General features: G+C 48.0%; 1 protein-coding gene across 1 annotated transcript; it reads left to right on the plus strand.

Moving 5' to 3' along the window:
• The first annotated feature begins 20,935 nt into the window (after window positions 1-20,935).
• LOC119434608 (tripartite motif-containing protein 45) lies at window positions 20,936-44,347 on the plus strand. The gene is made up of 6 exons (XM_037701720.2): window positions 20,936-21,183; window positions 23,553-24,877; window positions 25,435-25,564; window positions 27,605-27,725; window positions 32,809-32,959; window positions 44,066-44,347. Exons 1-6 carry the CDS (start codon window positions 21,161-21,163, stop codon window positions 44,206-44,208), a joined length of 1,893 nt encoding a protein of 630 aa, XP_037557648.1. The 5' UTR covers window positions 20,936-21,160; the 3' UTR covers window positions 44,209-44,347.
• Window positions 44,348-72,089: the final 27,742 nt, after the last annotated feature.

Here is a 72,089-nt window from a genome sequence, read left to right on the forward strand (position 1 = left end):
GCATCGCTTCTATACTGGCTGTGGTTGGGAGTGGCTTTCACGAAGGCGTACTGTGCTTTGATTGGAATGACCGAAAGTGCTACGTGCGACGTCTGCGGCAGCGAAGAGAAAGAACATAGAACATTTATAGTGTCACTGCGATCGATTTCAGTCGGAAAGACAAACTTTATCGAAAGCATTGCGATGACTTGACGATCGACCGTTGTCCGTGCAGGTGATCCTTGAAGACCGTCCCCATCGCTCGTCGGCCCACAAAGCTGTGAAGGCACTGTTGACTTTCTTGAGGACCACTGGCCTATGTGAACGCCTTTGAATTACTCAGGCCCTCCGCGTGCGTGCGCGAGCTCACCGTGTCCTCGTAGTTCCTACTAGTTTCCTGCAATACAAGATCTAGGCAATGATTACTACAATGTACATACAGATATATCGGCTCAGAATCACTAATCTTTTTTTTTTTTGCTCCCACAAAATGGCCGGCCATGTTAACTGCCCCGTCAAAGTAATGACCATGGATGTGGAAATGAAGGCCAAGGCGCAAAATTATATCTTTGATGGCCATGTACAGCGCGTCAGCATCTGGCACGTTGTACAGGCCAATATTGGTTTCGTAGACATTGAGTGCCGTGTCAGCCCAATGCACGCAGATAGCAAACTGCTATTCACCTGTCACATCAGTTGTTCCGTCAGCTATTATGCCATAGAGTGGGCTACAAACCGCGTCTCTAACGGCTTCCCGCTGTATCGTGTGGGCTATGATCACAATTAACTTGTTATGCACGTCCCTGCTTATCCATTTGTCACTTAAATTCTTGCCATCCATTTCTTCAATGCTGGAACATCCCCTGACCTTTCATCAAGCAAATCGAGGAGATTCCATCGTATTTAATGTGCCCAATCACAGCTTGGCCCACGCGACACAGGTAGCGGATGGAGCTTACAATGACACGTATAGTGCCGTCCTGGACTAATGTTGCTAGACTAATACCATCAGCACTGCATGGTTCCAGCTATGATCTTAGGCAGGCTGACCTGAACCTAATATTTAAAAATAAAATTTGCACGCCTGAGAAAACTCGATCTCAGTTCCATTTGCGCCTTTGTATATCCTGCACCTCATAGCAGCACACACTGCGCGACTTATCGATTCACAAATTCAAACAAAGTCAGCCTATAACCTGCGTACGTACACAAACTCGCTGACGATCTACAGGTGCATTGCAACAGTCGCCTTATTTCTCCGACCTGCCACGCGGACTTCCCGCAGCTGCAACCGACAACAGCTCACTGGTTCAGGAAAACGGAAAGATCATGTTTTTAACATGACTTTTCATGAGGTTAGTGGCTGCACAGATGTGAACAGATTGCGCAGTTTGAGAACAGAAAGGGCCTGAAGCTTGACCGCGGAGCGAACTTCGTGTCAAATAAACACACACACACTTAATGCGAATAACCGAATCCTTAGCGCGCACAATCGACCACTTACATGCACAAAAAGGGTCAACAATCGTCGCCGCCAAGACGATTCATCCAAATGATCGCACATGCCACACAACTCCATAAGGCATCGCCAAAGATGAAATTCTTGACAGTCCTCTCAGTCTCCCCGTGAATTCACGTGAGCGCTCGCGAGATAACGCAATCCTGGCTAAAACAAACAAACAAACAAACAAACAAACAAACAAACAAACAAACAAACAAACAAACAAACAAACAAACAAACAAACAAACAAACAAACAAACAAACAAACAAACAAACAAACAAACAAACAAACAAACAAACAAACAAACAAACAAACAAACAAACAAACAAACAAACAAACAAACTATTATAAACAGAACAATGCGCATAGGCGGGTCCACCATTATTCATATGGGCAGCAGCGAAAAAAATGTGCACAGCGAGTTTCACTTCGCCTGTTCAACATTTCGTCCTCCATTCTGGGTACATGAAAGAACTAGTTTTGGTTGGTAGCCCAAAGTTGCCAGCATGGTGTTTTCTATTGACCCTTTTCGCGGAGCAGTTTGTTTTAGAGAAACGGGATGGCGCTCACGTCGGTGCGCCATGCCTCTCCTCAGCGACCGCGCACGAATACGAAACCATTACCGCTTTTACCTTGCTTCTGTGCGATCAGCTGTCGGAAATGCAACTGAGTTTTCGCTAACACACTTTGCTCCAATCACTCTTGATTGAATCATGTGGATTGAAGACATGTGTAGTAGTTGGCTGCAAAAATAGTGACTGGCATGTTAAGGAATAGAATGAATCTGTGTGACCAAGTTCGCGGACCGCTGCTGCAACTGTCCGAACGTGTTACCGGCACTTCGTGATGTACGGCTTTCCTCGAGGATACAGAAATTTGCTCATCCGCCAGCATTGTATCGCTAACCTTCAAAGAAAGGGCTTCATCCCCAGAACGTCGGAAAGAGTGAGTACCACTCGTTAAACAATGACAAAGGGCGTTGCGCCGCTTCCTGTCATAGTAAGTTTCGCGCACGTTATCTATACACATGTGTCCCAAATGGCAGGAAAACTTACGGCCACTCTATCGCCGACGTATCAAGAATAAGTGAATGGGCGCACACTTGAATATATGCGCACTGTATACGCACAATAAATGACGGACTACACCTATGGCGCACGAATGGTCGAAGCTGAGTTTTTCTTGACGGTCCACAAGAGTAAGCGAGTTACTAGCTGTAATATATATTCGCTACAAGGTATTACAATGTACAAAACAGCTACGTTGCAAGCCTTGTGCGCAGCAAGAACAAATTTATTGGAACTGAGCGCACCCGCGAGCGATTAGGCAGAAAATAATCAGATAGTGGCCGCACCGAGGAACTTCACTGAGTCAGAAACTGACAAGCCACTGCATCAAAATATTTGCCGAATAAAGAACAAAGAGCAAAACACACTAACCCTGACTGAATTCATAATCGGAATGTTTGGATAGCTTGGAATACACATTTAGCCCCGCTTTAAGAACAAGCACCATATACGCTGCTTGCGCCGTTTGGACATAGCTGAATAAGCTCCGAAAGCGTTTTGCATGTTCTCTGAAGCTGTGATCAAAGCTTCGTGTCATTAGACAGTTTTAGTTTAGCGTGGTTACCGGAATAGCGGGCGTACCGGAATAGCGGGATCGAAGTGCGCATGCGCAGAACGCTAACTGACCCATACCGTTTACCGTGCGCACGCTATTTCTCAGAGTTAACGTTACCGTGTTAGCGTGGTGTACGTAGTGTACGTAAAACATGGCGGCGGTCCCGGTCGCCCGCTTCGAACTGAATTTGGCGTTGTTTTTGTAGAATTCACTTCGTTCGTAGCAAATGACTGCGTAAACGGCTTTTGCTTAGTCTCATGCCGCTTCGCCGAGAGAGTGTTATGGCTAATCTTGAGGAATTTTCGAGATCACTTCTCGTTTCGAATGCGCCTAAGCCTAACGAGAGAGATTTTTTCTGAGATGCGAGCGCCATCTGTCGCTAAAGTCGGGAGATAGGCACGACGACGGCATATGGCCTCTGAGATGGGAGAATTTCGGAGGCTATGGTAGACAGCTTGTACTGCTTGTCTGTTTCGTTGCAGATCGACGGACGTGTGAAGTAAAAATACAACGCGCTCCTGGCTTCCATTGCGCTGCCTATCGCACTTTCCGGACGCACACACACATAGAATTAGGTGCCCTGTGTATGCGAAATTCAAAGCGTAATGGAATAGCGTCCCGCACGTAAACTACACTATCACGCTATACTAAAACTCTCTTTCTGCAAAGTTCGTTTGCGGAACGGTAACGCTATTTCCCGTAACCCCGCTATTACGCTAACGCTAAACTAAAACTGTCTATTCACCTAGTCACCGTCTACGATATCTCCGAAAAACAGAGGTTTTCTAAGCCGCGCCGGCGTCATACACTTCCATTGTAAACGAGGAGGCAACGGAGGCAGTTGAGGCAAGCAATGGACGCGTCACCACGTGATCAAACATGGCAGCGCCCACGGGATTGCCGCGAAAAGGGTCAATACTGCTAACCTTGGGCGATGTTGCGGTCGGTATTTAGTCTCGTGCCTCCGTTGGGCGTCTGCTACGCTCCGGCTAGAATAGCTGTATTTTCATTCGTTTGCTCGAGCTCTGACTGTGTGCTCACGTATAGCACGGCCCTCTCCAATTACCTCGTATATTTTTTTCTAGTGTTAATTTTACCAATGCCAGCATTAGGAGGCGAACAAGCGTTTCGCAGTCGAACGCCTCTATAACGAACGCATCTACAACGAAATGACCTGTATAAAGAAGAATATTTTGCTTTTCTAGAATAAACTATACCGTTGAGAGTCAGTGCACCGTCCTGTTGCTTCTTTCCGCTGTCTGCGTCCCTGGCGCTGTTTTATAATTATATATAAAGAAGGAATAATTCTGTCCAAGTTGTACATGTGATCTATGCGGTGCGCGACCTTTACAACGAAGTGACCTGTATAACGAATGATTTCGGAGGCCCCAGGCACTTCGTTATAAAGCGTTCCACTGTATTTTTAATGTATCTTCCATATAACCACAGTCGCCGCGGTCAGGGACACGATCTCGTAACTCAGTAATAAGACACCACGCCGAGTGAGTAAACTATATAGAGTCTGCGCAGCTTTGTAAACAACACACGATCTCAGGGCTCGTTCGCACAAATTCGCGTTGACTAAGCGGCAGAGCAGTTGAACGCAAATTTACCTTTCGCTCATAATTCTAATCATTTGGTGTTGTAGTACGTCTTTTGATGACAAGAAACTTCTCATAATTTCACTCTCAAGCATTTTATATCGAACATTAATTGCACCCCACTCTGTTATGTTTTGCAATCTTCTATGCTTTACACTATTTTCTTGCAAATAAATTTCATTACCACTTTTCATTGCAAAAATTTTATGTTCAAATTAGCATGATTACGCTTTTTCTGTTCGACGCACTTGAGACGAGCGGAAACCCTTAGGAAAACATCAGTTTATCAGTATAAAAATAAAGATACTATGTTAAAAAAAGGAACGCTGAAAAATTTGTTTTTAAGACAGTCGTGTTGCGTAGAAAATTTTACTGCGCATGTGTGCGTCCCCTCGTTTGTCCTCTTCTATTTAGCGCTCCATCTCGGCCAAGTACTAGCAAACCCATTATTCTCATTTTTTTGTCTTGCTTCTATATACGTATAACGCGCTTACAGAACAAAATATATTAAAAACGATGATCTAGGTATGTTTGGCAATTGACAAAGGTTGTCTCCTGTTCTTGTTACGCGATAGCACTAATTCACGTCACTGGACGAATATCGTTCGCGAAGTGCATGTGACCGCTCACCATGGCAGGACCAAATAAATAATAGCCGGGTTACGCCGAGAAACGTGCAGAAGCCGAGATGAGTCATGGTGGAAGTAATGAAGTTTAATTATCTTGGGGGCACAGCTCAGTACTGCAGTCCATGACTACGTAATTTTGTCTGCGTTGCCCGCTAATTTTGCTCTCCCTTGTACCAGACATTTCATAACCGCCGCAAACTCGTGGATGGACGATTGGTGGTACGCATTGAAAAGTATACGACAGCGCTTCTACGCGAGTTTGTGAAGTTTTCTAGTATTGAATTCAACCCTCTCAGCTTAATGAATTGATAATATACTTTCCTCGTACAATACTTTTGTTTTTCACGAAAAGCGGATAATCTTCCTGTTGTAAGTGAAAGAATCACACGATGTCAGGCAATTGACCATGATATTTAACACTCAGTCACACAATTTATGTTTTCACAATTTATGCATGTTTTCTGAGCACGTTTGGCTTGCACCGCAGCGACCACTTAATTTCTTGAGAATGACATCAAACGTTTTTCGTGGTATGCTTAAAGCGCTGGGCGGCGCAACAAATCTAAGTTGTCTATGGCCAGCAGAGCGTGCGACCGACCACACAGGGTGCACTGGACACTGACAGCGCAGACACGGCAGGCAATGGCCAAGTGCTGCAGTTCATTGTCAAAAAAGGGCGGACATATCATTATGAGTGTGCCACACGGAACAGTCTTGACAAGAAAGTCATGCCGTACACGCACGCGTACGCACTGAGGGCTAGCAGACGACACCAGGAGCAATTCCCAGTAAGCGTGGTTCCTACGGTGACACCGCTTGGTTTCGCAGGGAACATTGTTCCGGAATATTCTGTACATACCGCAGTACAAAACTGTCGACTTACATTAAGTTCACTGACGATTACGATGCTCCCTAATGCGAAATTTGCGCGCAGCTCTGTACGTGTTGGCACTTCGCGATATATTGGCTGGCACGGACAATCTGTCTCGTGCGGCACGTTGCAAACGGAGCGAATTGTGGCGCGACTGACTCGCTAATCTGGAGATCGTGAGAGCTAGCGCGTGGATGACGCGTGGGCACGATTCATAGCAGCCGCCGCCGACAGACCTCCCAGACGAAGCGCACTACTCTGGCGCCATCTCTTAGCCATCGTCGCCGCACTACGCTTTCCTTCTCACCCTTTCGCCATACCCTTCTCCGCTTTCCGCCTCATGGTTACGCTGCACCCTCCTCTCAGCTTTCCTCCTCGCATCTTTCATCCCCCGCTGCGCTCCGCGTTCGCTTTCATCTTTCGCTGTGTTCGTTCGCTCGGTTACGCCGACGCTCGCTCCTGGAACGGGCACCTAAGAGCTGCGCTCTAAAAACTCGAGCAGAGAGGTCGACCGACCGCGTCAGACAGCCTTCACGTAGCGCGGCAGTGAAGTCCCCTGCTAACGTCACACGCGGGAGGGAGCCACTGAAACGTTTCGGGTAAAGCCCCTCTTCATTGAGGGGCTTTAGTTTCGGGGCTAATAGCGGGCCGATGAAAAGGCTTTTAGTCGGACATGCTGCAATTTAGCGTCAGCAATTTCACCGCTCATATTGAGGAGCACGTGGCTAGTGTCTTATACTGACTGGATATACTTATGTAGGGACTTTAGGTATACCTGCGTGCTGGAGCGTATAGACCGTTTCACTGTTTACAAACATAGGCCCTGCACGGCTTCCGGTTTTGCCCTCTGACGTAGCTGCTAAGTGTAACTGGCAAAGAAGCAACCATGCGTTAAAACATAGAAGACTGATAAGGCACGTGACCGGAAGTTTCTTAGGGGCGGCGCGCTCGCTGCTGTTATCGCGAGCATGAAACCGTCTATAGAAGCGCACGCACTCGTCGGAACGCAAAGCGCATGCCCATGGGCAGAGCTTGGCTGGATGCGTCGGGCGTTAGCAAGTCCTGATACAATCACGCGTCTATTATAGTTCACAATCTGTTTTCATCGGTTGTCGTGGCGTCCCTACCGGATGGCGTCAGCCTGTTAAATGCGTGAGCATTTCTATGCCTACCCAATGAGGAAACCCATCCGTCCGTTCGTTCGTCCGTCCGTCCGTCCGTGACGTAAGACGATCGTTTTCAAGACAGGGCCCGCAGCAGCGAGCGAAGTCCCCTTCGTGCTGCCTCACGCTTCAACGCGAACTAAGCGGCGTCCCCATCGCAGATCGCTTTCAATACAGGGCCCGAGTGGCGGGGCAATACGCAGCCGCCGCCAGAGTACGGTTGATCACGCGTTTCATAATGGTTCGACGCGGATGGATAAGAGAGAGAGAGAAAGGTAAAGGAAAGACAGGGAGGTTAACCAGAGGTTATCTCCGGTTGGCTACCCTATACCGGGGGAGGGGTAAAGGGATGCGAAAGGAGAGAGAGAAAAAAAATGTCACAGTTTCGCCCTAAGGGCGAAGCAATGAATGCGATAGCAACACAGCAATGTCATACGAAGTAAGGTGAGCGGCTTTGGTAGCAATATGAATTGTAGTAAACATGAGCTGATTAAGTAAGCAGGTGTGCTGCGGCGTAAGTAGACCGACATGAAGAGAGACTCGATGACCACGAGAAGGCGCGTGTGAAACGGTGGTGTTGATGAGAAGCGCTTCCCGTGGGCAGCGCGTGCGAAGGGACACACCTGTAGCGCTGCACTGCCGACCCGGGCAGCATTGCATGTGTAGCGTGCGTTGGAAAATGTGTCCCGACTATTACTAACTGATTGAACAAGCGTGGTGTGAGCGCGCACAAACAAACATGAATAGATCACACTGAATGACTGCAGACAACGACTGCCAAAACACTGGCAGCAAGCGCATACGCCGCAGCAGCGGGCGAAGGTACGTGCGGTCTATCGCTTCAACGGAAATTGAGCGGCGAATGCACGGCGCATAAAGGTCAGAGCCGTAGTGGAGATAAGCGACGGTGCGAGCGAGCGACGAGCGCGGTTGTTGGCAGAGTAGAAGTGCGCCCCCCCCCCCCCCCCCGCGCTCCCTCCGGCGCTGGCTTCCCGCTTCCTTGCTTGCGCGTGGGTGATTGAGTGCGTTCGCTCTCCGTGATAGCGCGCGTCCCCGCACGCTTCCGCTCGGGCATACGGCGCGCGGCGAAGATTTTATCTATAGGGAACCTCACGGCGACGGTGACGACGACGACGACGGCGATGGCGACGCCGACGGCAGAAATCCGGTTGAAGTGTCCATATAATTGCTATCGCAATAATAAGCAAAAATAAAGAATAATAAAAAAAGGAAGGAAAGAAAAGAAACACACACGCACACAAAAACGGATGGATAAGGCGCTAAAGAGCGATTACGGCCTATAATGATCGGAGCATCAACAGCGCACCTGGCGCCGCACCTGCAGCACTTCGCGTGCGTCATCAATTCACCTTGCGCCACCGTGCGCAGCAGTTCGTGTCGTCGCAGCGCTGTCGTTTATACCGGTCGGATCAAGTTTCATAACATTGATAATGACACCGGGCTGCGTGGAGATGAACAATGTATTACGCATACTTAGACAACTCCCTGAGGAGTTTCTGCGTGATTTTTTTTTTAGTTGCCCGATAAAACTCCTGTAGCGCCTTCTCGCCAGCGTTGGTTTCCTACGGAAGATGAATCAGTTGTTACAGAGCCATCCGCATATAGATATGACAACGTTATTCGCAGCAGCGTGACGTGTGTTGCAGCGCAAAATAGTTTAATGCTGGCACGGAATTTCTTGTTTTGCTTTTTATCTCTGACATGGTCGCAATGATCGACCAGGCAGATAACTTCCGAGGAAGCAGTAAAGGCGCAGATTGAATGGCATGAGGGAGTAGAATAAATCACTTTTTTTTTCAATTACGTTAAGTTGAAAACCCGAGTCAACTTCCATTCCATACGAATGACCGCACGTTGCCATTCCATTCTTTTAATTCCGACAAGGTGTTGGTGTGAAACACGGTACTTGTAAAGAAAACGCATATTATAATGGTTCCACAATGATCTGTGCGCATGTGGGCAACTTTCATGTTATACTACAACACGAAAATCAACAACAGTTAATTTAGTTCGTTGTTGCAAATCCAAACGGCTCTAAACAAGTGCACAATCGCATGATTAGGCGAGGAAGTGCTAAAACAGACACTCCGCTTAAGAAAAACGGCGTGTTGCTTTTATAGAAGAATCCGAATATGGAACTAGTTAGGTAGACTAAAGAAGGCTGTGAGAACTTCGCAAGTCCTCGCTGTAGCAGGCGCACGTTAAGACTACCGAAGGTACAACAAAAACATTTAATTGCTAGGTATACGCTTGTATACAGAAAAATCTCCACACAGACGCATATGCAATGAATGCAATCTGCGTAGAAGCCGTTTAAAAGATGGCGATGCTACTGGCGATAAGTAATGTAAAGTGCATCGTTATGTGCACCGTTTATTTCTGCATAGTTAATGCGAAATATAATGCTGCTAAATGGCTGATGAAGCGTTATAAGCGGTACTGTTACAAATGAACTGTGCTGTATATACCACAAACTGCAAGCAGTACCACGTGTGTTTTAACGGAAGTATAACTATTGTGTTCTATTGTGTTCGAAAACCTGCGAAAACAAAATGTTCACCGACTGCTTTGTCTCTGAGACTGCACTTACCCTGCTTCTTTTCGTTCATCTGGTTCAAATTCACTGTGTGCCACGAACAAGATGAGAGCTGTTTAGTGTCGAAAAAACAAATAGAGAAGATACGAGAAACCTACGCGTGCAACGAGCACATTACGAACAGAGAGAAGAGATAAAAGTTCCTAGGGCCGATTTTTTCAGCCCGGGCCCGTTTTTACGTGGGGCTGCCCGTCCGAGCCCGATCAAAAGTTTTATGGCGAGACCCGGGCCCGACCCGGGCCCGGAAATAATCTACGGTACCCGCCCGAACCGGCCCGCCACCCCTTTACCTTAGGCCCGAGTCCGGCTGGAAACCAGCCCGAACCCGGCCCGAGATCGAAAAAGACATGTTTTTCACAGTCGAGACACTTGAGGATAACTCGCTGCACTTTACATGCACACCGCCAGAAAGTACGAGCCCGGCCCGGGTCCGGGTCAAAAAGCACATGACGTGCCCGAGCCCGGCCCGAGCCCGTGAAAAAACTGTCGTACCCGGCCCGACCCGGCCCGTGGGCCGGGCCCGGGCTTTTGGGTGAGTCACGACGACCACTTTTTTGTTTTGCTGAGTCATCATCACTCTGAAACCACAATTTACACTCATTTTTGCAAGTCATCATGTTTTTTTGCAAGTCACCCTTCCTATGATTCACCAAACTCGAACCGTGACTCAGAACTTTTTTTTGCTGAGTCACTTTCACTTGGACCCTCAAATCTCACATATATTTTTTGCAAGTCACTCCACCACTACATAACGCTTTGATTCGCTTTTAATTCACACTTGATTCACTGTTGATTCACCCTATCACTGTTTGCTTCACCTTCATTCACTCTATCATCTCGGTTTACTTCCATCACACTTGGTTTGCTCCATTATTCTAAAATTTCCGATTTTCATCACTCTATCACCAATTGGTTCACCTTCATTCACTCTGAATTCAGTCTCATTTACTCTTCATTATCTTAGCTCACTCTATCTCATCATCACCTTTCGTTTTACTCTTATCACCCAACTAAACCTCTTCAATTCATCATCAATTCACTATTTAATTCACCATAAATTAATTCTTAATTCACCTCATTCACCTCTCTGTATACCCATTATCCCTTCAGTTCACTTGCTTAATCATTCTTCCACCCTTAATCAGCCGAGAGTCTACTTAGATGACTGGAGAACGTAGGCGAGAAAATGCCGACGTTATCGAGATAGCACATCAGGCAAGTAGACCACTTGAAACCACGAAGAAGGGAGTCCATCATTATTTCGAATGTTGCTGGGGCATTGCACAAGCCAAATAGCATAACTTTGAACTGGTAGAAACCATTGGGTGTTATAAAGGTGGTCTTCTCCCTGTCTTTTTCGTCAACGGCGATTTGCCAATAGCCGGACCGAAGGTCTATAGAAGAAAAGTACTGTGCGCCATGCAAAGAGTCGAGGGCGTCGTCCATTCGCGGCAAAGGATACACGTCCTTCTTAGTAATCTTAGTAATTATATGGCGATAGTCGACGCAGAACCGCCAGGTGTTGTCTTCTTTTCTGACAAGCACCACAGGGGACGCCCAAGGACTCGTAGATGGTTCAATGATGTCCTTTGTAAGCATTTTCTCGACTTCCGTTTGAATTACGCACCGTTCAGTCGCAGACACTCGGTAAGGACGCCTATGGATGGGACTGACATTGCCGGTGTCAATGCGATGAGTCACAACTTTTGTCTGGCTGAGATGGGGCGAAGCAAAATCGAAAGCGTCGCTGTTAGCGGCTAGCAAGTGACGAAGGTCGTCAGACTGAGCAGCCGAAAGGTCTGGGGCAATCATGGCGTCAAAATGTGCATCAAATGAAGTGCTGGTGTCAGGGCTTCCAGAAGATGGGGGCGCATCGATAGTAACGGCCAGAGGGACGTGTGCATCTAAAGGCGCTATGCTGCCCAGCGTGATACCTTCGGGAAGAAACTGAAGTGTGCGTCCAAAGTTCAGAATAGGGATTCATGCCCGGTTCGCAGAAACAGTCACAACGTAGTGAGGGAGGGCTACATGCCTTGTTAAAAGAGCGTCTAGGGAAGGAGAGATGACGTAGTCGTTGTCACAAACGGCGGAATCTGAGTTCAGTGTTACATACGTCGCGGCGGCTAGTTGAAGGCGAACAAACTCGGCGACACATAAACGCGGCGGTGACTCGGTGGAGAGATCGGGCACAGAAGGAAGTTCCAACTGGAGAAGGCCAGAAGAGCAGTCGATGAGGGCAGAATGGGTACTCAGGAAGTCGTGGCCGAGGATGACTTCATGTGGACACTGGTGCAGAACGGCGATTAGAACTGAGGTCTGGTGGCTGGCGAAGCTCACACGCGCAGTGCACATCCCAACTGTACGATGAAGGGTGCTGACAGATGTTAGCCGCGTCTACCCAAGTGACTCGGAGCCTTGTTGACCAAACGAATGCCCCATTTATTAGGCAGCACCATTTATATAGAACGCATGGCGCGTAGCGCACTCTACATCTCTCCCCCGAGATATGCACTATTGTGACTCGGGGTCGGGGACGAGAGACAGAGTCTTGAAGCAGGCGAAGATGAGATGAAAACTTTATACAATATGTACAAATATGTACAGATATAGCAGGAATAGCAGGTAATAGCTGGTAATAGCTGCCATTAGCTGGGGATAGCTGGTCAAAGCAGTAAGAGCTGGTAAGAGCGCACCAAACCGACGGGGCGGCCGGTGGCGACTCTCTCGCTTAACAATGGGCCAGTTCCTCCTTAAATCCCCTTGGCGGCGGCTCCTCGTCGACAGGAGGAAGAGGGGACGGTTGCTGACGTCACTCGCGTCGCATTGTGTCGTCGCGTCCCCCTGGCGACTCGTCGACAGGACCCCGAGGTGGCGATGATGGCCGGGGCTGCTTGCACGTCGGCAGGACACAGACGGGGCAGTTGCCGAGGTCCCCCCGCGCCGTATTGTGTCGTCGCGTCCCCTTGGCGACTCGTTGACCGGATCAAGACGGGGCGGTTGCTGAGGCACCCGCGTCGCATTGTGTCGCCACGTCCCGTTGGCGACTAGTCGGCAGGACCCAGAGGGACGGGTGGCGATGATGGCAGGTGCTATGGCACAACAGCACCCCCGCCGCCAGACAATGCATCCAGAGGTCGAGCTGTCCGACGCAGCTCGGAAGATTGGATGCGCCGGTTGGGCGACGTCTAGGATGGTCTGGAGGTATCGGCTCTGCCGCTTTTCCCGCCGGTGGTCTTTTCTGCTGCTCGGTCCTGATAATGTCCACTGGAACGACCAAGAATCAACAACGCCAAACCACTCCGGCCAAAGCAAGCACCCTCCGAATGCTCTCCAAACCGCCAGACCAAAATCATCGAACAAAGCATTTTCCGAGATCTGGCTACGCTAAACAAAACAAAACAAAATAAAACAACAACAACAAAAAATCCCGAACAACACGAGACACGTATCTGAGAGAGAAATTCGAGATACGGACCTCCTTTTTTTTTTTTAATAGTCAATGCGCGAGTCTTAATCAAATCAGAATTGCGTCGCAAGCGATTCTCAACTGTAATGCGGGCGGGTTGGCAAAGATCAAGGTTGCCGAAGATGACTTAATTTTGCCCCCGAAAGCCGTGACGCAAAGGCTGAACGCCGCTAATGTTTGCGCTTGGGCGCCACTTCACAAAAGCGCGGAATGACATCTGACTGTAAATGCCAACCGAAAGAGCCCGCCGCTTAGTGTTGTCTAAATGCACTCGGCGAAACGAGTACCACATTTTTAAAGCACAGAAGCGGTTCTAACAAAAAATAAACTCACGCGAACGACATAAAAACAAAGGTGAATCAAAATTATACACTGACACAACTAACGCGTACAATACAAAAACAAGTTAATCTAAATTAAGCATTTAGGCTTTGTCTAGCCTAGGTTAAACGTAAAAACAACAAACAAATGAAAACACTGACGCTTTCTCTACTTGAGCGTTCAGCAATCAGGTCTCAGTAAAATGATTCACCAACTAAAAAATGTCGGTGTCTCGCGAATAAAAGGGACCAGAGCATAAAAGATGCGCTCTTCTCTGCACATCCAACCTTTCATAGGCTCAACACGCGACTGAACTTTAACGCAACGAAACAAACAAAACAAAATTATTACTAAAAAGACATAATAAAATCGGCTTTCAAGGTGGTATGCTCTTAATCGCTAGGTGTGCGCAAACACGTCGTTTCAGACGCGCTCGAGAGGGTCTCCCATCCTCGGGTCTACGCGTAGTCCAGTCGCGACACAAGAAGAAACAAGAGCTGCAAGCACCGGCGACTTTCGACCCGCGGCCAACAAATACTGCGAGAGCGGCGCATTCACGGACCCACGTGCGCGCTGTCCCTTTGACCGCTGGGCAGTCGCCTTTCTTTCCCCCAGAAAGGGAGAGGCCATTGCAGCAGACTATCGAGCATACCCGACGCTTCGCTACGTTGTTCTGCTTACAATGCCTTGACACCACTAAGAACTGGCGGCATTTGCGACGTCTGAGTTCATGTGCAAACCTTTCTCTTGCGACGCGCCTCACGCCTATTCTAGATTTCAGCAGCCGCCTAAGCTTCGGGTTCACCCTACTCCGCTTTTTCCTAACGGCTTGGCTGTTGGAGCGCTTGACCTGGCCCGCATCCCCGCCCGAGTCCGACTTTCTCGGCTTGCGCCTTCGTCGTTTGCCCTCGGCGCGGCTCGCAAAGCTCGCGGTCTCGGCACTCGTACTCGCAGGTGCCCTGCCTTCTCGTCGCAACGACATAGCTCCGGGCGGCAAAACCAAGCTAGCCTCGTGGTCGTCGCTAGATGTCTGTACTTCTAACAGAACACAACTGCATCCGACGCCATCTGAGCTAGCCGGCTTGCCCTGCGGTCTCTCCTTGACTAGCCTGAGTGTATCGCTGTCATCAAAAGGGCGCAGAATTTCTTTCGGGCCTTCGTCGTCGGCCACAATTTCCAAAGCGGCTTCTTTAGACGGCGACACAACAATGTGTTCCCGCTGGTCGATAAGCGTGTGCAACAATGGCACCATAGCATTTCCCTGGCGTACTGAGCTAGTAGCCTTCTCAATACGCGGTCTCTCCTCGACAGGCTCGGCATTGTGGCTATCAAATTGGTCCTGGCAGTTGGCCTGACTTACAGCATCAAAATGACTCAATAAAGCCTTCTTAGCTTCATCGTAGTCCCGCTTCTCCTCATTAAGCAGGCTTTCCAAAACGCACGCGAGACTACAAGGGAGCAGCAGGATCAACCGCTCGGACCAGAGGTCTCGGTTGACACCTTCTCCTTCGCACACTTTTTCAAAATCAGCAAGAAATTTAACCATATTCTCGCCCGCCCTGAAGGTGTGGAGATGATATCGTGCTGTGCGCCATTTCCATGTTTGATTCTGTCGACGGCTCTCTCGCCTTGCCTTTTCCTCGGGACTTATGTGCTCCTTCGCCTCTAACTCGCGCCTCTCACGTCTAACGCGTTCCTTTGCTTCGAGCTTTCGCTCCACAATCATTTCCCAAGCCTCTTCGGCTTCCTCGGTCGTCACGTCCTCTGCTCGCATCACGTCGAGAATCGCTTTCCTTGCTTTTTCGGAGCCGGCGGAAATGCCCAACTCCTCGCAAATTTGAATGAGGTCCTGAACTTGGAATTCCTCCATCGCGATCTCGTTCCTCGTGTTGCTGCCCACAAAATTTACCCTTACTTCAAACTAGAATCGACTGTCTAAAGAAGGTAAATGCATAAATCCAGTCTACCAAACAAAAAACACTCAAATCATAGCCTACCAACAAACAAAACACTCTCCTAACATCTGCCTGTGCTAGAGAGGTCTGGCGACATGAAAAGCAAACATCAGGCACTCACCCAGCCAATGTGGTTGACGCCGGTCGATCTGGTAGCTGCCATCGAGCGGTGTAGCAGGCGTCTTCGGTCCTCGTATCTCGCAGCTTGCCATCCGCTGTTCAGATACTGGTTCGCCAATCCCATAGCTGCCATCCACTATTGTGACTCGGGGTCGGGGACGAGAGACAGAGTCTTGAAGCAGGCGAAGATGAGATGAAAACTTTATACAATATGTACAAATATGTACAGATATAGCAGGAATAGCAGGTAATAGCTGGTAATAGCTGCCATTAGCTGGGGATAGCTGGTCAAAGCAGTAAGAGCTGGTAAGAGCGCACCAAACCGACGGGGCGGCCGGTGGCGACTCTCTCGCTTAACAATGGGCCAGTTCCTCCTTAAATCCCCTTGGCGGCGGCTCCTCGTCGACAGGAGGAAGAGGGGACGGTTGCTGACGTCACTCGCGTCGCATTGTGTCGTCGCGTCCCCCTGGCGACTCGTCGACAGGACCCCGAGGTGGCGATGATGGCCGGGGCTGCTTGCACGTCGGCAGGACACAGACGGGGCAGTTGCCGAGGTCCCCCCGCGCCGTATTGTGTCGTCGCGTCCCCTTGGCGACTCGTTGACCGGATCAAGACGGGGCGGTTGCTGAGGCACCCGCGTCGCATTGTGTCGCCACGTCCCGTTGGCGACTAGTCGGAAGGACCCAGAGGGACGGGTGGCGATGATGGCAGGTGCTATGGCACAACAGCACACAAGAAACACCGAACACTTCACAAGTCAAGTCTTCTCGGAGTCATGACTCGACGCCCAAACCTGGTGACTCTCACGCTGCGATCGTTGGAGACTTGTGTCGCTGTTACCGTGGTCGGCGCTTCATGCTCCTTGCGGTTTTTACCCTGAGCTTGCTCATCGTTGGGTCTGAATAGAGCACTCGATGCATCCTATTACGCACAAGTACCACGTTGGGTGTTTCGACGACGTACGAGCGGGGCTTGGAGGCTGGGCTGAGAACACACGCCTTATCCTTGATGTCTCGAACCCACACCATATCTCCTGGCTGCAGCGGAGGAAGGACGGTCGCGGCATGATGGCGATCAAAGTCTTTCTTCTGCTGCTTTCTCACCTCTTCGTCTTGGCACTTGACATCGTCTGGCGCCGGCCACTTCGGTTCCAGGCGGTCCACTGTCTTGGTTCGCAGGCTGCGACCCAACAGAAGCTGCGCTGGGCTGAACCCTGTGACGCCTGCAGTGTCTCTGTACGACAGAAGAGCCAGAAAAGGATCGTCTGCTTTCGCAAACAATTCTTTGATCGTACGCACCATCCTTTCCACTTCCCCATTTGACTGCGGGTAGTTTGTACTTGAGGTGATGTGTTGGAAGCCATAGCGCTTCGCAAAAGCTCCAAAGGCATGTGAAGCAAACTGCGGTCCATTATCACTTCGTACTACTGCGGGAATGCCAAAACGAGCAAAAATGATTTTGACTGCATTGATGACTATCTCAGAGTTCGTGCTTTGCATGTAGATGACTTCAGGGTAGCGAGAACAATAATCAACTACTAGTAGGTAGTTGTGTCCCTTGTAACTAAACAAGTCCATTCTTACTTGCCACGGTTGCGCTCGAGTATTCGTTACCACCTATGACTCACTTCTTTGCGCTCGTGTGACTGCATACAGTCTGCAGCGAGTGACTCTGTCCCGTATTTTCTGCGAAAGTCCGTACCACCACACGGAATCCTGGGCCCTTAGGCGGCATCGGGTAATTCCCTGGTGGGCTTCATGGATAAGTTCGAGCGTATCCTTTTGCAGCGAAGCCTGGATGACAAAGCGATTACCTTTTAGCAAGACGCCGTTGCACAAAGAGAGATCACCTCGATGGCTCCGGTACTTCTTGATGTGCTCCGGAAGCCTGTCTCAACGAGGCCAGCACTGAGTGCAGTATTTGACGAGCTGGTTGCATTCCCACTCCAGTTCTTGGCATGCCTGCGAACATTATCTACAGTAACCGACTTGTCATCGACCCGCCGACAGAGTGCTAATAGATCTTGAATGCACACAACGTACGGTTCAGTAAATGTTTGGGCCCGCACGAAAGTTCCTTCTTGGCGGCTCGCTGGCGCCCAACTGGCTTCCCAAAGAGTTCCTGCAGTTTTTGCTTGCAGTTGTCCTAACTGATCAATTCCTCCTCGTGTGTTCGGAACCAAACACGGGCTGTTCCCTTGAGGTAATAAATGATGTTAGCCAGCATTATAGTCGGGTCCCACTGGTTGTTCTTGCTGGCGCGTTCGTATTCGATTAGCCAGCCTTCGACGTCCATGTTGTCAGTGCCCGAGAAGGTGCCAGGGTCCCGGAGTTGGGTCAAGACAATCGGTGCTGTGGTAGCCGAAGCCGAAGCAGCGGGCCTCTCAGTCGACATGGTCGAAGGGCCCACGAGATTTCCGCTGCGAAGTTTCGTGATGTGCTCGTGATGTACCCCGCAACTCCACCAAGATGTTAGGGGGAGATTTACAGAAAAAGGGGTTTATTTACACTATGTACAAGGCGACTAAAAGTTGGACAGCAACAACAAAGGTGGCGGACGATGATGATGATATCCTCAACAAAACCACAGTTTCACTTCTTCCTCCCCTTGTCTGCTCTACGCTTCAGCATCTTCTTTGTCCACCGGACAACTGGCTCATAACAATATCATTAGCGAAGGCGGCCGCCCAGTGACAGGAAGCACTTACGAAACAAAAGCTTTGCGAATTCGGCCCCTGGTCTGTTTATTGTTATCCACTTAGAAAAAAAAATCCAAAAGTCGGAATTTGGCAGTCCCCATTGGGTCAAGTCGGGATTGGCCCCCTAAATTCGGGACGGTTAGCAACCCTAGGAGACAGAGAGAGAAAATGTTGCATCTGGTTTACTTTCCGAGGGACAAGCAAGGCGTTGAGACTGTAGTCGGGAAAGGCGCGAAGATGGGTGTCTGTGGCGACATACGTACTGATGGGATGTTCCCTGGCGATGGCAATTGTTGCGACTGTTGAAGCGCATCGCGGTAGGTGAAGATAAGTTCTAAGTGCTTGAGCTTGCATGCTCTCAAGCGCTCTGAGGTTGGTCCTCCGGGCGCTTGACAACACCGGAGTGCTGTAACGCAAGAAACCCATGAAAATCGCTTTGTACAGTTGCAGCATAGAACGCACCGACGGTCCCCATGCTTTCTGGCTTCGAACAGGTGACTGATCGAGAGGAGTCTCTTCCTTAGGTAGAATGCATGGGGGCTCCAGGAGAGGTCACGGTCGACAGTTATCGCTAAAAATCGATGGTTTCTTTTGTACAAGATAGGCTGGCCATTAATAGACGCATGGTATGCAACCATTTACGCAGATGACATCTGTATTTGGGCTTCTGGAGTAACTCGCCCGCAAGTTCACGCGAGGTTACAAAAGGCTGCAACGATGACGTCTACTTATGTTCAGAGACAAGACCTCGGCGTTTTAACAGAAAAATGCGCATTAATCGCCTTCACGCGAAAATCGATAGCAACCCTAGGAAGAAGCAAAGATGCTATAGGGTCCCCATGCTACACTTGACTCCTGAGCGACAGTATGCGATAACATTATCAGCATCGGCCCACCCAATTCTTTAATTGTGTGGCCTGTACAGCATCAGCCAGCGTGAAAAAACCATTGCAGCCATTTCGTGAACGCGTATCATGCCAAGTCAGCGGTTTGATTACCCAGTCTCCGGAATTCGCCCAGTTTTGATTACAGTATCTCCGGGATTGACTCACTATACTTGGCGAGGGACAAGAGGCTGAATTCTGAGGCGGTAGGCAAAGAAATATTTGCGTTACAGAGTTCTTACGCTGTTCATGAGAGCAGACGCTAGCCAATCGCGATGTTGGACATATTATTAACGAGAGCAGCCGGCCATCGGAAAAAACAATTTGCGAAAGAAAAGCTTCGTGGACTCGGCCCCAGTCTCAAGTTTTTTTCCCTCTGTTTGCAAAAGACTGAGCATGAAGCATTGCAAAATGCTTCGAACTGATTTTTTATGAACCCTGTGAATTGAATTCTAGGGTTTTATGGGCCAAAATCACGATTTAATTATGAGGCACGCCGTAGTGGGGGACTCCGGATTAATTTTTACCACCAGGGGATCTTTAACGTGCCCCCAATGCACGGGACAGGGGCATTTATACATTTCATCCCCATCGAAATGCGGTCGCCGCGGCCGGGATTTGATCCCACGACCTCGTGCTTAGCAGCGTAACACCACAGCCTTGCTAAGCAACCTCGGCGGGTAAACACTATATGAACGAAACTTCTACTATGTCCACACAGCCTTCAATTATTGGGGGGTGCAAACCATTAATTGCATGCTAGCTACAACGCATTCGGGAAAGTATAAAGAAAGAAAAAAAAAGAGAGAAATAAATGAGTTAGGCTTCTTTGAATGTTTCGCAAATGACACGAAGTGATTAGACAGAAGTGCTAAACGGGTCCTGTTGTTGCGAAAAAGCTTACGTTCCCAAAGAGGAGTCTTCTTTTCAAAGTAAAACCCCATTCGGGCCTCCTCCGATATACTTGAAATGCGCATGTTGTTTTTGAATGTTTGCTATCTTGAGGGTGCCTGACAATGCAGCAAATACAAAAGAAAATGTACGTCTGGTTGAAAGTTGACTTCAGTCCAAACATGGTCTTCTCGCAAATTCGCTTCATTTGTCCATTCATTGTTGCCTTTCTCATCGATTCGTCCGTGCCCGACTTCCGCTCGCGCACGTCTTCTACAGTACCGATGCGGTTGTGAACCTGAAGGGCGTACACATCACGACGAATTTAGATTTGGAAAGCAATGAATAAAGGCGCCCAAGTCGTTCGCCGTCGGGTTGGCTTTTCCTCCGAGATGTTTGCTTGCTCGTTAGATGGCGAGTTTCCGAGACAGAACACGAAAGAGGTCAGGACAGGAGAAATCAAAACAGAGCAGCGCTCTTTCTGCACACGATGCGCTTTATTCCTTTTTTTTTTCCTTCGAGTCGTGGCGCGTTTACTTTTAGAACGTTGACGTAGCATGCCCGGGCGGCCTTTGCGCCGGGAGGGGAACACCCCGACCGAGAGGGCAGCCTGCGCGCCCTGCGTTTCCAGTGCCACAGAGAAAGGCCATCGCATGCGCGAGATTTCGTCAACCGGTACTCAGCCCCGAGGCCGGTGTGGCGCCGCCACCGCCGGTGGGCGCTCGCTGCCAGCCATGAATGCGCGGCTTCTCGAATCACCGTCAGCGGAAACTCGAGGGCACGCAGCGCGCCGCGGGCGACTGGTGTGACTGTGCGCGAGACTGAAGGAGTCAGGACGCCATGTCATGGCCTGCGAACAACGAGTAAGGCACTTCAATGACCGACATCACCTCGGAATTCCATTGCAGTCTACGCTTGCTCTCGTGGGAAACAGCGGTAACGGTAGAATGACGAGCTTCGAGCGCGGATGATCGGAGGTATCGCGGCGCCTATTAGGGAAAATCGCTGGGTTTTCCACTGTCCCAGTTGTAACGCCTTTGCCAGTTGCCCTATATGTAAATGCACGCTCCGTGGACGCTGCATGTTTGCATGAACGTGAAATGTGAAAGCGTGGGGTACCAGGTTCTCCGAGGTGCAACGCGCTTGAGGCTCAGCACATTGCATCTCTAGAGGGCTTACATTTCCAGCCAACGACTCGAAACTATTACCAAAGTATTTACTAAGAAATGTCTAAGCTGCAGGTGCGAATGCCCAGAGAAGCATCTTTTTTATTTAATTTTTTTAGGCGAAGTGGGGTCATTCCGGGAAGTTGCATTTTTGTCTTCTGGACTGCTCACAGAAGAGTCGCGTGAGCAGCATCTCACTAAAGGTTTCATAACGTGTCTAGGCATCTAGGTGAGGGTGCGGCGACCGCGCGTAAGAGAGAAATAGAGAGGGAGATAGAGAGAGAAACAAAGTAAGGCGATGAAAAGAAAGGTAGGGAGGTCAACATGACGAGCGTCCGGTTTGCTACCCTACACAGGGGGTAAGAGAAAGGGGGAATAGAAAGAGGAAAAGGGGGAGGGAGCGAACACGGCGCACATGACGGAAGATGCACGGGATGACTATATAAATGGTCACTCAGGCCAGTGCACTTCAAGAACGTCACTAGCGCACGAACAGCTTTGTGCGCCAGCGACCATGCGAAAATTTCTTCTCACTAAGCCAAGTGATCATAGCTTTCACTGTGGTTCTATGGTAAGCACAGTGGATTCGCTCTATCAGGCAAATATGCTATCCTGTTGGCTGCATGCTGAAACGTAACAGCCTGAGCAGGTCTAGTTGCCTGACTGGATTTTCGCGTTCTGTTGCGCAGCACGTGCGTTGTTACGGGGAAAAAATCGCACCACCGTTTTTTCTCGAAGTACATTACTTTGTTCCGGCATTTGCCAAGCTGTACTATATCATACATCGTATCATTCGTGACTGCTACCAACGTGCTTTGCGGCTCTGCAACATGTCCCGTGTGTGCTACACTTTTTTTAGTGACACACGCCTTAGCCAAGGTCGCTTTGTGTGCACGTTCTTTGTGTGCATTATATAGTCTATGCGTTTGCGCTTGTATTTTGCACCTTTGATTTTTTGGCAAATGGAATAACATGTGAAGAGTATACAGCTATAGTCAACCTCTCGAACTCTCATTAGACATCATCTCTCGGCACTTGCGCCCCCCCCCCCCCCCCCCCCTTGCAAATTTACAGTGCCCATTACGTCTTTACTAGGTACGTATATATTGCTTCACTATAGCAATGTATATACGTATACTGGGCGGCTGCGAACTCTATGCATATTTGAAACATCTAAAGAGTTACCGAATTACATCTTAATTTTAATAAATTCATGAAACCCCTGTTACGTTTTCAGAACAAAGGCATGGAATTTTTATGGTGTACTAAAATAACACATAGCTCTAAGCATTGCCCGAATGTTTGCGCAAACGTGCGGATTTCCCCGGAAACTTCAGTGCAATGTCCGGGAAGACCTCTCGGATTTGTGCTTGCAGTTTCTCTGCGATCTATTGGTCGCTCGACCAGCTTGTCCGTCGTTCAAACAGCCTCGCACAAGGAGTAGTAGAATTCAAATCAGGGATGAGGGACTGCACCTGTAAGCCACCTGAGCACATTAAACCGCGGAATGCCATCGTGCAATTTCATATAAGAAGTGTGCCTAAAATGGTGCCGCCACTTGCTGTTGTCTGCTATTTGCTGCAAGGCATTAACATTTCCTGTTACTCCCGTCCACAGTAAACTTTCTTTTACTCAGACAAGAACATAATCCTAGAAGCTAAACGAAAATTAAGATAAATATAGATTTTCTGAGCACCCTGCATTTGTGCACTTTTTTTTGCGAACTTATTCTTGAGAACCTAGCCACAGCTTTGGAGTGTACGTGGCGTATTGAATGTCGGGCAGGGCCACTCGCTTAAATTCATTTCCAATGATTTCTCACCTTTAGCTTGATATAGGATGCGATATACGCCTACACAGTAAGTGGATCTGTGTAGCCCTTTTTTCTGGCCTGTTGTAAATTGTGCCGTCATCTGCTGTGTATTAGTATAGTTTAGTGCAAACAGCTAGTGCTATATTGTGCGGTAATTATGCGTGCATTGAAATTGCTTTATAAATGGCTTTACATAAGTTAGCCGAAACCAGTACGTACTCTGACACATGCACAATACTTTTGGTTTGCAAAGGTTCAAGTACAAGGCTCCCGATCGCCAAAATCCTTTGAGTCTGCAGTGCCCGGCATGCCTGGAGAAGCTTCAGGACCCAAGGATACTGCCTTGTTTGCACACCTTGTGCAGACGTTGCATAGAACGGCTTGGTAGATATCACAGGCGCTTTTTATCCTCCAGAGTAAGCACTGCAAGAGGCGTCCCGAGCCGAGCTTCTTGTGCCCGCGGCACACCTTCGAACCTACTGTCAGCTACTGCAAGCTGCAAGATGCACGAGTCCGCATACCGCCAGGGCGACGGCTCTGTCGAAGAAAGGGTGGACGGCGTTATTGTTTGTCCTACATGCCAGAATGAATGCACCGTGACGGCGACAGGAAACGAGTTCCCTGCAAATGTGCTAGTCAGACGGTTCCTGCGCTCTGCTCCTGACCTACTTGGCAGCTGGCAGCGCGGCGCGGTAAAACAATCCGCGTCCCAAGCCAAGCGTTCCTCGCTCTGCGACCTGTGCGCCAAGAGCAGAGCCGCCGTGAACAGGTGCATCGGGTGTTTGCTGTCGTGCTGCACTAAGCTGCGCCGACATCATCCCGGTGAGAATCTACGCGGCCGATCCGCCACACGCAAGACGCACGAGGCGGACGACCAGACCATGCAGTCAACGGCTTCACTGGGACCCAGAGCCTGTTCAAGACACCCGGCATACCAGATAGACACTTTCTGTCTGTCATGCCGCAAGGCCATCTGCTCATCGTGCTTACTGAATGACCACCGTAATCACGTCAGCAGCGACTTAACTGCTGTCAAAGAAAAGGAACTCACGAGGACAGGTCAGCTTCTTACCAGGCTGCACTCGAAGATGTCTTATCTTGAAGATTCGGCAAACGGAACCCTGAAGAAGAGCCAGGCTTTGTCTCGCAACGCTAGCGATGTGACACGGGAGGTGAACAGCTTCTACGACGGATATGTGTGCGCTCTGGAAGCTCGCAGGCGCGAGCTGCTAGATGAAATCACCCGCTTCCAGAAAGAGCACCAACAGACACTGCTCGATCGTAGCAGCACCCTGGAGGCAGCGCTTGTGCGGGCCAAGAGTGTGCATGAGTTCGGTAAAACGCTGCTCCACTTCGGGCCTGAGATGCCAGAGGTCGTGCTGCCGCTTGTAGAAGTGCTTGACAAAGCTGCTCGGCCCATCGTCGTCATGGATGACAAAGAAGACATTTCGGCGTATCAGCCGCTCTCCCTAAGATTCAGAAAGGACAGAGAGGACCACAGGGAAGGATACCTCGTGTACGGTGCGGTGTCCCGCCAAGCCGACCCGTCGATGGTTTCAGCTGTGCTGTCTTTTGAAGGTGAGTCATTTCTACGATCATACTCGCATAGCCACTACTGTCTCCGGGTCTTATAGATTGGCGTGCGCGTCGTGCATTTTGATTTACGCTTAGTTCCTTGTGCACGCTATCCGATTTAGTTTGACACACAATGCCAATTTTCGAATTGTCAGTAATTACTATTCAATGTTCGAGGCTGCAGCGAATTGTCAATGGGGCCATTACGCAAAGCCTGAAAATGCTTATTTACAAATGCATGCGTAAATTAGGCATACACATTTATCTTAAGTAAACGAAGCTTTAAGTTTATCGAGAAGCGAAGAAACAATGCGTTCCACTTGTTTTCCGCCAAATTGATTAGTCAATCAAGGCTAGTAAGATCAGAGTTTCTTAAAAGGCTATTTGTAGATGCTTGCATGCTTACTGTCAAAGCGAAACGCGTAGTAAGCGCGCTAACCAGTCCGGTAGAACAGTGGGCAGTGCGAACGTAATTCAGAATTCATTATTTACTACATCTTAGTATAATGAAATTGTTTCCTAAACATTCATGCTTTACGCTGTTGTTATCTTTAAAACAGATCCCGCAGACGGTCAACAACTTGGTTCTTTGAAAGCCGTGCGCTTGAAGTTCCAGAACCAATCTGGACACCCGATTGACGTGGAACCAGAACAAGTTCGGGCAATGCTTATTTCATCCAAGTCCGCAAGGTTTGTTGTTCTTAGGTTCCTCTCGGCTCGGACAGGTTAAACTGGAGAGTCAAAAGCTGCATTTCTCGTCTAGGAGAGTGCCGAAGGAAGGCCTGGCTTCTAAACAAAGCTATGATAATACTTTTAAATGAGTCAAGTTAGGGATACTTCTATGGCTAGCCTACATAGCCTGTGGTGTGTTCACGGAAAGGGGCAAAGTTGTTCTCATGTCCTGCGAATGTTTTATTTTTGTTGCTTGCGATTTCAATTTTCAAAGACAATGTTTTCCTTACTGAGTTATATGCCCCCTCCCCCTTTTCCGTACCGGGTACGTGTACGTGTAGCCTCTATTGTGGGCCGATGCCGGAAACAGTGCTGTCTAAAAATGTAGGCTTATCCCGAAGATAGTGCAGTAAAAAAATTTTCAGCGGTCCGAGGCGCCTCCTACTCTGCTCACGCAAGGGGTGATGCAATAGAGTGCTGTTCGAAGTGACTCCGCACAATTTTCACCCCCAACTCGCTCAGGAGGGTATTGTATTTGATCTACTTCAACTAGAGGTTGAATCGCCTTCCAACTTTGTTCAAGAACGAGGCCACAAGAAAATGTGAATGTTCTTGCAGCCTCAGCCCACAAAAAGAAAAGAAAGAAAGAAAGAAAAAAAATTAGCAGTGGCTTAGCTCGGCTATGCTTGGATATACGTAGCGTGAGCTAAGTCGGCCACATCGTTCAGAACCGGTAGACCTGGTGGCATCGGTGGGTAACGATGCCCATTGGTAACGCTAAAGAGTGGAATATTCTGCTTAACGAGAAAGTTCTTGCACGTTGTACAAACCCGCGCCACGGTTTCAGCCCACTGAGGCGCCGCCGCTAAACTCAACGTTTCACGCATGGCACTACTCAGCGGCGTCAAGTCTTTCATGTGCCATAGTCTTTCGCACACGTCGCACACATATCCAAACGGATTGTTTACGAAGTCCGTCTGGAAGGTCCGAGTCGCACTGGCGCTTTCGCTGAGTTTCACAGTATATTCAGTCGATCGGCGAGCCTTGACGTCATCGACGGCGTTGTGTTGTTGCTGCAGGGGTGGTCGGGCACGTCGCTCAGCCTCCTGGCGACGCCGCTTTGCTATACCGTTCGTCCCTTTGCTCCAGTGTCTCCGCAGCACGTTTAGCCTTCTTCTGTTCATTCCTCCTACGCTCAACCGCTAATTGCCAGGCAACTACTTCGGGATCCGATGAGTCAAGCTTCTCCGTTCTTCTGCGCTGTTGAGCAGCATTTGCGCTCTCCTTCTCCATGGCTATACCACACTGGCAAACGCCAGTCAGAAGCGCAACGGCTCCAGCGCAGTGTCAGACGGCGACTGCACAGCGAGCGAGCGCCAGCGCCAGTGCGTCTACCACGGCTACGACGTCACTTCTCTGGAATGCGCAGACCGGCGGCGGTGAGTCGCGCGCGGCGGCGGCGGAGTGCGCGAGAGGTGCCGGCTGCGGTGGCTCCGGTGCGCAAGCCGTGTGACATCACTGATCCTTGCGCATGCGCAGCACGGCTCTTGATGTGCCGCGCGAAACGGGCTTGGCTAGGCCAGTGTAAAAATTATGGGGTTTTACGTGCCAAAACCAGTTCTGATTATGAGGCACGCCGTAGTGGGGGACTCCGGAAATTTGGACCACCTGGGGTTCTTTAACGTGCACCTAAATCTAAGTACACGGGTGTTTTCGCATTTCGCCCCCATCGAAATGCGGCCGCCGTGGCCGGGATTCGATCCCGCGACCTCGTGCTCAGCAGCCCAACACCATAGCCACTGAGCAACCACGGCGGGTAGGCCAGTGTAGCTAACGCTACAAAAAGAAAAGTTCGAAGGCCTGATTTGCCTGGAAGATTTGCCTGACAGGACAGCGCAATGGTGGTGGGCGAGTGATCGCCTTCTGTGCACTCCCTTACTTTGTGCGCTGCATGGACCCCGGGACTTCTGACGTTCTTTCTTGTGTTCTCCAAGTTTTTACTGACTGCTGTGCACAGAGGGCAGATGAATTAACTTTATGTTTTTTTTTAATTTACAGGAAAAGTGCAGCAGTAGTCACACGCGCTGAGGACGATCCTTTGCAGCTGAGGCTGAAGTTCGAGACGAGGAACGCCGGCACACACGCACTCGCAGTCACACTAGACGACCAGCCCCTCCTGGTATAAACCTTTCCCTTTGCTTTCTCTTCGCATACTTTTCTAGGTGCGTGCTTCGAATGGGTTGAAATGACCAAATTGTTTAAGGCATTCCCGCGGCCGACAGCAAGCTAACTTATTTACGTTTCACGTCAATGAACTTTCATGAACGGGATCAGTTTCTTGAGGTTTCTTAACGCTCGTTTACTGTACTAGGTGCGCAAATCGGAGTCGAAAATTCGGCAAGAAGACTTGTGTTCGACGAAGACAAGCTCACACGTCGGAACGTTGACGCCATGCTCAAACTTCCAAGCTCAGTGCTTGTTTTCGCCTGTCCCCTCTTTAGCCGCCCTTTGTCCTAAGTTCGCGCTGTCAAACGTCATGGATGAACACCAACTAGCCCGGTCGCATACCTTCAAACTTCCCACTTGTTCCCTAGTTTTTGGAAGTCTTCATATTCCAAATACTTTGATCTATGTTGAGCACGATAATCTTGAATCATGTTGAGTGATTGTGGCGGCACTAAACCAGGCCGTTGTTTCCATCAGCCTAATTCAGTGCATGCACAGAGGACAACGCCAGTCACTATACTAACACTGCCAGTCAGGCCGCGTTTGCACAAAATCAAATTGTCGCGACATGTCGATCTCCGGTAGGTAGCGCAAACGCCCTGCCGAAGTGTGATGGGGTGGTACAGTGAGGCACTAACACAAAAAATAATAATACCCCCTCCCCCTAAAAGAAAAAAAAAACACCTGGTGATTTTTTTTGGTATAACTATTACTTCGGCGAAGAAACATGTTTTGTGATTTGCAAACACGGCATATAAGGCTGTATTGAAATACCTGAAGCGCACAACTATAAAAAGTACTGACGAATATTAGAACTTCCATGTGATAACGGTAAAAACAAGCTTATTGTTTCCGCTTTCCCTAAATCCTCCTGCAACAAAACAGAACATGGCTCAACGATAGCAGCAGCATGGATGTCGAACATTACCTCTTTCAGCTATTGACACAATTGTTAGTTTTGCCATAGAAGCCGTGCAACTATAGAACAAAGGAGAAATGATTTTCGCAACATACAATATTGAGAGCGCCAACATGTGAGCTGCTAAGGTATATCCTCTCAGAAAAATGCAGAAGCAGCTGCGGGGTACAGTCGCGGTGACTGGTGCTATGGTGAGCGCTTTTAAGTCTTTATAATGGCCGACTTTGGCTGCCATTGATACAAGCGTGATCACACCTCGAGTGAGAGTGTTCTGTTAGCACGACGCATGTCCGTGATGTGAAAGCTGAATGTACTTCATCTCTTCATAGGAAACCATGGTGAGTTAGACAAGTGCTTGAAAGAAGATAACCCGCCTTTTTTTCTTGTGAGCTCTTCGCTGATAAATCTTTCATAGGCGTGAAAAAGTCCGAAATATTCATTAGAAATGGAGCTGAGTCCTAGGTTTTCTAAGGAAGCCGGATTTTCGGAGGTCTTTCAAAGTATGCAGTTAAGTTGCTCACTAGCATGTCATCAACTTTCAGTCAAGTTTAAAAATTTCTTCTACTGGGCCATGATGTTCATTATTCGTCTCCATACGACTAGAGTGAGAAAAGGCAGGGAGGTTAACCAGATGCGAGTTTCTGGTTGGCTACCCTGCACTGGGGTGGGGGAAATAAGATTTGTAAAGAAAGGAGAGAGAGGGAGAGAGAGAACAAGGAGAAGAAAAAAAAATGGAGGCGTTCACAAAGTCCAGTGGATCTTATGAAGCGCCGCTTGCACGGCCTTCTGATGCGAGGTTGTGTCCCGTCGATGTGGTCACATTCTTTCTTTCGACTGGAGGCTGGTCGTCCAAATGGTTCAGCACGACAGAAAGTGATTGTCTCGGCACATATTGTACTGCGGGCACTGGCACAGAACATGACCAGTTGTTTCCTTTTCGCCGCAATAGCCACAGGCTGCGGTATCGGCCATCTCTATGCGGAGCCCGCAGAGATGGCCGACACCGACAACCATAGCTTACACAAAAATGTCACCTCTCTTCGGGGAAGTCTTGGTGGAAGTCGAAGGCTTAAGGTTGGATCCAGGGTGTATAATCTGACATGAATGAAATGTGGTTAATTCCAGTCCAATGTGGTGCACCGGCGTGCAAGTCTTCGGGGCATCCTTGCAGCATCTGTCCTAGACAGCGGAATTTATAGACGGCGGTATTCTACATGGGCTAAACGAGCAGCTTGATCGGCATGTTTATTGCCGATAATACCACAGTGACTCGGCAGCCACTAAAAAATGACTTCGTGCCCTTTCTCAGTCAGGTTGTGTATGGCCTCTGTAATTTCGAACAACTGCTGCTCATGCGTACCGCGCCGTAAGGCTGAAAGCAAATAACTTTATGCGCACAAGACGAGGACAAGAGGCTAAGACACATGAGGCCGGTCGTCTTGTCGTCCGGTCGGCCGGTTGGTCGCCTCGTCTTGTGCGCATAAAGTTCTTTCATGCCTTACCAACATACCCAAACAGTCGCCTTACTGACAGTAAACACTGCAGTGCCGTCTTCGAGTCCCAGAAAATGGACCATTTGTGTGTTGGTTCGTCATTAATAAAGTGTAATGCGACGCGAAGCACTGCGAGTTCTACTGCCATCGACGTTGTTAAGTGATACGCTTTGAACTTGATAGTGGTGATATTTGCTGGAATGACGACAGTGGTAGAGCTGTTTCGCAGGACGGAGCCACCGGTGTATATGTGTGTGTAATTCCGGTACTTCTCATATAATAGAAGTAAGGTAAGCTGTATGGCCAGGTTGATCTTTGGCTGAAGGAGAATTTCAAAAGGTGACAGATGCCTGTCACCCACTTTTTAATGTACGAGACACGGGGGCTCCATGATATGTCTCTGTCAATCACGACATCTAAGAGTTTGTACGACCGGACTTTCGGTATCATTTGCGCTTTGATTAATACACTTTAGTGCGTCATGGTCTTACGCGTAAACCCCACAAGTGCACATTTCTCAGATGAAATTTCCACTCCTTGATTGCGGAGGTAAAGTGTAGTCTGAGTAGCGGCATTTTGGAGCCTTGCGCGCGCGTGTAGGCGGGCTATTCTAGACGCCCAAATGCATATGTCATCCGCGTACATTGATAATTTAACTGTGCTTGGAAGGTGATTAAGCAGACCAATTAGCGTGAGGTTAAACAACGTAGGGCTCAGTACGCCACCCTGGGGGACGCCACGGTAGTTGTAATGTAAAGAAGTGGGGCCGTTCTCGGTGCTCACAAAGAAAAGTCGCATAGAGAGATAGGCGCTTATCCATGGAAACATCCGACCGCCGAGGCCGACCTCTTCGAGAGCGGCGAGGATGGCTTCATGTGTAACGTTGTCGTGCGCCCCTTTGACGTCGAGGTACAAAGAAGTGCAGAGACGCTTACATCCTTTTTGGTGCTGAACGTATAGGTGACCAGGTCGACCACATTATCAATCGATTGGCGGCCACGTTGGAAGCCTGTCATGGCATCTTGGTAGACGTTGTGGTATTCGAAGTACCACTTCAGGCGTCCGATGATAATTTTCTTCTTCACTTTTCCCATACAGCTCGCCAATGCGATCGGAAGATACTATGAAAGCTCCAACGGCGACTTGCTGGGCTTCAGTAGCGGAACCACATGACTAATCTTCCATTCTGTGGGAAGTGTACCACCTCGCCAGAATTCATTATACATATCTAGTAGAACACTCATCGCCCGTTCATCCAGATGACACAGGGCTCTGTAAGAAATTCCGCAAGTTCCCGGTGATGACGTACGTCGGCACAAAGCTAGCGCCGTCTTGAGTTCATGGATGGAAAATTGTAGATCCATGTGAGAGTCACGGGGTGGCGGGAAGCTGATGGAAGGTGGTAAATTGTTGGGAGCTGTGAGTAACCCGGATGATCTGGCACAGAAATCTGCTGCGACATCAATATCTGGTCGCTGTTGGAAGAGGGCTAGAGCCTTGAATGAGGACCGCTGTACGGAGATTGTCCTGAGACCTCGTACCGTACTCCATAAGTGTGATAAAGGGTTACGAGGGTCTAACGATTTACAGAAAGTAGTTCAGCGTTGTGACTCTAGCTTATCTAACCGGCGCTGGATTTTACTTTGTATGCGTGTAGCAGTCCGTAGATCGACGATTAACTTCGTGCGTCGGCATCTACGTTCGGCACGTAGCCGGATTGCTCGAAGTCGCTCTAATTCTATGTCGAATTCCTTGATTTTCGAAGAGCACATGGGAATACGCGTCGTGTAATAATCTTGATCATCACACGACGCGTATTCCCATGTGCTCCAGATCATGTGCTCACCATGTGCTCAATCAAGATCATGGTGATCTTGATTGTGTATTCCAAATTACGTGATATGCTACCTTGGCATAAGTCTTCCATAAAAGACGGGAATTTGGGCCAGTCCATTCTCTGGATTGTATCACATATGACTTGGAAGAGGACAGTCCGCTGATATTGACATACGCGGAAATATGGTCACTCCCGTGCGTTTCAATGTCCGTAAACCCACCCAGTACGCCTGACGAAACTAAGGGAGACAAATGGTAAGTCAAGACAGCTGCTGTGTGTAGAACCACGTAAATGCGTAGGACTGCCATCATTTAAAACCCAGAGTTCGTTGTCGGAGGCGAATGATATCAAGCCTCTGCCTTTCGCGTTGATCTTTGTACTTCCACAGAGTCTACAATGAGCGTTGAAGCCTCCGATATTAATCCACTAATCAGTAGATGATGACAGGATCTCTCGTAATTTTTTTTTGTAATCAAATCGACTTGATGGATATAGGTAGGCACCCACAACAGCGACGGTAAGTCTCTACTTCTTTACTGTTAAGCATATGTATTGGTTATCTGTGCAGCGTCAATATACGTAATTCTCGACTTGGCATCTCGCTAGCTATCAGCCGTAATGCAATGAGAGTGAATAACTTTCCGGCTGTCTTTATCTTATACGAACATTATGGTGGTAACTAGTCAAGAAGTTACCGTGGGCAACACTTTTCACTAAAAAATTGCTTCCGATTTCTTCGAATCTCCGCGGCTCACTTACCTTTCACGCTGTTCTTGGACGCTTGCAGGGTAGCCCATTTCTGTTCCGGGTGAGGTCGCGGAAGCCGCGGTGTGAGGGGAGACGGTGTCCTGCTGCTCCTTCCCTGGAGAGAAGTTCTGCTTGCCGTGCAAGCGCAGGTTTTCGGTCCCAGAGCCTGTGCAAACGTCAACGAATTCCAGGTAAGGTACTTCGTGACAAAAAAAAAAAAAAAAAAAAAAAAGAGAAAAAAAAATAAAAAAAGTAAAAAAAAGCGAGAATTGAAATCAAGGGAGGTAAAAAGTTACGAAATTTCTCCAACGAAGTGTGTAGCCTGTCTATTTGCCGCTTGTGGAGTCTTACTGAAAGATACGTATTTGGTCAACACTACCTAGATATAACAGAAGGCCTGCTCGCTTTGAACAGTAACGCCACACGCGAAGGCAGAGAACTCATTGAAAACCACGCTCTGAGAAAAAAAAAAAACGAGAAAAAAAAAAGAAAAAAGAAAAGAGAAGATTGTGCGTCGGCAGCGTGGGGCCCCGTTGCTTTGCTTGGTTCATGGTTCAAAGGGCTGACTCGCAAACTTATTTGAGAGTGAATGCATCTGCTTGTCTGCATCCCATATGTCGTCGTCCTTCATGCTGTTTTTTCACCACGTTTCTGCTTCATCGTCATATATCCTTTAATAATCGTGGCATGTTTGCTCGTGAGAATGCAAATGGTTAATTTCGTTACGCGAGAAGAACATTTTGCTGAAAGAAATAGAAAATGCACCAACGTTTGTTTTTTCTTTTTTTTACAATAGGCTCAACCACCAGTAGCAGTATAGCACATTTGCATTAGCCATTTGCAGCAGAAAACAGCGCCGGCATCGTGCGTGACCGAGTTTCCGTTTCTTTATTACAAGAGAGGGAAGACCTATCTAGAAAAAAAATGTCGCAGCTTCGCCCGAAAGGCGAAGCATTGATTGCGATAGCAAATTAGTAGAGAGCTATTCGGAGTAGGGATAGTAGTTTTATCGGCTGCATAAACGTGGACACATTGGCTTACTAACTGAATTAACAATCGTGGTGTCAGCGCGCACAAGCAAACATGAATAGATCACACTGAATGACCGGAGCCAACGACTGTCAAAACGCTGGCAGCAAGCGCAGGTTCAGCGGTCTATCGCTTTAACGGAAACTGAGCCGCGAATGCACAGCGCATACAAAGGTCAGAGCCGCGTGGAGATAAGAGACGGTGCGGGCGACCGGCACCGTCGGGCAATGGAGTTGGCAGAGAAGAAGCTGACCCCCCCCCCCCCCCCCCCCGCTCCCCCCCTCTTCCCGTTTCTTGCTTTCGCGTGGGAGATTGAGTGGCAAGATACGCCTTTGGTGCCGGAGCACAGCGCCGCCCCGCCTTCCTTCCTCCCATACCTCCACGGCCTTTCGGGCGACGGTCGCGTTTGCTTTCCACCGTGCGTTCGCTCTCCGTGATAGCGCGCGTCCCCCGCGCTCTTTCGCTCGCGCATACGGCGCGCGGCGACTATTTTATCGCCCTTGTAATCTATACGGAACCTCACGGTGACGGCGACGCCGACGGCAGAAATCCGGTTGAAGTGTCCATATAATTGCTATCGCAATAAAAAAAAAAAAGAACGAAGCACTATATGAAGGTAACACTAAACACGGGCATTCAAAATCAGGCAAGCAACTAGATGTGCCCAGTAAGGATATCGAGTCCAGTGGTGGTTCTTAAGGAGCATACACACTGCAAATATAAGCAGCAGTGGCTAAGCCTTTTAGATGTTTATAAACTGCGCAAAAAAACGAAGACACAAGAATGAAAACACACACGACACCACGAGCGCAGTGGTGTCGTGTGTGTTTTCTTTCTTGTGTCTTCGTTTTTTTTGCGCCGTTTATAAACGTCTAAAAGCTATGAACCAACTAGCCCGCCAGAACGTCCTACTTTAGTTTATCATCTTGCAATTGACTGCAGGATGATAAAACGTAGGCTTGGATCAGAAGGCCGCTATTGCATCTTTATAAATGCCATAGGATTTTTGTTTTACTCATAATTTTTTATGGCGTCCCCAGTTTTATACAGAAATATGATGGTCGCTGAGCCGGTTGCGATAACAAGCGAACGAAAATTTGTCAAAAATTTATCCCGCTGGGGGATTCGAAACGGTGACTGGTAGTCATGCGCAAGCCGCGCGCACTAACCTACTCAATAGGCTATTGGCGTCCTGCCTTCAAGCGGGGTAAGCTGCCATGTGACTCTCTTCCAAAGGTCATAGAGGAAGAGCAGGAGGGCAACGTTTCTACGAAGAGGTTGGCCCAGCACGTGTTAAAACGGGCGCTTTCAACGCACCCACGGCGCGAACACGCCGCCAGTCATTCACGTGCACGCACACCCTTCGTACAGATTTTTTGGCACCATGCGACGGGGTTGCGGGGAAACTCCACGTCAATCGCCTGAAACGCCGCGTCACTATGTATAGCTCAGGGGACTCGCGAAAGCAAGGGCTGGTATTGCTCTGTTCAAAAATAAATCGAGGCCAAGCAACCTTGAGCGGGGGCGAGAAAGAACATGTGCTGCCAACATCGAGGAACAGGACCGTGCTTTAATGCGCGATTACTATACGGCACGGGGTGCCGAATCTGCCCACTTGTTCCGCGCAACAACAAATAAAGCAGGCAGGCTGGTGATGCTCGTCGGTGGCCTCGCACTGCTTTCTGTCGCTGCAGGAGTGAGTGCCAGACACTAAAACTGTATGGCAGCTGGACTATCTCCAACTGCAGTACTTGTCGTTTTTCGACGATTACTTGTGAAAATACAGGACACTGAAAAGCAGTAGTAAAAACACCAAGAAATAGAGATTATCGAAAAATGAAACAAATGTGCGGGAGCATGGTTGCAGGATAAGTGGCTAAAATCGAACATCGCTGCGCCATTCTCGGCTTTGTAGTTGAACGAGAGACGAGTTTGTCGTACGGCCACCAACGTCGTAAGGGTTAGCGATAATACAGGGCTTTCCGTCTACGCCGTTTATTCACAAAACGCGATATCTAATACGTTATTCTGGCGATCCAATAATCCGTCCTCAACGAGCCTTTGACTGACCATAAAGAGGAAGTTGGAAGGAACTCATTTTGCTATATGTCGTGAGTTAATACAGAATACTAAACTCATGGAAATGTTTAGAAACTTATTATTATTATTTTTTTTTGCGGAGTATGTGGCGTAATTTGTATCTACATAATGTGTCTGGCTAGCCGAACGGTTTTCAGAATCTTGACATGTCGCCTTTCCTAACAAAGACCAGTTATTAAGAAACATGAGCACTCCTTAATGAATATACTAGCTAACTAACAGGTATGCATGCTTCCCGTGAGAGTGAGTGGCAGATCCGAACAAGGGCTGCGGTTCTTACGTTTGAACGATTGTATGACCGGTGATCGCCGCAGCATGATACCACATTCCCGAAGACCTTACTGCAGTTTACTGCCAGCAGCAGTTAAGTGCTAGTAGAGGGGTTGAAAGTGTCGGCCTGTTCGTTCGCTCAATCGCTCGATCGTTCATTCGTTCATTGATCCGTCTGTCCGTTATCAAAGGTCATAAACTACGCCACCGTGCCAGGTCTCTTGGTCCTCAGGTACAGCGATGACATAAAGCGAAACAAGGTTTGCGTCTTATTAAGTTTGCGGCTTAGTATTAACTGCGAACAGCAGTTAATAGCTAGGAAGAACGGCTGAGCCTGTCCACCCAGAGGACTACATATCTCGAAGATTGCAGGAGTTATTACAGCTTGGGTAGTTGATGAGTTTTCAGGAACGGGAACGAGACTATGCTTATATATTCTTCAAAATTATTGCGAGTTTCAGACTGCGTTTCTCGGTAACAAAGTTTAACTAAGCAAGAAAAAAAAAGTGTCGTTCAAGTATGTTTTATTTTCTTTTTGTAGAACAAGATGCTTATGAATATGATTTGTGAAGAAAAGCTGAACGCGTTTGCTAAGTTACAAAAGGTGGTGATTAGAGGAAACAGAACATACGGAAGTGTCATCATATCATCATTTATCATCTCTCCCCAGTGTGGAATTACAATTACTCTGCTCTTTGTGCATTGATGCTTTCAGTATGTACTACCAAAACCGTTTGGCCACATTTGATACCCGTTGAAGGCGCGTATATTGACGCATTTACGGTGCTTTGGCCTTGAAGGAAAGAGGTTGGTGGTGGAACTTACGTTATATTATAACAATGCTTTACGCTTTATTTGTTCGAGTCACAAAAAATGGACAAAAAGTTGAAAAAGTAAAATAATGACACACGTTCAGAAGAAGCGCACTTCAAGAGGCGTGGTTTAAAGCCGGCTCAGCAGGCCACATAATCTGTCAAAACTTGAAATAGAGTTGCAGGGTCACGCATCGGTCATCTTGACCACACAGTCGTCCAATCCATCTCTCGTAGCTCCCGACTTCTTCATGACGTAAGCATTTTCAGCGTACGGAATCACACACACAAAAAAAAGCAAAGAAAAGAAAAAAAAAAACACCTTCGAGAGAACCGCACGCGACAATCTTAAGGAGTTCGTCTAAAATATGACCTAGGCAGCAGAAAATTACGTTTTGTTGTTTTTGGACGATGTATTTCGCTCAGCCGGCTGATTTTTTTTCAATCGATTCCTCGATGTGGTTTAGAGAAGGCTCATTCCAGTTTCGGTGGTGTGAGGGATAATAGAATTCGATTTCTTCGATTGCCTGAGAAAGTAAAGTGAGCTGTCAGTGTTGCATTCGAGTGTCGTTAGAGCTCTGTATCGTGCTTCTACTTAGCGATAAATTGCACCCGAGTAGGGTCCCTATTTTTAAAATGCCGTTGCCATTGGATTCCAAGAGCGAAAGTGTGCATTGCCCGTTGCTTTGCTTCATTGACAAAAATTATCCCCCCCCCCCCCCCCCCCCTCCAACTCGGAGACCCATCGGCTCTATTACAACGTGCCGCAGTGCATTTATCGGTGATCAGCCACCGCGCGGGAGTAACTGATTCAGTAGGCAGGATGGTGGGGTGGCGTTACTGGCATAGCAGGAATGTTTTGAGAGGGTGGGGGGCAAGCTGGTGTTGTCGCACGTCGTTTTATGCGAGGTATCTTTGTAGGCAGAAATTTCATGGTAGGAGGGGGGGGGGGGTGCACGTGCCTATGTGACCCCCCCCCCCCCCCCCCCCCCTTTCTGGCTACCTCCATGGGTGGCGATCATGATGGGACCTCTAACATTTGTGGATAACCACTGTAGCATAACATGTTGTTTGACAAGCATGTCTGTGGTAGGCAGACGTTTAAAAGTTGAGCATCAATAATTCTTGGTGACAAGCGCAACAAAAGATTTTTTTTGCAGCACCATCAAAACACAAGTTAAAAAAGAAAGACAGATATTGTGGACAGCTGCTTAGTTGCTCTGGAGCACAGAGTGGCTATAGTACTGCCTGCACGAGTGATACTCCTGATTCTTCCTTGTAGAAGTGTGCTGTTACCACCATATATACGAATATGAAAGCTATTATGTGAGTGGTAGAATAGAGATGAAGAATACTTGCAGAATTTCGCCACCCTGCCGGGGCTCAATAGACATTTTTAGCAGAGCGTTTACGGTCCGGTCCGCTCAGACCAGTGTATTGCACACAACCGCACAGCGGGAACTCTATAATGCGCGTGCGCACAATAATACCGTCATTCTCATACCGTCATTCATCGATACGGCAGTCGTTTCGGAGGTTCGTAAATAAGAAGGTGGTGGTTCGTATAAGAAGGTGGCGTGCAATTCATGGCTTCGGTTGCAAAGTTATGATACTCAAAGAAACGTGATGCACACCGGGCAGCAAAAGATCGCAGGACACTCCGAAATACTGCCTGCCGAAATCTATTGCTGCTCCTTCTAGCGGCGTGCTTTTAGCGTCGATGCCCACGTTTGCGCACGTGCGTCCATTCGTGATTGCAGCCGTGCATGTTTTCTCGCTTTCGTCGAAAACGTTGGCAATATTCTCGGCTGTATAGCCAGAAAGTTTCATAATAAGAATACCATAGAGGCAGTGGCGTAGCCAGAAATTTTGTTCGGGGGGGGGGGGGGGGGGGGGGCTCAGGTTGCAGCGCGGCCTCCTCCTTATAGAATTTGTCGTGGGATCAAATGCATGAATAATAACTGCATTGCCAATTTCATTGTATATTAGATGCTGCAAACGAATTATTGAACGCTATGCACTGTCCATTAAAATATGTATGTTTTCATAAAAGAATGTATTCGTATGCCCCAAAAATTGTGGCAGAAATAACTGATATCAATGCTTCCGTGTTTTTTTGTCTAATTAATAAGTAAAGAAAACATCACATGAACTTTAGAACTATTGACCCTTTCCGCGGAGCAGTTTGTTTTAGAGAAACGAGATGGCACTCACGGCGGTGCGCCATACCTCTCCTCAGCGACCGCGCACGAATACGAAACCATTACCGCTTCTACCTTGCTTCTGTGCGATCAGCTGTCGGAAATGCAACTGAGTTTTCGCTAACACACTGTGCTCCAATCATGCTAGATTGAATCATGTGGATTGAAGACGTGTGCAGTAGTTGGCTGCAAAAATAGTGACTGGCATGTTAAGGAATAGAACGAATCTGTGTGGCGAAGTTCGCGGACCGCTGCTGCAATTGTCCGAACGTGTTACCGGAACTTCGAGAAGTACGGCTTTCCGCGAGGATACAGAAATTTGCTCATCCGCCAGCCTTGTATCGCTAACCTTCAAAGAAAGGGCTTCATCCCCAGAACGTCGGCAAGAGTGAGTACCACTCGTTAAACAAGGACAAAGGGAGTAGCGCCGCTTACTGTCATAGTAAGTTTTGCGCACGTTATCTATACACATCTGTCCAAATAGCAGGAAAACTTACACCCACTCTATCGCCGACGTATCAAGAATAAGTGAATGGACGCACACTTGAATATATGCGCACTGTATACACACAATAAATGACGGACTACGCCTATGGTGCACCAATGGTCGAAGCTGAATGTTTCGTGACGGTCCACAAGAGTAAGCAAGTTACTAGCTGTAATATATATTTGCTACAAGGTATTACAATGTACAAAACAGCTATGTTTCAAGCCTTGAACGCAGCAAGAACAAATGCATTGCAACTGAGCATCCGCGTGTGATTAGGCAGAAAATAATCAGATAGTGACGGCACCGAGGAACTTCACTGAGTCAGAAACTGACAAGCCACTGCTTCAAAATATTTGCCGAATAAAGAACAAAGAGCAAAACACACTAATCCTGACTGAATTCATAATCGCAAAGCTTGGAATGCATATTTAGCCCCGCTTTTAGAAGAAGCACCATATACACTGCTTGCGCCGTTTGGACATAGCTTAATCAGCTCCGAAAGCGCTTTTGCATGTTCTCTGAAGCTGCAGGTGATCAAAGCTTCGTGTCGTCCACCTAGTCACCGTCTATGATATCTCCGAAAACAGAGGTTTTCTAAGCCGCGCCGGCGTCATACACTTCCATTGTAAACGAGGAGGCAACGGAGGCAGTTGAGGCAAGCAATGGACGCGTCCCCACGTGATCAAATATGGCAGCGCCCACGGGATCGCCGCGAAAAGGGCCATTATCAGTTCGAAACCAGCAAAGCAGTGCATGCAGCTTATATGAAAAACGTAAAGGCTATGAAATGAATAAGTTGAGGACAAATATTTTGATGAATCTTTGTCATTCAAGAACCTTGTTTACATTTTTCTACATATGCAACGGCCAGGAAGAAACCTCAATGACGCTATCCCTCGTTGCAATCGATAGCGCAGGAGCAGCTGTAATTCGTCGTGTAATGTAATTACACCGATATAATACTTACAGCAGTGAGTACAAATAAAAACTGGGAGTTCTGAAAAATATATATTAGAAATGCGAAGATAGAATGGCATATACAAATGCGAAGATACAACTCGCTAAAGGGCAAAAAAAGAGTCGCTGGAAACAAAGTTCACTGCTTGTATACACAAGACCTCGCAATATGATATTTAAGAATACGTATGAGTCTCCAATAAATCTACGTATTTAAGCAAACGTCAGTGTATATAATGCGTCAAATAAGACAAATAAACATGTTGCTCAGTCACAGATAGTAAACGTTGCGCACAGAAAGACAGATTATCTAGGCAAGAACATAACTATGATAGCAGAAATCGTGATGTGTACTTGGGCCATGCAGCGGTCGCAACAGTGCCATGTGGGTAGAATAATAGAGGAATAATGCGTAAATCAGTACGAAAATGTGTAATTTAACTGTCTGCACAACGCAGGCAGTTAAATTCTGCACCCAAAATTAAAGGAGGGTATTCCTTCGTTTCAAAAAAGAAATAAAAGCAGGTAGCTGAAAATGAAAGAAAAGGACAAACGAAGGCCACAGATGATGCGGTAAGTTGAACTACCCAATATCCGAGTGTGTTTTTGGCGAACGCCGCGTGGGCCGGGCTTTCAATGAGCAAGGTCGGTCAAAATTGGTTATTGGTATCCTCGTAATTTTTGTATTCGCGTGATAATTGTGATCATGATGCTAACTGTTAGAATAAACGGCGAAAATGTCTGCGGTTTTAAAAGCTAATGAACGGTCATACGTTTTCATAATTAAGAAGTTATGGACCTGAAGGAACAGTGCTTTTTACTTGCATTGATTTTTGCTGCTTCGCTATCTAAAGGACAAACTTCTCTCGGCGGGAAAGTTGAGCGAAGCGGTCAATGACTTCGGACACGCTGATGCCGACGTCTCTGTGGGTGTATAGAAGCGCCAGCCTAACCATGCGTTCCACAGACATTTTTGAGCGCAAGTAGTTTTTTAGTAAACTATTGTTAACAAAATATTCTCTCTGCGCTGGCAGTTGTCACTGGAAGGGTGACTAGAAGCTGCAGCAGTATTTACACATTTACATAGAACCTGCTGTCGAAGTGAGAGATGGGCATCTATTCCGGTGCTAAAACCTAAAACACTCCCTTGATGTCGTTGGCATACTTGTTAGGTACCTTGCAGAAACAGTAGGCTGTTCGATTCCAGCGATGTCCGTCGTTTTGTAAGGAAGTATGGAGAAGCAGCCTGCTTTTGAATCTAAGCTTTTTTTGATAATGTCACCACAAATTTCTATAATTTGGTTTTGTGCGTCTGGGCTTAAATACGAGGCAATACTGGGGCAACTTTCCAAATGGTTCTTCAGATATGTATCTCCACAATCAGCTCGCATGCGAACAAGCACTCTGAAAATGCCTGTATTTTCAGCAGGGGCATTGCTTAAATCCATAGGGCCCCTAGCCCTGTGGCCACGAAGAGTCAGACCTTGTCGACCGCAAAAAAAAAAAAAAAAAAAAAAAAGAAACCGTCAATCATAGGCCGTTCACTTTCTTCTGTTTTCTCATATTTTACTTTGCCTTCCCTGGTCCAGCTGATCAATCACATTGGGCACGCTTCCTGAAAATGTTTGGAGAAAATTATCAGCTTCTAGCTGACAGTCACGGTGATATTTAGTATTTTCGTGTGTGTGGGAGATTGCGAGCGCGCGCTTCCATTTATAGAACGGCTTGGACACGAGCGTTCCAGTGCGCGCATGTTGGCCCAAGTTTATAAGAACATTAACCCCATAAAGTTCTAGAATTGAAAATCTTTTAAAGCATGCCTTTGGAAATGTCAGCGCACCTTTCGCGTCAAAAGTTTATGAGAACTTTATACCCATAAAGTTTCGTAATTGAAATCCATGCGCTCCGTTTATTCCGCGGCCGCTGCGAGATGCCGCAACGCGCCCGCTCGCTATCGAAAAGCCGTTGAAAGTTTGTGTTCGGATGGGGCTCCTTGCGTTACGTGACTCCAGGTGCAAGGGCGTTGTCAGGAAATCCAGCCCGAGTTCGCAATGTTCGTGCCGAAATGTCTTTTCGAGCGTGAAAAGGACATTGTAGACAAAATCCAACATGATTGCCGGCGTCGGTGGTAGTTTTGGTCGGCGGTGCATGCCAGCACGAAAAAATTTCGGGGGGGGGGGGGGGGGCTGAAGCCCCATCAGCCCCCCCCCCCCCCCCCCCCCTTCCCTGGCTACGCGCCTGCATAGAGGGAAACCTGGCGGTAGTGTCGGCGCGCACCGCCAGTACCGAACTTCTTACAGGGTGGAAATGATAGAGTAGGGCACAGATTTGTCTAAACTTCACGATCTTGGTTTCTTATCTTAGCCTAACCTATCATCGCAGATTTGTTGCATGGCAATCATGAGATACATATAACGTCTAATTTCTACCGTCCTACATTTTTCAGAACATTCGTAATAAAAAGAACTGCTTAAGTTTTCAAAACTATTTACCAGTAGTTAGTGTTACTGCCCAAATAGATCTAGAGACACGCATACTAAGAAGTGACGAGACTTACTTATGCGCTGTAAGTTACTTGAAAGAATGAAGTCATGAACGTAAAACCCATGGCTCGTTTAAAGAAAGACTGTGTGGCTAGTACGGAGCAGAGATGCACTATATAGAAGAACTGGAAGAAGCCGCAGGATGCTTTCTCAAAATAAGTCATGCCAAACCGTAGGAAGATCCACGAACTACCCATTATTACAACAGAGGTTTAACAACCTGCAGCACTACGTTTCCCTCGCAAGTAATGTTAGCAATGTTAGTATGAAACTATATGCGTTTAGAGTATACATTTATATGTTTTCGAGCACTACAGGCTCGTCACCCTTTCTTCGACGCCAAAATGCACGCGCGCCCTGACGAATGGAAAAGTAAAAGCCAGCGTTTTCGACAGAAGCGAAGAAACGAACATGGCTGCAATTACGAGTGGGCGCACATGTGGAAACAAAAGTCTCGACACGAACAGAGTGCTGCCATAGAAGGTGTAGTATTTCTTCGGGCACTCACATTCCCCGCTATAGTTTATTTTTGTGGCAGGACGTAAACCTGTCACAGAAAGTGGGATCAGGGCGTGACGCTAGAGGTCACCACTGTTTGTCCTAGACGTTTTTCTACATTTTCTGTTCATTTGCATAAAGACTAAGATAACAATACAACATTAGACTTGCTAGTCGTAAAGCCGTTGTTGACTACCTTAATTATTTAGATGATTGAATGTACAATGGTTGCGATTACATACTGAAAAAAATGTAGCTAAAAAGCTAGTAAACGAGTGAAGTGAATGTGAATCATGAGCAACCAGAATATGAAGGACAGCGCGAGACATCGTATATATTTAGAATGAAAACGTTTTTATGACAACCTGGAAACATTTTTCTTCTTTCTTTTTTTCAGATGGCGGTGAGGTAAATGTTCCACCAGAGCAGACACCCTGGGACAGCTCACCCAAGCCGTTTCTACAGTCTAACCTGAGCGGAAGTGACATCATGACTGACGCTTCGTCGAGATCATCGCGTTTGTATCAGTTCACCACGTGACTTCAGGATCAGAAATTATTACGAGCTTTATGGCTGGAAGATCAAACATAAGTGACGCCTCACGATTTTTGTTGTAGAGCTACCATCTACTTTAACATGCCAGTTCTAACAATGACTGCCATTAAAAACATTGTGCAAGTACACCATGGCTGAAGCAAACTGCTGAGTTTCTGGTAATCTGTTCACTAAATTTTCACTTTTATGTACATTAGGATAGAAATCGACAAGGCGTGGTTGTTCCAGATGCGTATTGACCCCTTACTGTCTGCCCAATGGCTCGTCGTGTAGCCGCCGTAGGGGCTCGCAGCTAACGAGTTTGATGTTTAGCGCGAGGTCATAAGTCCTGGTGATAGTAGCCGCGTTCGTATTTACTGGGAGCGAAATGTGAAAATGCCCGTGAAAACTAACAAATTGCTGCAGCTCCAGTTATAATATTGATACGGAACAGCCGCCACAGTGTGGCTGCACTGAGGAGAAGGAAGACGACGTGTTCCCGCTTGATATAGCGTCGCTTTTGGCCTCAATTCGCTCATTTGGACGCAATTCGCAATTCGCAATTCCTCAATTCGCAATTCGCACGCCAATTTTGGCCTCAAAGCAGCAATTCGCTCGGAATTAACCTGGAGCGCCTACACTACGCCATCAGTTTTCCCTTTTTAAGCTATTATGTCGGCGCCTCTAAGCGGCGGCGGCTAGCTATCTTTCTTTCATGACAATTGTGTACAAAACCATTGAAAATGCACCTCCCTGTCCCCATACAATCACCAAGAAGGAAAGAAAGAAAGAAAGAAGGAAAGAAAGAAAGAAAGAAAGAAAGAAAGAAAGAAAGAAAGAAAGAAAGAAAGAAAGAAAGGGAAATGAAATACCGCCGGAATCGGCTCCAACGTTCGCAAAAAGCAAATGTTCCTGAAAAACTAAAAAAAGTCGGCTATGAATGTCGCACCAGAAATAACACTCACGAACGCTGAAACGTGATACTCATGTATGTCACACCACGAACACGTCACTCACTCGTATCGGTAGCACAGTGGCCATGGCGTTGGGCTGCTCAGCTCGAGGTCGCGGGTTCGATGTCGTGGGTTCGCCGGCCGACCAGAGGCGCATAGCCGGTGACCCAATATGGCATCGGGCCAGTAAAGAGCGGCACATACCTAGTGTCACGTACCCAGTGACCCTAGTTAGTGCGGCGGTTGGTTTCGAACCCGGTCCCTCACGCACAGCAGCCCAATGCTCTACCCATTAACGCATGGACTACCCAGTGACCCATGTTGGCGGGAAAACGGTTAGAGGCATACGTAGATGGTCCATATTTGACATATACACCCATTCGACCAAGTTTCCCTACTATTGCAGACATTAATCGCTATATATATATATATATATATATATATATATATATATATAAACCTTGTTTCGGTGCTCAATCGGCAGTGCTACCTCTCGCTGCTTTATCGTTCTAGTCGCGAACGCTGACTTCCCCAAGGGCTTCGTGACATTTGGTGGAGGTGCTGGGCCTGTTGCAAACCTGGATCTCCGAAGCCGGACAATTCCCTGTCACATCTCCTATGCCTGAGGAGACTGGTCCCTACCGATCCACCCGCGGCACCTGCCTCCGGTCGTCTGTCCTGGTGCGCCACGTCAACGGGATCCTCCCATCTTCAATGGCACTGACGATCATGACGTAGACTACTGGCTGTCATCGTACGACCGAGTGAGTACCCACAACAAATGGAATGACGCTGACAAGCTTGGTTACGTACCATTCTACCTTTCTGGGGTCGCCCATCCTTGGTTCCGCAACCATGATGCTTACTTTTCTACCTGGACAGTATTCCGAACGAAACTTCAAGAAGTATTCGGTCGCCCTGCTGTGCGCAAACTTCGAGCTGAACAACAACTTCGCTGTCGTGCTCAATAAAAGGACGAGAACTTTACCTGCTACATTGAAGATGTAGTTGACATTTGCCGGCGTATCAACCCAGATATGACCGAAGAGGACGAAATCAAGAACATATTGAAAGGCATAGACGATGACGCCTTCCAAATGCTCTTGGCAAAGAATCCTCAGACGGTCAACGACCTCACAACGCTTTGCCAGAACTATGAAGAGCTACGCAAACAACGGCTTTTTACGCGCCGCGCTTCCGCTCCAGACGTCGCGCTTTGAGTGCTGAGTGACGGTGTCAGTGCTACTCCTTCCAGCTCAGCACTCTTCGACCAAATGAACCAATTTGTACGAGAAGAAGTGGCACGCCAACTCTCTCTTCTGCCAGCCATGCAAGCATCAGAGTCGCCCTTGTCTCCCGATCTCCGTCAGGTGACACAAGACCAAGTCGCTACCGCCGTACCACTTGCTCATAAACCACCTCCTCCGCCTGTTCCACTTACGTACGCTGCCGTTGTCACGAATCCAAGGCCTCCGTCTGCAGCTATTCAACCCAGACCTACCAGCGCCTTTCCCTCACCTCCGCAAGTAGCTGCAACATATGCACCTACAAGCAGCTACTGGCCGCCTCAGCAGCCCGTGTGCCCACCTCACCAATATCTCCATCAGTCTCAGCCTGCTGTTCTCAATCCATGGCGCACCCATGACAACCGCCCTATCTGTTATTCGTGCGGCCTGCCAGGGCATGTAGCGCGGTTTTGCCGCCGGCGCGGATGGTATCCTTCGGATTCTCCGAGGGCACCAAGCAACGGTTTCGACTCTCCTTTCGTTCCGCTCCTGCCGCTCAGCACTTCGAAGCCTCCATCTCCTGTTTCCCGCACTTTCAATACCCGTCGGTGTTCTCTGTCGCCGCTTGTCCGTCGCCCTGAAGCTATCCGAGAGGAAAACTAAGGAACGCAGTTCCGGAGGCAAGAACTGCGATCTCAACGAACTCCTCAAGCCCTAATTTATTTCCTGCGAACGTCCTTGAAGTTTATGCAGAAGACATTGCCGTTCAGGCGCTCGTAGACACGGGAGCAGCAATATCAGTGATTTCGAACCAGCTTCGTCTTCAACTAAGAAAAGTCGCGACGCCATATTCTGCCGTTTCATTACGCACCGCAAGCTCTGCGCCGATTGAACCCTTAGGGAAGTGTACCATGCGTGTTGTTATAAGCGGCACTTTATACCGTGTTGAGTTCGCTATTCTGCCCCGTTGCTGCCATGCCATGATTTTAGGATGGGACTTTCTCTCATCTCATCATGCCGTTATAGATTGTGCCCGTGCTGAACTCGCTCTGTCGCCATTCGGCACCAACGTTTTTGAAGATACTGATGACGCTTCCGGTAGTGTGTTCGTCACCGCCGTCAACGAGATTCCTCCATACTCTGCCGCACTTGCACCCGTTTCCTGCGTTGGGTTTCCCGACTCTACTGTTCTTTTCACGCCGTCTAAACTTGTTGCTCGCCGTCACCCCTTCGTGCTTCCTTTTGCCCTTCTTGCCGTTCGACAAGGTTCCAGCGCACTTTATGTCTCGAACCTGTTTCCTTGCTCTGCTAGCCTGCTCCACGATGAGTGTCTTGGTTATGCTGATGTAATCGAGCCAAGCTTCCTTTATGATGTGCCTGACGACCCGGCTTCTCCTCAGGTTGACGCTATGGCCCTTCAAGTTTCTCTTCCGACACTGCCGTGTGACCCAACATTTTCTCGATGTACTGACCCCAACCTCACTCCAAGTCAGCACGCCCAGATCGTCGATCTCCTTGACCGCTTTCGCACGTCATTCCACCTACAACCATCTCGCTTAGGCCGTACTTACACTGTTGTGCATCACATCGACACCGGCAACCATGCGCCTTTACGCCAGAAGCCGTATCGTGTATCCGCCACGGAGCGTAGCGTCATCGCTGAGCATAGGGTGCCTCGATGCCAGCGCCGCCGTTCAGGGTGGAGACAACCCCGCTGGCGCCGCCATATTGAATCACACGAGCTCAGACTCAGCTATGCTTGCGTTCATAAATAGTGTTACTCGCGGCGCACTTCCAAGTGCTTTGCCTTGATGAGGATGTTTTTATCGGTATCGCATCTTCACATCTTTATAACCAATAGCCGTTAACTCGTCGAAGGTCGAAGACGTAAATGTATGGCGCCGGGAACATGCCCCAAGTTGCCTAATTCAATCACATTTAATATGCCGTGTGTATGTTTGAAATACGCACCATTTTTTTGCGCTTCGATGCTTGGTATAAAAGGTTTGCGACCCCCTGTGTGTGGAAGTTTTTCTTTTTCGCTGTTGTATTTGGGTTTACACGTCACGCCTCCTTTACCGTATATAGCCAGCCACTCGCGCACGACGGTTAGTTTCCCTTGCGTTGCGCGTGCTCTTCGCGTTCGTTGCAATTATTTGACGATATCTACGCGCAATTCTGCTTTTTTTTGCCCACAACACTGTGTGCTGACAGGATTAAGCTGGTGTAAAAATAACTGCGATGTGAAAATAAGGTTTAGTTAGTGCTGTAGAGAAAAATGTAACGTAACTTGTCTGTGTCAATCTTGCATAGTACACATAAGAAACCAAACGATGCACAAAATACATTTACTTAGTAATGTCTAGTACAGTCAATCATGAAACATGAACAATTATATGTACTGTGTGGCGCCTGAAGGTTATGTTGAAAGACGAGATAAAAAAAAATTAGCAAGGTAGGCTCGACACACACAATTCGGGATAGGAAGAGTATTTTTAAATTTATTCATTACATGGGGGGGGGGGGTTCAAGTGAGTACATCAACCTTAATACACACAATATAAATTGAAAACAAGAATACAAACAAGAAAAGGCAACCGCGGGTAATAATAATCAAGATATCCAGCCAGCATACATCAGCTACCATCGAATACGTCGCATCAGCCAAACGCATCGATGGCGAGTACAGAACATTCTATCAATAACCATTAGAACACTGATAACTACATTGAAAAAATAAACAACACTGCATACATATCGCGTACAAAAACCTTAAATGAAACTAAGACAGTCAAATACAGATTAGCAATGTTTTTCATTTCGAAAATATAGTCCATGATGTAGGGCTGTTGACTTTAACAGACGGCGCCAATCCTGTCGATTTCCCTCGTACTGGTCCTCTTCAAAGTGTTTCTAAGTACAAGTAAAACAACAAAAGTGATTATTGATATGAAAAGTTGCCTTGTAAATACAGAGAACCCATTACAGTGCTTAAAAACAAATTTTCGCAGAAGTAATGCTGTATTACCTCGCTTCACACGTTTCGAAGAAATGCACAGGCTACAACAGGCACCATGCCAGAAAGCGCCGAAACATTTTGGTCCCATGATGCCCCTTAACTCTACTACACGTGGGCATACCGTGCACAGGCATTTAAAGACCGTCACAGTACCCACTACGATCGGGAATGAGCACGAATGACCATCGGCTTACGAGCACCACGCTACAAATATATTCGTCTAAAAATCAGCTATATAACGTAAGAACCTGAGATCCGCAAGATATCTGCTGAGAAATCAGAGAAAATCACAATGCTTCGCTTACCACGTACACAACAGCCGCTCTCCCCAGAAGAAGCACTACGTTCTTTAGTCCCAAATAACCAGTAGCGAAAAAAGAAACTGAGAAAAAAAAAAAAAAAAGAAACAAGAGACACGCGATGTGTGCTTCCCGTGAAAAAGTAAAATAGGTGGTTTACATAACGATTTGTAGCTAATGCAAGACTATTTCGCGGCGAAGCATTTTCGTCAGTCCTTAAAATAAGGGTACTACTCGCATAGACTGCGCCGATCAAAACGGCAAAAGCCTATGCGACGCGCGCTCGCTCAGACAGCATCGGTGCAGTGCTTAGTTCGTGAGCGAACGTAGGTAGGTGAGCGAGGATCAGAGAATACTTTCTTATTTAAATGAAAAACACGGTGCGATAGTCTAAACTTTCTTGACACTTACCTCGCAAATGTAGGAGCTATCCGTTGCCTTCCAGTGATACCGCTTTACTTGGGCTTCCCATCTCTTCCTTCACTCTGGGTCCCGGGGAAGCGTAAACAACGAAGCCCTTTACGCGTCGATCTGATGCACTTGGGAACACAACAGCCCCTCATGTCAACTCGATGCACTTGACAAGCTTGTCATTCATGCGGCTGAACACTGTCCAGCAAGTAGAAGCGTCAGCGAAGCATCCGCGTGCACTGTGTCTCGAACTAAGCACCGGCACCAAGCAATCGCAACCGCTCGCTGTGATTCAAGATGGCGTCGCAGCGAGAAAGTGGTGGCGCGGGGGCGGTCAAAGGATGGCGCCACCCTGAACGGCGGCGCTGGCATCGAGGCACCCTAGCTGAGCACGTTGGAGACATGCTCCAACGCGGTGTCATACAACCTTCGCACGGTCCATGGGCTTCTCCTGTAGTGCTTGCCAAAAAGAAAGATGGCACAATTCGCTTTTGCGTGGACTACCGGCGCCTCAATAAGATCACCAGAAAGGACGTTCATCCACTACCCCGCATTGACGACGCGCTAGACTGCCTCTAGGGCGCCGAATTCTTCTCATCTTTAGACTGACGATCCGGGTACTGGCAAGTGCCAGTGGCTGAGTCAGACCGTCCGAAAACGGCCTTCATCACACCCGACGGTTTATTTGAATTCACCGTGATGCCATTTGGCCCGTGTAACGCGCCTGCCACATTTGAAAGAATGATGGACAACATCTTGCGCGGCCTCAAATGGCAGATATGCCTGTGGTATCTGGACGACATCGTTATCTTTTCACCGGACTTTCCTTCTCACTTACTTCGACTTGAACGCGTCCTCAGATGCGTCGCCGATGCTGGCCTCCAGCTTAACTTGAAGAAGTGTCGCTTCACTGCCCGGCAGCTGGTCTTCCTCGGCCATGTCGTGTCGAAAGAAGGTGTACTCCCTGATACGGCAAAACTACTAGCTGTTGCCCAGTTTCCACAACCAAAGACCTTGAAAGACCTGCGCAGCTTCATTGGGTTAGCGTCATAATTCCGCCGTTTCATCCGCAATTTCGCCACCATAATAGCATCTTTAACGCAGATTCTTGGTGGTGACCACAACCTTTCGACCTGGTCACCGGATTGCGATGCCGCATTCACGAAGCTTCGTCGTCTCTTGACGTCTCCCCCAATCCTGCACCATTTCGACCCAAGCGCTCCAACAGAAATCCACACGGATGCCAGTGGCGTCGGCCTTGGTGCCGTTCTCGCTCAGAGAAAGGCTGGCTTTGATGAGTACGTCGTCACCTTCGCCAGTCGTGCACTCACTAAAACTGAATCGAACTATTCTGTAACTGAAAAAGAGTGCCTGGCTATAATTTGGGCCATAAACAAATTCCGCCCGTATCTATATGGCCACCCATTTGACGTGATTACTGATCACCATTCGCTGTGCTGGCTGTCGTCCTTAAAAGAACCATCCGGTCGTATTGCTCGTTGGGCGCTTCGACTGCAGGAGTACGACATTCGAGTGCTGTACCGTTCTGGCCGAAAACACTCGGATGCGAACGCCTTGTCTTGTTCGCCACTAACAGACGAGGTTCCCTCCCCGAAGGCCCCATGGTCCGAGTCTTCCCTTGCTGCCACGGATATCCTTCTGGAGCAGAAGAAAGACCCTTGGATTTTGTCGATGCTCAGTTTCTTGTCCACCCCATCGACAACCACTACCAATCGCGGCTTACGTCGCCAAGCACATCACTTCTCCATTCGTGACGGGCTCTTGTACCGTCGTAACTACCTCCCGGACGGCCGCAAATGGTTGCTTGTCATCCCTCGGCATCTGCGTTCAGATATTTGTGCAGCGTTCCACGACGATCCCCAGTGCGCATATGCAGGTGTACTAAAGACATACGCGCGTCTACGCCTTCGTTACTACTGGCGAGGGATGTATCGATTCATCCGTCATTATGTCCGCTCCTGTCTCGTTTGCCAACCCCGCAAAGATCCCCCTCGTCGTGCAACCGCTCCATTGCAGCCTTTACCTTGCCCAGCACGTGCTTTTGATCGAGTAGGTATCGACATTTATGGACCTCTGCCTACCACATCAGACGGCAACCGCTGGGTAATCGTGGCCATCGACCATCTTACGCGCTATGCGGAAACTTCCCCTTTGTCCAGCGCTTCTGCACGTGACGTCGCCTGGTCTCTCCTGCGCCACATCATCCTTCGCCACGGAGCTCCCAGGGAATTACTCAGTGACAGAGGCCGCGTCTTCCTCTCCGACGTCATCGAGGCTCTTCTCAAAGAATGCCGCACCATTCATCGCACCACTACTGCATACCATCCGCAGACTAGTGGCATGACCGAGCGATTTAATCGAACTCTTGGTGACATGCTGGCCATGTACGTTGCATCGGACCAAACCAAATGGGACCATGTCCTACCATTTCTGACCTACGCTTATAATACCGCCACGCAGACTACCACGGGATTTTCGCCCTTCTTTCTCCTGCACGGACGCGAACCTTTTTCCACAATGGACACTATCCTTCCGTACGGCCCTGACAACACAGAAAACACTACCTTGTCTGAAGCTGCAGCACACGCAGAAGAATGTCGCAAGCTATCACGTATATTTACGTCCGAAGACCAGCATCGCCAGAAGCACCATCGAGAAACTTCCCATGCTCCTGCATCCTATGCTCCTGGCTCGTTAATGTGGCTTTGGGTTCCAGCCCCTACCCCTGGACTGTCACTGAAACTCGCGTCGAAGTACCAGGGCCCATACGGCGTGATCAGCCAAACGTCTCCAGTCAACTATATCGTCGAATCCCTCGAGCTATCTTTGAATCATCGCCGTCGAGGACGCGACATTGTGCATGTACAGCGTCTCAAGCCGTACTATGATCCGCCTGTGTTGTGCTACCCCTAGGTCGTTCCTTTTCCGCGGGGGAGATAACTGTACTGTGAAATAAAGAGCAGTGGGGATGTGGCTATAAGAGCGAGAACGACGACGAGAGAAAAACCGTGTTTCGGTGCTCGATCGGCTGTGCTACCTCTCGCTGCTTTATCGTTCTAGTCGCGAACGCTGACTTCCCCAAGTTCTTCGTGACAATATATATATATATATATATATATAGACAGCCGCCGAAAAGTGCGGGAGGTACCCTAAGAATGCTAATCACATTAAAAGGGGGATTCCGGAATTCACCTCTCAGCGAATGAAAATGGTGGGACAAATATTATACAATGTCGAGAGAGATAGAGAAATGAAAGGGAAGGAAAGGCAGCGAGGTCAACCAGATGCACGTCCGGTTTGCTTTTCTGCGCAAGGGGAGGGGGTAGGGGATGAAAAGAAAGCAAGAAAGGAGAAAACACTGAGGATGTCACTTCGTCCAGATGTGCACATCGAAACAACAGTCGTTCACTGAGGTCTGTCGATGTCGCGAATGGGTTGTTTATTGAAATAAATGAACTAACTAACTAACTAACTAACTAACTAACTAACTAACTAACTAACTAACTAACTAACTAACTAACTAACTAACTAACTAACTAACTAACTAACTAACTAACTAACTAACTAACTAACTAAGTAAATAAATAAATAAATAAATAAATAATAAATAAATAAATAAATAAATAAATAAATAAATAAATAAATGAAAAGGAAGGATATTACTTCTGAGCGCGCTATAACTGTCTAGCGCAGTCTGCTGACAACTGAACGGCGGTTAGGGGTGGTAGGGGAGTAAAAGGGCAGGAAGAGACGATAGCAGGGAGGATGGAGTAATGCACGTATTGTTTTCTGGGCTTGTGAGGCATGTGGCCACGGTCCAAGTACTTTTGTCGCCGAGAATGAGCTTGCATCAAACAAGAGAGAGAAAGAGAGAAGGGAGGAACGAAAGGCAGGGAGGATAACCAGACTTTGTCCAGTTTGCTACCCTACACGTGGGGAGGGGGATGAGGGATCGAAAGAAAGAGAGAGAGAGAAGACACGAGTTTTGATGACACTTTCACATGCACTATAAGCTAGGTGCAGCATGTCTACAGTCTGGCACACAAGTCTGTCGCCTTCAGGTACTGAAGAAGAGCTCGAATGGCTGTCTGGGCTGATGAGCTGTGAGGCCAGGCTCCCAAGACCTTTGCTTCCGTAAATGGCCTCTCGTCCAGTCTGTTCAAGGCACACTGGAGAGTCTGGCGTTGTTTCTCGAAGCGAGAACAGTGGCGCAGAAGATGTTCGATGGTCTCTTCACACTTGCACTTGGCGCACATGGGTGAGTCCGCCACCCATGTGGTCCGCAAGACGTTGCATCCAGCAACGTCTTGCTGTAACCAATGGAGACATCCCCTTGTATAGTCCCTTAGCCACAGTTTCTTTCGCATCACTGCACTATCATATTTCAGGACGTTTTTTTTTTCTCAGTTAATACAATCCCCCCCCCTGTTTCGAAAAAAACAACCTTATTTTCTCATGTTTCTTTCTTTTTTTTTTCACGCATCGAGAATTTGCGCACAGTTTGCACCTCTACGAATGAGACGCCCTCGTCTCTGAATGAAAACAGTAACCTGCGGCAGGGCACGGACACCCACGAGAGTGACTATTTAGTCTCAGGTGTCTCGGTTTGAAGAATTGTGCAGGCTCCTCACTCATGATTGCACGAGTCTTCAGTCTGATTTTTCTGCAACTGAGGGGTTCTCTTGCCATAAAATAAACGTGGCGAGCTTTATACAAATATGTTTCAACATTATTTATTGAATCAATGTTTGTTTGTTGCCTTGAAAAATGTGCGCGATAATGTTATTTGTGCACTTTGCAAGTGACGAGATGCTTTTCAGAACTAACACGAGCTGGATATATGGCTGTCAGCGTCCTATGGCCAGAGTAACAAAGCTTTTCATCCGTAAGACCTCCAAGTATAGTTATTACCCAGCACCCTCGCTGCCATCACGTTCGCTATCATGATTGGCATACGCGCCTGTTCCTACGACCAGTTATTCAGAACGGCTGTGTGAATCCCGGCCTTGGAGCCAGTTTAGCAACGTCGTTCGGACGCCAGAACTGGCGATCGGTAGCCAAAATATGTAGGGAACGGCATGATGGCGCAATTATTTCGAACGATAACTTTTGTTATTCCGACCGGAAGGCCCGTATTCGTATTCACAAAGTTGAACGTAGGAAAAGGCGCGAGTCAATCATTATACCAAAGAACGTAATACCATCGAAGGAGGTGGGTGGATAAGTCATAGTTATTGCGAACCAAAAGCTGTGTGAGCCCGTTCTGGAATTCTTTAAATATTGTTTTCGTAAAAATAGATTTGTTGGGTGGGTTTGAACCACTTTGCAGATCCAAAGCAATTAGACCTGGAAAGTAAGATTCACTCCTTCAGTTTCCGGCCTATTTCCTCTCTCACTCATGAACACACGCCCACGATGCTGCAGCAAGGAAGAGGAGAGAAGCGCAAGGCGTCGAGTGCGGCGAAGAAATGCCGTTCCGAGGGGAAAAAAAAGAACACGAGCAGCCGCGGCGACAGCGATCTTGGACGCGGTTCGTCTAGCCTCCCGACGTGCATCAGGCGCGATGGCCCGAGCCCGCGCGCCGATCCACGAACCCCAAGAAAAACGGCCCCCGGTCGCGGCGCCCCCGGCTGCTGCTGAGCCTCCGGCGGCACAAAAAGCAGCTGCCGCCGAGAGTCCCGCGCAGCGATTTCGCCGGATCAGCGGCGCCTGCCGCCAAGGTGTCCATTCCCCTAATGAAGAGAGCGCCGCTGCCGCTCATCGCGCGCAACCTAATTTGCCGGAGTCGCCAGCGCGTTGCCTTCGAAATCGCGTTAACGAGATGCCAGAGGCGCGCGCCGCTCCTCTTCGCATTCTTCATGCGCGCCAAGCCGTTAGCGTATAGCGACTCCCTGCTCGAGCAGGAAGGAAACGCTGGGACCGCACTCGGTGCGTCAGTCCGCTGCCACCAGCTCCGCTATACATGCCGTCTGCCTAATGCAAGTCACTCGTGGGAGCGTGGCAGCGGGAGCGAAGGCTTCACCGCGCACCGGAAAGGCAAGTGCGCCGAAGTGTTCGCACGTTCCCTCCATTGTCGTCAAGATGTTGAACGCGAAACGCGAGGCAAGAACAAAAATGAACGAACACCGACAAATTCCTTCTGAGCAGCGCCGAAGCGGAGGAGCCGCTGAGGAGCCACGCGGTTTGTTAGCTTCGCCTTTCAGCAACTTGGGATTGTGGAAACTTTTTTGCCAAGTGGATTGAACGACGTTTTCTGGCCTCTTCCGTGTGTCTTGGCGGGGCCCTTGAGCGTACTACGCTCCAATCCTCGATACGCTGTACTTTACCTTCTTTCCTATAGAGGGAGCGGTCGGCAAGTGGAAGAGGATGTTTCAGAGTTACAGCCGAGGTTCTGGTCGTAGTGAGTGAGGAGTGCCAGAAATGCGCTCACGTAGTCTGAAGCCATTCGCAGCTTATTCCGCGGGTGCCGATCGAGAAGTACCTAGAATACGACGCCGTGCGGCTTCGTCTTTAGCGCATTGAAGAGAAAATTGGCGAGCGTCTTTATGTCTTTGTTATTTTGTGCTATCTTTCCGTGTAATCCAGCTTGGCTACATGTTTTATCGGTTAGAACTGAAGAGCCCTGCGCCTTACATTCAGAACAAGTGTAACCTTCAAGGCAAACAATAACGCTGCTACCATGTGATCTTCAGCTATGCACAGATTTTGGAGAAACCGTGATTTTGGACCCAGTTAGCATTGCGCCATCGATTACAAGTGAAATGATTTACAACCTTAACTGAAACGGGGCATCGCATTTCTTTATGCACAGATGTCTACGTGACGCACCATGTAAACGAATTTTTTTTCTGGTTATGTCCAACAAGGATTCCAGTTTTATTAGCTTGATTTACACTTAAGTGGTCCTTTTAATAGTGGAGCATACTGCATATTTGAATTCAGTCTGTGACGGACATTGTGGCTATCCTCAAGAAATCACAATGGTGCTACAGGTTTAACATTTACGCTAAGCGATGCCCCGTCGCGATACGCTTCGGCGTATAGCGACGGGGCATTCGTTGACGTCGCGACGTTTCTGGTGCCGATTGCATCATGGCACTCGACAAACTGGATGTAAAAGTAACGCTGGGCCCGAAGCGTGCGCGGTCTAAAATTTTTTTTTACAGCTTCCCGCCTTTCGTCGTGCTCGAGTATGGTGGTCTACCCAGTTGAAGCACACCGGCGCATAAAAAGCCCTTTAGTGTACCGGATGAGCTTGCACGATTTCTGTGCGTACATTGATGTGGTGATATCTGCATGCCTCCTGCAAATGAAAAAAATATCGCGCATCAATATATATATATATATATATATATATATATTCGCGACGAGTGCCTCGGCTGTGTCGAACCTATTGACATGTCTGAGTGTTTGGACGTGCCTGGCTCTTCTTCTGGCCTTTCGCTCGACGCCATGACACCATTTCCGAAAATCTCCCGATTGGCTACCGAAGTCTTTGATTCATGCGTTGACGCCAACCTTTCCCTCGAGCACCGCGAGCAACTCCTGTCTCTCCTAGATACTTTCCGTTCTTCGTTCGACTGTACGGAACACGCCTTGGGTCGTACGAACAGTGTTTCCCACCACATCGACACCGGGTCCCACTCTCCCCTCAGACAACGCCCCCATCGCGTTTCAGCGGCGGAGCGTCGTATAATCAACGACCAAGTGAATGACATGCTCGAGCGTGGCGTCGTTCAACCATCCCAGAGTCCGTGGTCTTCTCCAGTTGTTCTAGTGCGAAAAAAAGATGGTTCTATTCGTTTCTGCGTCGATTACCGCCGCCTAAACAAAGTCACACGGAAGGACGTCTACCCTTTACCCCGAATTGACGATGCACTCAATTGTTTACAAAGTGCTGAGTACTTCTCGTCATTGGACCTACGATCTGGCTAATATACTGGCAGGTTCCCATGGCCGAATGCGATCGACCGAAGACAGCGTTTGTCACCCCTGATGGGCTATACGAATTTACCGTCATGCCATTCGGCCTCTGTAATGCGCCCGCAACTTTCGAGCGCATGATGAATAACATACTTCGTGGTCTCAAATGGAACATTTGCCTATGCTACCTGGATGACATCGTCGTGTTTTCTTCAGACTTCTCGACGCACCTCTCACGTCTCCACCAAGTTTTGACATGTCTTAACGCTGGTCTTCAGCTGAATATCAAAAAGTGTCGCTTTGCAGCTCGCACCTTGACTATCTTGGGCCACGTTGTGTCCAAAGACGGCGTCCTCCCTGATCCTGCGAAACTTCGAGCTGTCGCCGACTTCCCTAAGCCGACGTCACTGAAGACCCTCCGGAGCTTCATCGGCCTTTGCTCTTATTTTCGTCGCTTTGTGCGCAATTTCGCGACCGTTATCGCACCTTTGACGCGACTTCTCACCGTTGGCACCGACATGTCTCACTGGTCTCGTGAATGTGATGACGCATTCCAGTCGCGCGGCAATTCTGCGTGTATTCGCGGGCTCCTTTCACACTTGGAAAAACACTTTTTTGTAGCACGTACTGAGCAACAGAAAGCTGTATCGGGAGTTTTTCATGTTGCTCTACAATTTTCTCAATGACACTTTGATAATTAGGACAGTACTTCTCGAGTTAGATAATTAATTACGATTAGCTAATTAAATCTCAGCAACGAAAAAATTACTAGTGGCTACTCCACTGCACTGGAAACAATACGCACTAGGTTTGCTTCGCGTAACGCCATTCCTCTTTTTTTTTTTTAAATCGTGATGCATGATATCTGGGACACCCAGTATATTATTTGTTACGGGGAGTATTTACTGAACAGGAAACGGCTAGCGCTTGTCTAGTCAAGACTGCACAGAGCGCACAGGTTCCAGCAGGTTTTTCAGACCGACAGGAGAGGCTCTGACCCAGCCCCACTACAACGTCTTTGTCTTCGCCATTGCTCGTGACATTATCTCCAGCCGGTGAAGTACCGGCTAGGTGCTTGTTGTGGTCAAAATGCATTATCACAGTTGTAACGCTTGAGGCGGGAAACATGTACGATGTCACTTCGTGGTATGACAGTGGATGAGGTGGATGCCATGGGAGATATCTCATAGGGGACAGGAGTCACCTGGCGCAGCAGGTGGTAGGGCCTGACGTACCGCGCCATTAACTTTTCACAGAGGCCGACACGTCGAGATGGGTGCCAGAGAAGGACGAAGAGCCCGGTGGAAAATCAGTATCTCGGTGTCGACGATCGTAAATGGACTTTTGTGCGGTCTGCGATGACGAGAGCCGAGCGCGGGCTACTGTGCGCGCGACGAGCGCACGCGTGATGGCATCTTGCGCATAGGAAGTCGTGGACGTGGAGGCCGGATCAGAAGGAAGCAAGGTGTCAAATGGTAATAAGGGATGGCGTCCAAAGAGAAGATAGAAGGGTGAGTAGCCGGCAGTTTCATGACGCGATGAGTTGTATGCAAATGCAACGAACGGAAGCGCAACGTCCCAATCGTGGTGGTCATCGGAAACGTACATGGAAAGCATGTCGGTCAGTGTACGGTTTAGGCGTTCGGTGAGTCCATTGGTTTGAGGATGATATGAGGTGAGGAAGTTGCGATGAGTAGCACAGGATCGAAGTAGATCGTCAACCACACGAGACAGGAAGCAGCTACCGCAATTTGTGAGTAGGTGACGTGGAGCACCATGTTGGAGGAAGACGTCGTAGAGTAGGAAGTTGGCTACGTCTGTGGCACAGCTGGTTGGCAACGCTCGAGTAATTGCATATTGAGTGGTATAATCCGTATCGACTGCAATCCGTTTGTTGCCTTTCGTGGAAATTGGAAAGGCACCGAGCAAGTCCAGGCCCACTCGATAAAACGGGTCGGTTGGAACGTCAATTGGCTGAAGGACACCAGGAGGTTGAGTCGCAGGTTTCTTGCGATGCTGACACAGGTCACAAGATGTTCCGTAGTGGCGAACGGACCGATAAAGACCCTTCTAGAAAAAACGTCGTCGTATGCGATGATAAGTTCTGGAGACGCCTAAGTGCCCTCAAGTGGGGGCGTCATGAAACGGGACGAGGAGATCCCTGCGCAGATGATGCGGGACAACGAGCAGGAGTTCTGCGCAGTCGGGGTGCATGTTGCGGCGGTAAAGAACATTATCCTGAAGCAATTGAGAACATGTTGAGTGAAGGGTCGAGGGTGTCGGATTGCAGACGGTCAGTAAGAGAGAGCAACGATGGATCGCTGCGTTGTTCGTCGGCCACATGAATGAAGTCTGTTATCACCAAGACATAGGTGTCGGGGTCTGTTTCAGTGGAGTCGGATTGTTCAACGGAGTGGCGGGAGAGGCAGTCGGCGTCATTGTGTAACTGGCCAGATTTGTGCACTACCAATATATATATATATATATATATATATATATATATATATATATATATATGACGCTGACTATCCAGCGTCGTTTGGGGTTCCGACATGAACGCACAGGAAGGACAAGACACACACATCCACAACACGCACACAGCACTCACACACATACTGTGCGTGTCTGGTTCTTCATATGCGTCCATGTACTAGTTGCGATTCACCAAAAAGCCTTCATGATAACGTACCAACAAGCCAAAATCTCAACACCGATTGGTTACCAGGTGAACCAACGTGTTTGTGTGAGGCGAACAGTTACGTGTGTGACGCGTACATGAGTGTGACTACAGCAACAATACAATGACGACCATCTACGATATGCCTATTGTTCGTTGCTTTGGTTCTACATAGGCACAGCAGGGGCGCAAGCAAGAGAAAACACGGATTGTGGCGTCATCTGCGACTAAATGTTATACAATTGTACATCATGTGGTGTACGTTAAGACGACGATGGCATTTATACTCCGACGAAGAAATGTTAAAACATGTTCGACCTGGGCCAATCGTGAAGGCGGTACAATGCCACACAGCTTCTACGTAGCGTTAAGTGCTAGGAGGAGAAGACTGGATAATGTTGGCCGAGGCAGTGCAGTCCAACATACGGTCTCAAAGTGCTATAGCTGTCACGAGGGAAGAATGCGAGAAGCTGACACGTGATGTACGCTCCATACGTCTCAAAGAGCTATACTTGGCTTTGGCACGACATAAGTATGCGTGCAATCGTGGCCTAATGGTTAGAGCATCGGGCTGCTTTGTTGGAAGTTATAGGTTGGATCGCACCGTCGGCCCCGCACTTCTTTTAATGTAAAAGTGTCGAAACTAGGCGGAACAGGAACTTATCTACCACAAAGCGCCTAGAACTAGGCACAGAATATTTCGCAACTTTACATCTGCGCTACTATCATGATAAATGTATATGCAGAACAGGTAGCTCGCTGCTGCAGACAAGTACAAAACATTCTGTATAAAGGCGCAACACTTCAAAATCACCCACCATGGTGATTGAGTATGGCTCATGGCGTTCTGCTGCTGAGCACTAGGTTGCGGGTTCGATTCGCCGAGGCTGCTTTCTGATGACGGCGGAAAGAAAGGACGCTCTTGCACTTTCAGTTAGGTGCTTCTGAAAGAATTACCCCAGGTGGTCAAAATTACTCAGGAGCATCACATTATAGCGTATCCCTCTTGCCCCACTGTGCAGTTTAGATCTGTACGTTCAGCCCTACAAATTAATTCTTTAGCATTTCAAAATCGGGGGACAAACTTTAGCTGATGCACAGGGTCGACCACATCTAAGGTGAACACCTCATTAGTATTCAAGACATCATAGAAACTAATGTTCAGTACATAATTCGAAAAATCATTATTGTGTTTATCGACACCATGATTACACATCGTATAACGAACATTTCACTCGTGATGTAGAATAAACGCTGTAGTTTTACCGGCTTCAATACTAATGAGGTGTTCACCTTAGATGTGGTCGACCCTGTACATCGGGTAGCACGACGCTTCTTTAGCATCGAATAGCATCTGGCGGAATATAGTTATCGCATGCTACACTCTTTAGAAGAATAAAGCTGACGAGGCAAGACCAACACAGGGTGTCCCAGGTAACTTTATCCAATTTGTTTACAAAATATACTGGTACGCTGTAGAAGGACGCAAATAAAAGTGTGTTGTTCACCATTCAATGAAGCTACTCACATTGTTCTTAATATTGCCTAATTGCACAGTCAGTCAAGACTTGTTAGTCATGTCAAGTTAGTCAAGAATCATTTTCGTCATAAGTTTAGGGAAAACCTCCGATAAGGTAGTTGTAGAGCGTCCAAGCACTTGATTGCGCGCTTTTTTAACTTCCTGCCTATTCTGCAATAGTATTTCCCGCATCCAAAAGAAATCCAGAAAAACAGGGGAAATATAAAAAGTGGCAGTTTCGCGAAGGCGAAGCATCAATTGCGATAGCAAATTAGTAGAGACCTATGCGGAGTAAGGATAGTAGTTTGATCGGTTGTGTAAACTTGGACACATTCGCTTACTTAATTAACAAGCATGGTGTCAGCGCGCACAAGCAAACATGAATAGATCACACTCGATGACTGCACGCAACCGCTGTCAAAACGCTGGCGTGAGGAAGCGCGCCAGCAGCAGCGAGCGAAGGTTGATGCGGTCTATCGCTTCAACGGAAACTGAGCGGCGAAAGTACAGCGCATACAAAGGTAGGAAGGAGCCGTGTTGCAGATCGCTTTCATAATACGGTGCGCGCGACCACCCGCCGCCGCGCAAAGTACGCAGTTGCTCGCAGAGCAAAAGCCGCACCCCCTCCCTCCCGCGCTGCCTTCCCGCTTTCCTTATTTCGCCTGCGACACTCCAGTTCCCCTTGCGCCCCCTCCCTCCCTCCCTCCCTCCCTCCCTCCCTCCCTCCCTCCCATCCCCCCACGGCCTTTCGCTAAACGGAAGACGTCGCGTTTGCTCTCCGCCGCACGTTCGCTCCCCGCGAAAGCGCGCGTCCCTCGCGTGCGTTCACGCCCACGTAACAGCGCACGGCGACGATTTTTATCGCCCTTGGACTTTATACGGAACCTCACAGTGACGACAATGGTGACGCCGACAGCATAAATCCGCTTGGAGTGTCCATATAATTGCTATCGCAATAAAAGAATGCCCGTGTGATTACGTATTCGCGGGCCGCCAACGCAGTGTTCTCAAACATGCGGATTATGAACGAATGTCTAGCTAGCTGTCGCTGAAAAAATGACAGGGTGGCAACAATGTTGTGCTATACAATCTGCTTATCGCTATAACTAACCGCCGTGCCTGTTGCTTTCGTCAGCGTATGCCTAACCAATCACTGGCGTAAATTTCGCAGCCAACAACTACATGGATGCATCGCTGAACCATGCTGCATTATCACTCTCACAGCCGCAACACACGGTACGTTTGAGAGTGTGCGATGATGGCGCGAAGTCGGGGGTACACAATTTTGTTTTTGATATTTCTCGGGATTTCTTTATCATGCTAATAAAAAAAGTATGTAGATTCCACACACTGCAAATCAACGTTATGCGAATTATTTTGCACATAACTGGCTATCTGGCATCGTTAAGGATTCCGCAAAGTGTTACCGAACATGTCACAGTAATTCTAGTGTGGGGCCAGGGATTGTGTGTGACGCGAACGTGTTTGTGTATGGCGACAACGGCAAGGCGATGGCACGACGACAATGAGCTTAACGACGATGGCGCAACTAATTCGCTGTACTCCGGGGGAAAAAAAAAGAAAAAAAAAAACCGTCACAACCCGTTCCGTTACGACCTGGGCCCATCCTGAAGATAATGCATTAGGTAAACTGGGCCGATCCCGAAGGTGGTGCAATATCACATAGCGGCTCAAAGCGCTAGCTATCACGATGTAAGGTTAAGGGAAACTGACGCGTCCTCGCGCACGGGTGAAGTGAATTGTCATTTTGGCGATGTGGCGCACGCGCCAACCATCTCAACTTTCGCATGGGAAGGATTGGGGTGTAAAGGTTGGTATTATCGTACCATGTCTGAACGCCGTTAAATAAACTGCGCTGGGGGAGCCTAGGTCAAATACCACCATCGGACAGGCAACTTTTATTTTCTTTCTTTTTTGCTGAAGAGGTGCCAAACCAGGCTCTCCCGCCGCCGCCGAGGAGGAGGTAGCCAAAGAATGCTTTGCATTGAAAATAAAGCCTGCTTAATAAGTGAGAAGTTATGAAGTGCTGAATCGTAGACTTAGTTGGATGCTTTAAAACTTTCTGATTAGAAGCTTTCCTTTAAATTTATGGCTTTTAAAGTTCATTGGTTATTCTTGAACAATCATGCAAATAAACTGATCACAAGAAATAGTAGGCCTTGCCCGATATAGAGGGGCCAACAACCATCTTTTTGTCGCGCCCACCTATACCGCCCCAGCGTATCTTTAAAACCATGGCTAAAGTTAGCTGGAAAAATCTGCATACTATCTGGCAATGGGGACAGCATATGTTGTTGACTGGTTACGTCAAAAAGTCCCTGCGCCGTCATTGGACCGTTTCCGTAATGCACATAGTGTCGTCACATTGCAGTGTTTGCTGCGGAATTTATGACTGCACCTTTGCTATCTTGAAACGATCACTGATCTTACCGGTCTTATGCTCATTACAGCAATTCTGTGGCATACTATGGACAATAAAAAAAAAGTGGAGTTGATGAGCACAGTTACGTATTTCTTACTTCCTTGACCGCTGACGGTGATGACTGCTTCTTTATTTTACTGCATCCAACAGTTTATTGCCATACAGGGGCAATAATGGTCGCGTAACGCCGTGCTGGTACATTTGATGCAAATAAATCTGTCTACACCATAGAATTTAGGTCACACATTTGGGAAAAAAGAAAAGAAAACGCGATTCTTTATCAGTGTTCTTGTAACTTCTTGCCGACTGTCTCCGCTGTAAGCGGCCCTTTGAGAGACCAATGGGTACTGTAGCTAATAGATGAAAGTTGTAATGTTGTAATATAATGTTTTTTTTTTTGTATGTCAGAACAAAAATAGTTTTCTGTAGTGCAATAATCACACGGACACACACACAGGAGGAACAGGACACACGCACACACGTTTATCTGTGCGTGCGTGCATGTGTGCGTGCGTGCGCATGAGTTGCTTGTCCTATAGACTTTACATGCCTTCGGGCATGTTACACATGCCTTCGGGCAAGTTACATGCGGGCGAAGGCACGCTCCTTGTTTAATGTCGCGTTCAAGCGGCGAGCACGTGACATTTGAGGTATGATTTATCTGCTGTGTAAAATGCGTGACGCGGTACGACGTCGCCAAAAACAGAGAAAAAATATACAGTGACTGCACCGAAAAGAGTTTGTGGTTTCCCCCGGAGAGACAATCATTGCAGACAAATATCAACTTCGAGTCGCGACTTAGTGATCGTTATCAACAACACAATCAGCAAGCTCCTCGCGCAAAAAGGGGCAAACAGAGTGCCCTTGTTTTTCTCTGCGGCCGCTCTCTTTTCGCTCCACAGCTACATGGGAGTAGAGCATGTAAAAATTAGTACCTGGCGTACGACTTTCTCATATGTATATATGTATGCACATTTGCTTCCAGTTGAAGGTTTACATTTTATTTTCAGTTTGCCCGCTCCATCGGTCGCGATTTGAGAAATGACGTTCTTGGTGCCCAGTTGTGTGTCCTTCTGTAGCCGCGAATTATGCGAGGAGCGAGGTAAAAAGGAACAAGAGACGAACGGAAAAGTAGCGAGAGTCAGTAGAAAGAAAGACAGAAAAAAGAAACAAATCAAGCTGTACCTCGTAATTATTTCTGAGACGACAAAATTGCGCAATTACTTTTAAAGATTTCCAGCGATAATTTTATGTTTTCATGAAAAAAAAAACACAAAGAAAACACGGTAATGTAACCAGGGGAGGGGACGGTGGAAGTAATGGTTTCCCAGTATTAGGGGCTCCGGAGCGGACGCCCATATATCTTCTCTCCGAAACGATTTTGTCGCCTCGTGGCTCCTGCGGTGATTAATGTTTGACCTAATAAAGAATGAATCTCTTTTCCCCACAGAGCCAGCTCGAAATGAGCTAAAACACGTGACGTATCTACGAATATTTGCTGTGTAACGACCGACCATTACAGATCTCAAGTTGCCCTGACTTTATGCAATCTTAAGTTGATCAATGAGGGTTTCGAAGGCACTGTACAGTATGCGCGCTTAAGTGCGTTCCCTGCTCGTTTTCCCCGAAGAACGCCTTGGCGAAATTGACCACCGTCTCGCCAAAATTGTATTTTTTCGTGCCGCATTTACTACGGCTTGGCGCGTATTGAGAGTGTGTTGTTGGTTAATTCATTAAGATCGCGTTCTAACGCGGACTTGCTTTGTATACAGCACTTGCTTTAAGGCATCGCACTAGCATCACTAATTTGAACGTAATTTGGGAAGTGTACAGTTTCTAAAGACGTATACGCAGCATCAACGCTTATAAAGCGAGCTCTGTGTGGTTTATGTGCTTGAGCTTTTCGTATAATATTTTGTTGCGTACCTCTGTAATGTGGTCTGTTAACGTACTGTATTACTGTACTGTATTACTGTTAACGTAGTGTAGTACTGTATTACTTCCGAGATGACCTTTCCCCCCACGCAACACCTGACGCGCTAACGAGATAGGAGGTGGACCCTCTCGCCTGCTCTGCTCCGTCGAGGCGCGCTCGTGACGTGACGTCGCAGAAAATGGAAATGGGATTTTGGTGCCGTTACGCTGCTACAGACGACAGACGCCGGAGTTTTCGCTCAATGGGTTATTTGACGCTTTCGCATCAATAAATAAACTAGGCTACGCAATTATGAACTCATTAAATTGTATTAGATAGGTTATGTTGATAAGGATCCTACACAGAGCAGACGTATTTGAACTTAGGGAGGACATATGTAACCAAAGCCAATAAGTTAACTGATGGGGGAGGGTGACTTGAGTTACGGCGGAAACCGGAATTTAACTGTAACTATAACTATATCCCTATCATGAACGATAGGGTGCATAGGGACGTCACTCATGTATCTTCAGTGCCGGGGCCGATCCATTAAGACATAACAGTGAGAACTAGATGGACTTGTGCTCAAGAGGGACGCGCAAGAAAACGTCACCAAGTACCTTCTGTAAATCCCTCCGTACCTTAGGCGTCGGATTCGTGTAGAGAGGGGTATAAGTGTTGGTGGCGTTAAGCAAGGACTGCATTAGGCTCATGTAGTCATTACGGTCAAGGAGCAGGGTATTGTTTTCTTATGACAGCTGGAGAGATAACTGATTAATCTGGAACCACTGACCATTCACACGATTGCACAGACGCTGAATGGAGACGACGGTACCTACCGACTGCTTAGGCGCGCTGTCTGCGCCACCTGTTTTATACTTTTTTTTACTGTAAACTTCTGCTGTTGTGAACAAAGCTCTCGTGTGAAGCCAACATGTATTTTGTTCTTTTACACAGCTAGTGCGTTTTTTTTTCATCTTGTCGGTGCAACTGTGTCATGATGATTCCCGACTGGACGAGACAATGATTAGTCAAATTTTTGTTATCGGAAAATGACCAAGTCGTCGCGCACGCCCCTTGTCTTACTTATTGTTATACCGAGTGTTTCAGAACTGCATCATATTATTTAAATAAATAATAATCGGGATCAATAATCAAATGAATATGTTGACTAATTGTAAAGCTAATGATGAATTACATGCGGCTTTGCTTAAGTCACATTGCCACCAGCAACCAGAATGTTTTCTTGACCATATCGGCTCGTTAAGCCGCAGGCTTGGTGCTGGTTGTGGACGACAGGGCATATAAGATATTATCAAGGAGGCTCGCGTAGAAAGGACATCTTACGCCCATTTTTATCGTACGTCATGTATTCCGCAGCGTCTAATGAACGCAGCTCACATGAATTAGATGTCATACATTCGCATACATTTATACGCAGTATAAGACGTGTAAACACGAATATCATCTTTCTTCGCCCCCTTCACATCCGAGCTTATTAGCACAGCATGAAAGGAGTGCGACGCCATTCGCATCCTCCTTCACATGCTACGCTGTCTCGGCCACAAAAGAGGAAGAAGATTAATAGCTCCAACGTAGCGGCGCATCCCGCTTCGAAACGAGGTGGGAGAAGCAGTTAAGCCAGAGCAAGTTGTCTCCCGCACTCTGGCACCTCTTTCTAAGCGTTATTTCCCATCTTTCTCTTCGCACCACGGGCGGATATACTCTCAATGTTTCCGGAAGTGTACGCTTGCGACTGCTAAGAGGTCGCCGGGCTTAAGGCGCGCGCATAATGAAATTGACTGTGGCAGTTGAAACAATCGAATGGGAAGACGAATGTGAAATGTGCCGGAAGTGCTCCCTCCCTACATAGTGGCTTCATCATTCGAGAAAGAACGATGGAAGCGCCTGCCCCTGTTCGTCTTAAATGTTTTAAATTAACAGGTGCTTCACACTTGGAGCTCAATGACGAATCTCATGATAAGTACAAAATATTGCAACTAGAATGGCCATATAACGCACTCATACATGTTTAGGGAATACTTTGCTGTTTGGCCATTCGCGATGTCGTCGGAAATTGTAACACGGTTGAACAAGTGAGCTTAGATGGCTCAAGGATGGGCGCACGCAGCAGTCTTCTTGGAAATATGCCCTGAAAATATGCCCTGAAAGTATACAGAATGCACCCAGATACCGTCTCTTACCAGTCAGTCACGCGCTCTGCTTGGTCTCCTTCGATACAGCTATCTGTTCCGCGTTGTCTGTCCCGAACAAGCCCGAAGACCTTGGAAGCAATGCAAGCAATAATACTGATGATATGCATTGGCCTCCCGTGAAGCACTTCAACTGTGGGCCCGCTAGCAGAGAGCAGGCGCCTCTGGTTACCAATTTTATGCTCGCGCAGGAGTCAGTTCGGCTCGGGTACGATATGTCGCCAGAGTCCCAGAAGATGCTCTTTCTGGCACATTATTTTCTGAAGTTGTTGTTTGTTTAATAACTGCACACCGATGGGCAGGTAGGTTACATAAGAACAAGCTATCTCAATACACAGTTGAGAAATACGCACACAATATGCAAGAGAAACAAAAAAGCTAAACCAGGTAAAGCGAACCATATGCACGCGCCTTAAATAAGAATTCATATACAATAAAATTTGTTTCCGGGCGAGTTGATTGAATACTAAGGAATACATATTAGTGCTACAAGGAAAGAATGACTTAGAAAGGAGGGAGAAGAGAGAAACAGAGCGGGTGCAAGTACGCACGTTCATGTGCATGTTCATGTACACTGCACATTAAAAGCGCAACTATACGCATCACATAAGGTCCCGCTTCCGCCTAGATACCAGAGTCCTTCGGTGCTTTTACTACCCCTTTAGAAGTTGTCTGCCTGGACAATCACTGCGACTGTTCTAGGGATAAAGAGCCCATCAAGAACCACCATGACAGCATTGAAGCATTTTGCACCTCAAACACATCTCAGGTTGCTATGAACAATGTTGACATGTCTACATCGACGACTGTTTAATACCAACTTAATCTGCTATAGCTGTGTGGGTTCTCGTCAACAGGCACTACTATTTCGACAAAGCTGAGCCATACGACCTTCAGCACTGGCACAGAGCTGGTTGCACTGCGTGAAGCTTTCAACTACACACTAAGGCAGCCAGCGCCTGCTTTCGGCTAGCGTGTCCATAGTTGAAGTGCTTCGCGAGAGGCCAAGACATATCATCGATATTCTCGCTTGCCTTGCTTCCAAGGTCTTCAGGTTTGTTCGGTAGAGGCAATGTAGTACAGGTAGCTCTACCGAAGGAGACCAAGCAGAGTGGCTAACTGTGACTGGTGATATATATTTGTTTGTTTGTAACATGTGTGTGCGCAATTCTCAACTGTGTATTGGGATAGCCAACTCTTATGTAGCCTACCTTCCCATCGGTGTGCAGTTATTAAACAAACAAACAACTCAAGAAAATAATGTTTCAGCAGGAGGATCTACTGCGACTTACGCGCAGCCCTATTTCCCTGAAGTCGCCATCCGCTAATGACCAGCTCATCAACGACGTCAACTGTTTTCACACCAATGCCTGTGGGTTGCTGCACCATGTTACACTGCAGTGGCTTCCCTCTCATTGTGGTATTGCGGACAACACACACGCTGACTGTCATGCTGTTTCAGGACACAACTCCTCCGAGTGAATTATAATATTTTTTTTCTAGAAGGGACGGTTTATCAGTATCTTATCTTGCGTGACGCTCGCAGTGTGCTATCTGGACCAACCTGGAGCAGCAGTGTGCATCAATTCGGACTATACTTCGGTCCATCCTTCTTGTGTAAAACTGAGCGGATAGAATCGCCACGGAGCCCTGCGTGGAATGTACGAATGGGCATATCACACTTAATCTGCAATCGCTACTTCTTTGCAGTGCAAATGACCGTCCTAATGACCGCATTAAATGTGCCTCAGGGTAAACAGATTCAGCTACAACTGGACGATGGACTTGACCTACGAAGGCTCTATTCACTTTTCTGAGAGACAGTGTTCTCAACTAGATATCATATTATTGTATGTTGTGCTGTGTGTTTGCGTCATGTGTGTGTTAAGTGCCGTATGATCGTTTATCATCGCATTCATCTGGAGTAGCAAGCTAGGCGTCCCGCCAGGCAAACTTCTACAGTTTACATTAAGGAGTCTCTCTCGCTCTTCATGGCCAAGTTGGTGACTTAAGCGCATGTGTTCTCACGTACTGCAGGTAGCCGCTACATGGCATATGACGGGGAAGTAGCCACTCAATTAAATATCATAAAGAAGCAACAAGAGTTTCTCGCGAGCAGTGGTGTTTTGAGCGCTGAGTCCCACTGAAGTTGGCGTGCAATAGAAATGTCTGAGGCGTGGCACATTGGATATGGTCAACATCGTGACAAGTGGACGACACCAGAGAAAGTAAGTTTTCATTTCCTTGGCCTTTTGAATGATACGCGGAAGATTTAAGAACACTCGTGTCACACGTAACGCGATGCGAGGTCGCACAGTGTGACCTCTGAGCGGCAAGGAACGTACTACCGCCTGCTTCTGATCGAATGCAAAGCTGTGGGTATGTTCCTGTGTCTGAAATTACTACTACTACTACTACTACTACTACTACTACTACTACTACTACTACTACTACTACTACTACTACTACTACTACTACTACTACTACTAGTAATAATAATAAATTAATAATTATAATTATAATCAAGTGTTACGAGGTTGACGGCGGATCGAGGCTGGAACTTGAAGAGGTTGCTCCAAATGCCCCTGTGATACTGCCATTTGAAGTCCTCGCCACTGCCATGCCTGGGCCGTGCTTGTGTACGCGCCCTGTTGTCTTGTTCCCGAACGGCTTCAGACAGGGACGTGCCTGAGCGGCGCGTGTGTTCACGGAGGGTCATTCTGCTGCCGAAGCCATCGGGCCGTTGAAGAGTTGGTGCTGGCAGCTTGGCGGCGGCTGCATTGCTGACCGCGCCACTGGTGCCAACGTTGACGCCTCGCCATCACCGTTGCATGATCGGCACAAAGTACGCGAGTGGACCCTGTATGTCGACCAGGACTAAAGAGTGTGCTACAGCTAGGGGCCGAGCGCACCTGGTGAACGTGCTGAAGACAGAATTATAAAGTGCTGTACACACGTAATGTTTTTTTTTAATTGTATCGTGTTCCATGCTCATGCCCATATGCTATCCTCGTGCTGCAGTGTTCGCGTCCTAGTCCTTTTTTGACAGAGTTATTTTTCTTCGAGTCGCCTGTGTTTCTTTTCCTTGTCTGCTTCGAACCCCCCAATATGCACTGAAAGGGTGACACATTAATACTAGCTATTCTCCTTTTACCTTACTTTGATTTCATAGCCTCAGACGTAAGGATGCCAAAACGAAAGGAAACACCCACCCTCAAATACTATAGTGCTCGCGGCGAGGAACGAGACGACTGAGAGGAGGACATGA

The sequence above is a fragment of the Dermacentor silvarum genome, chromosome 1 (genome assembly GCF_013339745.2).
Source record: "Dermacentor silvarum isolate Dsil-2018 chromosome 1, BIME_Dsil_1.4, whole genome shotgun sequence".
Classification (NCBI taxonomy): Eukaryota; Metazoa; Arthropoda; class Arachnida; order Ixodida; family Ixodidae; genus Dermacentor; species Dermacentor silvarum.

Coding starts and splice junctions, on each gene's coding strand:
- LOC119434608 (XM_037701720.2), top strand. CDS start 21,161: ATGTCATGGCCTGCGAACAACGA. Junction 21,184..23,552: donor TCATGGCCTGCGAACAACGA/GTAAGGCACTTC, acceptor TGGTTTGCAAAG/GTTCAAGTACAAGGCTCCCG. Junction 32,960..44,065: donor CAAACGTCAACGAATTCCAG/GTAAGGTACTTC, acceptor TCTTTTTTTCAG/ATGGCGGTGAGGTAAATGTT.